Here is a 57,110-nt window from a genome sequence, read left to right as displayed (position 1 = left end):
CAGAAAATATTAATCAGTGGCATTTAATATTTTGGCTTTTATAATTATATTTGTTAGTCTTTCTTCATACAAAAATAGTAACAAAATAAAAAGGTTGAACCTCTGGTTGAGTTGACATGAAATGACCCAACATAGTTTTAATTATTTATTCATGTATTTATTTATTATCATTATTAGCATCTTCACTGTCATGCTTTTGAGTCATTTGGTGGTGGAATAAAATCCATAAACATGAAAATAAATAAAATTAAGAATTTCTAAAGACACAGTTCTTCATTGAGAACATATTATCCAAGTATATGAAGGCTTTATGATTAAAAACTACTACTCCTGGGTAATCATGCAGTTATTACTCTTTGAAAGCTGTGACACATGCCTGTGACCTGCCATCTTTTCAAAAAAGAACATGAACTGTTATCAACATCAGTATCATGATATTGGCATATATTGACCATAATGCTTCACTCATTTACAATAAACCACAGTCTATCTGTAGTTTTTGCTAAAGCATGACTGTAATGCATGAGTAATGTAAACAAATTTGCTTTGACATTGCACATAAAACAATTAAACAAGAATAAAAAAATAATATGCAGTGTATTGTTTATTGTTTTCTGATATTAACAAAAGATTTCAAGATTCTTTTGCGTACTTCTTGGAGTTTTAATCCGTAGATTATTGGATTGACAAGAGGTGGCACAATAAGCATCTCTAGAGCCAAAAAATTCCGCAGATTCTCTGAGACATCACTTGAGCCATATCTGCTATACAAGGCATCAAAAAACACAGCAACAATATAATTCATCATTGTAATCAAATGAGGGACACAAGTCTGCCAGAATTTCTTTCTGCACTCTAGTGATGCTTTACATGCAATGATAAGTTTAATATAGGAAAAAACAATAAATACACACAGGCAAGAATAAAATGAAATTACAAAAAATCCATAAATATTATTGATAACAGTTGATTCACATGACAGTTTTACTATAGACCAGTTGTCACAGTACAATTTATTAATTTGATATTTACACAATTTCATCCTATTTGACAACACAACACAAATGATCATGTAAACTAAGGGTAGGATCCAGCAGAAGGCAAGTAATACACTGCAAGACAATTTGTTCATCTTCGAGTGATAGTCTAAAGGTCGACATATGGCCAAATGTCTGTCATATGCCATCACTGTTACTGTAGTACAGTCACACATAACTGAACTGTAGATCACAAAAGCTTGAAATGCACACATGTAAGAAGGAATCACATATGAATCCAGCATTAAATCATGTAGGAATTTAGGATAAAATCCTGCAGCTCCATACATATCATTTAAACACAGATTACACAGAAAAATGTACATTGGTTCATGAAGGGCTCTCTCCAAGACAATAACAACACTGACCCAAGTGTTCACAAACAGTATCAGAATATAGAGCACCAAAAAGCATGTGAAATAAATATGTCTGAATGATTTTGAGTCTTTTGGTTCCATCAGGGTGTAGGTTGCAAAAAAGGTAATATTATTCATGTTCTATTGATGTAACTACACAATTTTAAAATGTATTGTATTTTGATTCTTTATGTTCACCATAAAACAATTAAAAACAACAGTTATATCTAAAATAAATGAGCATCATATAAGACAAAAATCTACCTAAATGACAAATAGCTTTTAAAGACAATGATTTCTAAAACCATTCAACCATTACCTTAAATGCTAAATTTCAAATCTTGCAGTACATGGTCTCAGTCAAGATTTGGAGGCTGTAATAACCACTGACATGCCTATAAATAACGTGTTTGCTAATGGCAACATGTCAGTAAACCCCAGGGGTTATTCTAAGAACTTGGTTGGTCTTTCATATGATACTTTGAAATACACCATTTTTTGTCACTTAAATCACCAGATGTTTTGAAAATAAAGGACTAAAATGTGCTTAACATATGTGAAGGCAATAAATAATATTTATCCACCTTATTTTTCACGTAAGAGCGGGTGCAGCCATTTGTAAATTTAATGTGTTTGGCTTTTGGTGACATCTGCTTTCAGTTATTTTTAGCTGTACAACTCTTTATACTGCTTGATATTGAAGATTTTTCTTACCATAATATTTTATTGTAGTGTTGTAATTAAAAACACACTGGTCTGTAGTGCAAATTGTTTTACAGTTTACTACACTTCATTACTCTTCTAGTTATTTCCCTGTAGCGGCTAATTGAATCAGAAGTCTTGCACAATAAATTGATTTATTGAAGAAGTCAATTAATTTATTTGTTGGAAATGTTTAAATGATGCTTAAACAAGCATATTGAGTAGGCCTACAACTTTTGTCAATGTAAATATTCCCTTTTTCCATGATCACAGAGGAGGAGAATCAGAGATTATGGGTCACATATTTTGGTCTGTTTTTCTGCACATATGTGCCTTATTATTAGTAAATTATGTACAGAATTTGGTCTCTAATATCACAGTCTCAGTGTATTAAGCCACATTAAGCATTTTCTTTACATGAGAGGAACGTTTAACATGTAAACGTGTTGCGTTCATATTTTAGGCTCATGATATGCGTATCTCCAAACAGTATGGTTTAATTGATATGTACAGAATTTTTTGTTTGTCTTGGTGCATTAAGCCACATGAAGTGTTTTTCTTGTTACACATTTTAGAATGTCCTTGTTCAAGTTCTGCTAATTCACAAGCGGAGTGAGAGTCATACTCGCAAAGGTAACGTTAATTATTAAACCAAACAAAGTCGAAACTTTCAAAAATACTTAACAGTGTGTTTATTTTATTGAGTGATGAGCAGTTGGTTTTATCAGTGCCATTATTAATAGATTTGCCATCCGGCATCTTCTCGTCATCTTCTCGACCTGGTGTTTTTACGAAAAAAAATAAATAAATAAATTGACCAGTTTTCTCTCAGAACGATGATATGAGTTACTATCGCCATTATCAATACAGCATTAATGACATACAATGGTGACATTTTACACAATCATGACAGAAAACAAATTACTGCACTAAACTCAATTATGGAAAGGCTGCGTGATCCTTCCAGCATGCCGGATAAACAAAGAAGTTACCCAGAGCTCAATGCGGCGTGACGTCACCTTCACATTCTCAATTGCGTGTAAACTCTGAAATGTCATAAGAGTCCCATGAAAATGACGAGAACCACCATGCCAAGTTCTTTTGTTTGGGTTTATTAACATGTCAGATCAGATAGATGCACAGATTTTGGGAAAACAATTAAAGACACAGGAACGGCAACATCAAATTTTATGAGACATCGCACCCACAAAGGTTAGTCAAATTAACTCACACAGCTGGCTATTATACTGCGATGTAGCTGTATGACTCTTTTGAATTGCCAGCCTGTTAAAATATGACCAAAAATATATCTAACCTTTAAACCTATTATAAACATTCAGATTTTAGTTTTTCTAAGAAAATGTTTGTTCATTTATTTATCCATGTCTTTTTAGATAACTGGTATCAATCTCAGACAAAATAATTTGCCAGATCTATGGAAACCCTTAGAGGTTGTTCCACATTATTAAGCAAGTCACAGTTCTCATGCAATATGGGGAGGAAGAAAGATCTTTTTGAAGATGAAAAGCATGAAATGGTGCAATGTTGTGCAAAAGGCATGAAAACAACTAATATTTTGTGAAAACTGAATGGAGATTATCAAATTATCATAAGATTTGTGAGTGATTTAGAGCACAGCAGAACTAGGTCAGATAAAGGCTTACAGAGGAAAGTTCCTGTCCAAAAAATTAAGTGAAGTTCCTAAACGTAATTTAGGGAGGAGCGAGCCCATCTAATCTTCCAATCAACAGCCAGAGTATATAAGCAGCTGCTTACCTCTCTTCAGTCTCAGCTGTTTCAGCATCCGGTAGTGCTGTACTGAACAATGTCCGACACCACGGAAATTCCACCATCCCCCTTCAGACGACGAACTTTCCCCGAGACACCAACAGTCACATCTCGCGTAAGATCGGATCACACAGATCCAAACACGGATGCTCTTTCTGAGTGCTCATACAGACCACGCTGCGGATAGCCACTCTCTCCTCCACGCTCAGGATCGCCCGTTTAACTGCGCCTCATCTGTCTTCTTCACAGACTTCATCTCTTCTTTCTACCGCCGCTAATACACTGATTCTACCCATTTCAAATGGTCCGCCAACAGCCTACGTCAAGTCCTCTCCAGCTCTGGAATTAATTTCTCCCGCAGATCATCAAAAGCTAAACTCTACGATCTTCTTTAGTTCTAACAACAGTTCCAGCATGCCAACAAACACTTCAGCATCATAAAAGCAAGACTCAGAAGTTTCTCTTCCGACCTGATGTCCTGAACATAAACATTTACAGCACGCTAATCCACAGTCCGTTGCCGCCGCACGCACTTCCTCGTCCGCCGTTTTTCCGCCCGATCAACAACAGCTGCCGCAAAAACAGTCCCGCTTTTCCAGCTCTTCCCATATGCAGCTCCACTCCTCCGGCAAGAACTATCCAAACTTACTCCTGTCTACCGCACTTTACTTCCTTCTATGGATTATGAAATGAAGCCTCTTGAATCTTGAAGCTTTTAAAAATAAATAAATACATTTACAGCAGCCATAAACCAGCCAGTGCAGCCAAAGAATATAGATGTACAGCTCAGTCATTCCATTAAGCAAATAAAAGCCTGGCAATGTTAAACGTGTAGATTTCTGATAATATATTTTCCATACTAATGTGTTGCAATAAACTTAAATATAACAATAAAAATACTAACCGAGTTTGATGCAAGTAAATCATGCTCTAATTATGATAGGGTTTTATACTGTCTTTATGGCAGAATGTACGATCATGTAATGTAATGTAATATATATATATATATTAGTAAATGGACTTTAAATTCCGTAAACCTGTAGAGTAGTGGTCTGGGTTCAACATTCTGAAACGCACGGCATTCATGTGACTGGAAAGATAGTTGAGACGTCTTTTATTTATCACCGCTCCTCTGAAAACATATGCATTCATTATAATTGAGCTGTGTATTCGATATGAGATTTGAAGCTTCAGTTTCATATGTAACATCACTAATTCCTTCTGCTTTTTCAGTTCTTTTTCAATCTTCTTCATGATAAACCCCTCGCAGATGGTTACTTCTTGCTCACCCAGGAAGCGGATCCTAGCGTGAGGCTGCCTCCGCTAGTCGTCCCTCACCCTCTATCCGTTTACAACTTACCTCATTCCTCCCCTCCCTTCTGTTCCCCAATTTCTTCTAACATTCTTCTTGGCACAGATCCTAGCGTGAGGTTGTCTCCGCAAATGATCTCAACACTCTTTTTGCCCACCAACCCCTTTCTCTCACTTCAGCCATCTTGGACACTAGTCAGTAATGGAGCCCTCCTCCCAGCATCCATCTTTTTCCAACACCAAACACTTCTTCAGGTCTGAGCCGCTTGCCAGCCCATTCTCTCGCAACAGCAGTCCCTCTTCCAGCTCCTCCCAACGCAGTTAACATGGAACAACCAACATTCTCAACCCATAACTGTTCCCTAATTCCATCAGGTGCAGACATTTGATCTTCTTCCTTTGAAGCAGTCATTTTTATATCTACCTCAAGCTTTGCAGCTAAGTGAGCAGCCTCTCTCTTCTTCAATCATTATTTCCCAGTTAGTTAGTGAAATGGACACCATCCAGACAATTTCCAACCAGTTCTTTTTTCAGGCCTGACAGAACATTTCAGCCGCAGTCTGGAAAGTATACCTGACTCCAGCTTGATCTGCAATAACTTATAATCTGCAACAGCTGGACCTGATATAGTGGAAGGCCTCATCAAAAAGAACTAGATTCCAGATTCATGATCGGCCCATTTTGATTCTCCACCTTATTCCGCATAAGCCCAATTGGAGTAACCAAATTAGATGAATTCTCCACCACCACAACATAGACCAAGCAATCATTCTCATAAACCTGTATCCCATAGTAGTAACAGCCAATCTATGGGGTTCCGAAATGTTAATTGCCCCTTAGAATTTCCGCCTGTTACCAGTTCATCATCATAGATGAACATATCCCAGGTCACCAAAATAAAATCACAGATGTTTTATCTTCTTTTTCAAATTTAGAACATTGGCTCTGGAAGCAGACTCCAATCAACTTCAATTCCTCCTGATTCAGAACTCTCATTCGTCTGGTCCATTCCCTCAAGACCTCTTCATAACGCATCCACAAATACCATACTGCAAGCCGTTTCTCTCAGAACAGGACTGGACAGCTTGGAGTTCCTTCAAAAAACTTCCACAGAGCTTTCCAGGAGTTTTCCCTCCTTTCAGTATCCTTCATCTCTTACCTCCATCATACCAATTTAATTCAGGAACAATCAAAATCTACCTCAGTGGCATACATTGCTCTCCAAGTTCATCCATGGCCAACAGTGCCCTGACTCTTCAAGTCCCCAGATATCCCTCCTCATCAAAGGTTTACAAAACCAATCCCCCTCAGCCAAACACCAGACAACCTTGTAACCATCCATTTTTCTTATCTTTCTGCAAAGGTGCAGCCATCACAGCAGCCCAGAGGGGCCTATCCGAACACCAAATTAAAATGATCGGTCGATGCCCCGCCTTTAAAACAACATATGTTCGATCAGTTCTACATCACAAACACTAGCATCTTTCTGAGTCTGGACCGCTTCTCCCTACTATTTTTGCATCTCCCCGAACAAGCGGACTGGAGGTACCAAGGATCGTATGTCCCATAAGGATTGCAGTGGGCCCTCATGTCCTTATGTGATCCAAACCACCTTGGAAGGACGGTAGCTCTGCGTTTTATCTATATACCGTAGGCTCCCTTTTTCTACGGCAGGCAGGTTCGCTCTGGATATCAGTGGCCCGTTTTCCCTTTTGGGACGAGGACCTCCTTCCCCTCTGTTGGCAGCTGGGGGCCCCATGTACTTCTGAATTCATGGGCCCCCATGTTGCAGACGTTGCGGCGGGACGTTCTCCAACCACGTACTCAAACCTCCAGTACCAAAAAACACTCCCGCAGGAGTAATTTTAGAAGTCACTGCCGCAGCAGTTCAGCGGCGAGATGCATCCTAGTCAAACTCACACAGCAGCAATAAACGCAAGCTCCCGACAGAGTTCCTTAAATAACATTGCCGCAGCAGAAGCCTGCTCATAGCTCCACATGGTGGACATAGTAGGGCGACGCGTTCCAGCCCAGCTCCCACAGGAGCCTCAATAAATATCACTGCTGCAGCAGTATTCATTCATGACTCCAGGCCAATTAATCACAACCACCTTGTGTTCCGACATAGGAAACACTAGTGCCACTCCTCACCTCAACTCTATTCTTCATGTTGCTTTAATCTTTCGCTCATTTTGGGGGGGTAACAAGCATTAACCATCTGGGTATCCCATATACATTAAATCCTTAAGCATTTTCAACCATCCAACTTGCTGTCCCAAATTTATTCTGCACTTTTTGGGGGGTGTATCAGAGCTCGAGTTGAAGATGCTTCATCGAGCCCCTCCTCAGTGGACAGCAAGCCAAATTAGCTAACCTAATATCCTAAAGATTATATGGGCAAACAAACTCGTTAATTGTATTAAAAGGGCAGCTATAAAAAAGCCAGTGTTGAGCAGCAAACGGGTATTTGAAGCTGCTGGTGCCCCTGGAGTCTCAAGAAGCTCAAGGACAGGTCTCCATGCTGGCCCCATAACTGCCAGCCAGCATGGAGACCTGTCCTAAAACGTTAGCACGCTTTGATTGATGGTTTGGAGATCGCGTGTTTCTCCGTTCGAGAGCGCATTTCCTGTTCACATCTGCGACAAAACAGCTGATAATTTACGAACGGAAGCTCACAGAAACGTGAAAAGGGTCTCATTTGAAAGAAAATATCCTAAGCTAAAAGATGATATAGTGTGACTAATTGAAGCAGCCCTTATCAAAAGTGCGGGGGTCGACTTCTATATTTTCAAAACTGCGGGGGTCCTGACCCGCCTGTCCCCCATGCCAACGGCGCCCCTGGCTGCATTTATGTCATAAAGAAGTGGCTAAATATTATTATTTGGTTAATTTAGAAGAAATCTACAGTTGCAAACAGATGGTGGGTAGTAGGCTTATAACAAACACCATCTAAATGTGTAATTTGAAAGTTTTCTTTCCATTAGAGTAAAAGAAGACATGGAAGCAAAAATAGACAAAAATCTTAAAATTGTCTGCTACATAAAAGAAATGTTCTAATAACACCAAAAGAATTAAAACAATTTATTGATTTGTGCAAAATAAACAAATTATTAGTGCAACTATGTCCCTCTCCTTGGTGCAGTCATTTATTCTAAATATATAGCTTGAAAGTAGTGTAGAAAACGTCCCTGCTCCTGCCCCACACCATTAACTCTCTTAACTAAAGTCACTTCCGTTACATTATTAAGATGGCACAGAAGTCACATCTCAAGTAGCAACTAAAGTCACTTTCGTTACATTACTAAGATGGCACAGAAGTCACATCTCAAGTAGCATATACTGTACACTACTGTACATCGCAAAGTGTCAATGAATCATTGTGACTTGGTTCCCCAGCATGCTTTGCAGCCGGGGACAAATCAGAGTGATTCCTTATTCGAACTATAAAAGTGTGAGTATAGTTGCTCTCAAATATATTTTTGGTGAACTCCATAGTCACTTTATTTTCACATTAACAAAACTGCTAAAGGTTTTTTTTTTTTTTTTTTTTTACAGGTAAAAATAATGACCACAACTATCCCTAGTCAAAACTATTGTGAACTATCCTGAGACTCAAAGCGCTGACTTGCATAAACAAACACCCCACTTCTTGTTTTTCCTCACTGCATTATTCGCAAGAGATTCAGATATCTTGACAAGAGAATAAAGAGATGGTGCAATAATCTTTCTTAGAGCCAGAGGTCATTAACTATCATAAGTTTAGTCATTACTATCATAATTATCCCTCATAGGACATTATTTCTCTGTGTGGCCATTTTCCCCAGAAGACCAAGAACAGTGCTATTCTTGGTGATGGCATAGAAAACAGGATGGGACTGTTACAATTGCCAATACAGAGATAATGTACAAAAAAAAAAAAAAAAAAAAAAAAGAAAAACCTATTTTGCTGTTTGATGGCATTCCTCTCTTGGGGTATGTTGTCAGAAAAGGTCAACATTGGGAAAAACATGGGCAATAATGTTGGAAATATTACAAAAAAGCTGTTGAATATATATATTTATGTGTGTGTGTGTGTGTGTGTGTGTGTGTGTGTGTGTGTGTGTGTGTGTGTGTGTGTGTGTGTGTGTGTGTGTGTTAGTGTGTGTGTGTGTGTTAGTGTGTGTTAGTGTGTGTGTGTGTGTGTAACAGGTATACAAAGTTTACTGTTAAATATATATATTATTATTAGAATTGACACAAAATTGTTTATTTTCATATACCTGATATAACTGCCTAATTGAAATGTCATGAGCCAACATAATTTCCTGTTTTGTCTCCTCATCTTCCTCTTGGAAGAGATGAGTTGTAATCTGGCTCCTGAAAATCTTTTTAATCTTTATTTTAATTAATGTTTTTATGTTTTTATTTTCACTCCAATTTATGTGTATAATGTTATCTTTGTGATTATTTTTGTCATTTCACCCTTTTTGAGTTATATTTTTTTCTAATATATGGAAATGGTGATCACATGGTGACAAGTGTACATCATATGTTTTACAGAGCACGATAAGGGCGAGTCATTTATAGTGGCTGTTTATTTGTTTTATACATCAGGTATGTTTTCTGTTATATAATTTTTCTTGTTTAATGTGATTTATTTCCTCTTTGCTTTTGGAAATACATGGAAGAGAGCATGATAAGGGCGAGTCACTCATAGAGGCTGTTTATTTGTTTAATATATCAGGAATAAAAGATCGCTGAAACTGCAGCTTGCTGTCCAGTTTTTCATAACACAACGTAGTCACTTTTGTGGCCAGCGGTTTAGACATTAAAGGGTTAGTTCACCCAAAAATGAAAATTATGTCATTAATGACTCACCCTCATGTCCCGTAAGACCTCTGTTCATCTTCGGAACACAGTTTAAGATATTTTAGATTTAGTCCGAGAGCTTTCTGTCCCTCCATTGAAAGTGTTTGTACGGTATACTGTCCATGTCTGTACTGTACTGTGACATCAGTGGGTTAGTTAGAAGTTTTTGAAGCATCGAAAATACATTTTGGTTCAAAAATAACAAAAACTACGACTTTATTCAGCATTGTATTCTCTTCCGGGTCTGTTGTCAATCTGGGTTCACGACTCCGCAGTGACACTGCTGATGTAAGACGCTGCTGACGTGTTATCTAGTGCGCCAGAGCTTCGTTTACAGTCTGAGGGAGACGCACGCTGTATTCAAGCTATTCTACATTGTTTGTATTTTGGTATTGCTATATTTTTTAAAATGGTGCGTAAGTGTGCACGTCACGGATGTCCTAATCGCCAAAAACAATGACGTAAAAGTGCATTACCAATGCCAACAGATGAAAGGATTCAATGGAATCAATTCAATGGAATCAATTCAATGGAAAGGATTCCGGAAGAGAGTACAATGCTGAATAAAGTCGTTGTTTTGAGTTCTGTCTATGTACAGTCACAAAGCACGGACTGGATAGAGCAAGCCTGGCTGGGTCTGCCTCCTCCGGGGGCAGCGCTTGCAGGCTCACTACCTGGTCCCTGAAGGGAGTGGTAGGAACCTTGGGCACATAGCCAGGCCAAGGTCTATGTGGCCATCGCCCTGCCCAAACTGTAGGCACGATTTGTCGACCGAAAATGCCTGCAGGTCCCCTACCCTCTTGATGGAGGCCAATGCAACCAGCAGCAAAGTCTTCAATGAGAGAATCTTTAAGTCTGCTGACTGCAAGGGCTCAAGGGGAGCATTCTGGAGTGCTCGAGGCACCAGAGCAAGGTACCAAGAGGGTATGGAGAGAGGTAGAGAAGGATTTCACTGTCTCGTCCCTCTAAGGAACCTGATGACCAGGTCTTGCTTTCCAACAGACTTGCCATCGATGTGGTCATGGTATGCAGATTTTGCAGTAGCATGAACTTTGAGAGAGAAGGGAGACAGCCTACGCTCCAACCTTGCTGCAAGAAGGAAAGCACGACTAGGGAGTAAGTCACCTATAACCTCCACGTCCCATCCAGGAGTTTCCAGGGGTCTGGAGGTGGGTACCAAGGGGTGCCCCCATCTCTGGGAAAGAATGTCCTTCCTTAGAGGAATGCGCCAGGGAGGGGCTGTAGTGAGGAGCATGAGTTCTTGGGACCAGGTCCGGTTGGGCCAATAGGGTGCAACTAACAGGACCTGCTTCTCATCCTCCCTGACTTTGCACAAGGTCTGTGCAAGTAGGATCACTGGGGGAAATGCATATTTGCAAAGGCCCCGATGCCAGCTGTATGTTAGTGCATCTGTGCTGAGTGTTCCCTCAGATAGGGAGTAAAACAGCTGGCAGTGAGAAGTTTCTGGAGAGGCAAACAGGACTACCTGAGACCACCTGGGGGTTGAGCACACTGGGGACATGAATGGCTTGAAGCACCCTCAGATGCTTCTGACGCTAAAGGAGTGTGACGGGAGCGTAGACCACCTTGGAGGTTGATGTACGCAATTGTCGCAGTGTTGTCTGTATGGACCAGCACATGCTTGCCCTGTAACGGCATCTTCAGGTGGCTCAGAGCAAGGCGTATTTCTAGCAACTCAAGGCAGTTGACATGCCAATGCAGTTGGGGGCCCGTCCACACCTCTGACACTGCATGCCCGTTGTACGTGGTACTCCAGCCGGTGGCAGAGGCATCTGTGAACACCACAGCACGCTGGGACACCTGCTGTAGGGGCACTTCTGCCCGAAGAAACAAGGGGTCCAAACACGGGCCTTGCTGGCATTCTGGAGTGATTGGCACTCAGTATGTGCAGCATTGCCATGCCCATCTCGGGACTCAGCCGTGAAGCCAAGCTGAAGTGGTCTCATATGAAGCAAACTGAGCGGGGTTACAACCATTGTGGCTGCCATATGCCCCAAAAGCCTCTGAAAGAATTTCAGTGGGACTGCTGTCCTGCTTTTGAACGTATTCAAGCAGATCAACACTGACTGAGCACATTCCTCTGTGAGGCATGCTGTCTGATCGACCGAATCCAACTCCATACCGAGAAAAGAGATCCTCTGCACAGGGGAGAGTTTGCTCTTTTCCCAGTTGCCCTGAAAGCCCAACTGGCTGAGTTGACTGAGCACCAATTCACACAACTGATCCCGAGACTGAGCTAGGATGAACCAGTCGTTGAGAGAGTTGAGGATGCGAACGTCCTGTTCTCTTATGGGAACAAGGGTTCCCTCCATGACTTTTGTGAAGATGCAGGGAGACAGGGCCAGCCCGAAGGGCATACTGATATGCCCGACCCTCGAACGCAAAGCGCAGAAACTGCCTGTGCCGAGGGAGAATCGAGACATCATTGCAAACCAATCTTGGGGGCGGATGCACTCGAAAATGTGTTTCTGCATGAGCATTTTGAACGGTTGCTTGTGGATGTCGAACATGACCAACTGAATGGGAATCATGGGTAACCTGAGACAATTTCTTGTTGTTTTAATACCAATATACTATTGTTGATTCATTTTGTATTTTCCTTGTATTTTTACCTTGTAAAGTGCTTTAGAGAAGCTCTTTTAAAGGTGCTATAGAAAATAAAGTTATTATCATTATTATATATAATGTCATCTAACTAGAAAAAGTATCTTGGATTACTGATTAATATAATATTGTATATATAACTTAATATTTTAATATTGTTGAAGTGTTCATCTCGCTGATTTCTAAGTGGAACCTACTCTACAAGCAAGAACATTTAAAAAAAAAAAAATTAAAACTCAAATCAACATTTCATATCCATGATTTTGTGTGTGTGTATTTGATAAGTAGTTATAGTCAGACAGTCATTACTAAATAAACCCCAGGATGATACAAATCCTGATCACCTTGTCCAAATGTATTTTGGGATTCTGAAACCTCAGTGTGCATTAAATGCATGTGCAGCATAATGACAGGATAAAGGCATCATTCATTTTACTATTATTTTTTCTTAGCTTTATTTTACATAAAGCAGGGGCAACCTTTTTTTTTCCCGACAGTGCAATCGCTTCCTGCTGGAGCGATTGCACAACACATGCCGCGAGCAGCAGATCTTTTATTATGCCACAGTCACCGGCGCTGCTTCCGCTTTTCCGGTCATGAGTATGAGTTAACGCAGCTCTGTTTATCATATTAGATACATTTGAGAGTGTCGAAAAATTATGTTATAACGTTACTCTGTGCATTCGCTCGGTGGCTGTTGTGAGACACTGTTGCACACTGCAGTAAGCTAGATCAATTTTAGAAAATCATATTAAATGCTGGTTGGCTTGTGTTGATAAATTGCATGCAATTAATTTTAAAACATATTGTATGATGGAGAAAATTCTGTATCACTGTAACTAAAAATAAAGCTGCATCTGATTATGCTATGTTAGCTACTTCACAAAATAGTGTTTTTCTCTGAGGCATGGTAAAGCATGGTACTCGAAAAAAAATCAAGAAAATTAGATTCAAACAATAATAGCTCAAATGTGTTGAGCTATATAACAATAATTAGTTAGTCTGTAAATATATCAAAACAGTTGTTCCCTTGTCTATTAAAACATGTAAATATTAAAGCGTCCTTAAAGCGACTCTTCACACGTCCCGGAGCCTTGGTTAACATTGCAATTTTCTCACAATTTACAAATAGTTGGAAACATTTGGGATATTGTAAGTACTCAAGTGAACAAAATATGTAACACTGGCCTTGTGGTTTTTGTATATTTTACTGCAAAATTCTTACATATTGCACCTTTAAAACACATAGAGCAGGAATATTAGACTGCTGTCTAATAAGATCCAGTACACTGATACGGATACACATGCATTGTCTGTCTCGTTTTTCTCTTAAAGGTCCCATGGCATGAAAATGTCACTTTATGAGGTTTTTTAACATTAATATGAGTTCCCCTAGCCTGCATATGGTCCCCCAGTGGCTAGAAAAGGCAATTGGTGTAAACCGAGCCCTGGGTAAATTGAGAAAATGAAAGCTCAGACAGCCCAATCTGGAATCTTCCCTATATGTTGTCATACGGGGAAAGGTTACCTCCCCTTTCTCTGCTTTTTCTCCGCCCATGAGAAAATTAGCTACTACAGTGAGATTTGAGCACAATATATATATATATATATATATATATATATATATATATATATATATATATATATATATATATATATTTTTTTTTTTTTTTTTTTCCTCGAGAGACATCATGCCTTGTAAACAAGCGAAGCATGGCAGTTGCTCAGTGTTTGGATGTACAAATGAACACCAAAGTATTTTTTTACTTCCTTCATCCAAGCCTATGAAGAAACAGTGGGTTAATTTTATTTTCTCTGGTAATGCGCTGATACAACTTCCCATAGTTTTGTATGTATGCACCACACATTTCTCTGATGACTGTTTCCTCAACGTGGGCCAATACAGCCCAGTTACTGTCGCTAATGTAAAGGTAGACAGCATCACGTATGTGTGTGAATACACACACTGTAACACGAGTGTTGTACATTTCTTTGTTGTTCAGATAACCGTTCTGCTGTTGGTGTTATGGTGCACGCGATATCCACATTTCCAGATGGCAGAGCTTGATGTAATTGTAATAAGATTGTAAAAACTTTTAAGATTTATGAAATAAAAAAAATATGTAAACAAATAAATGATGTTGGCATGGTAGCACATTTTCCACAATGGCACCTATCCGAATAATAATCCGCAGAGTATTGTTATCCACTTTTTCATGAGAAATTCTGTCCAAATGTCCTGTTTGTGATGATGACCTCTGAAGTCCCCACCAAAGGAAGTAGTCCATTTTAGCAATTTGTTACCAACTGCCATTTTTAAGACACAATAAAGGTTTAAAAAAATCACAAGCGGGTTATAACTGGTGTGTTTTATGTCATAGATCAAAACGTGAAAATATTTAGAGACTTAACCACAGACCACAGACCTTATTTCAGGCAATTTAGCAAAAACCCATTCAAAAAACCCATTGACTTAGGGGCGATGGAACCGGAAGTCCTAAAATGCTTACTTGCTTCCGGGTTTTGCCTACAAAAACACGCCATTGCTGAGGTACTCTATACACCATTGCATTATCCCTGGATAACTTTTGAATCACTATAATGAATATAGTGTATAGTGAATGATGAATAATGCATTTATGAATTCACTATGTTCGTATTGTTTACATTATATGCACTTAGGCACCTATTACCAACAAAACAGATATGTGATGCAGTTTTACTGACCACCTGCGGTTTCGACCAGGATCATTATTGTTGTGACCACTCCATTTTTCAGTTTAATGATATATATGTGGTTCCCAAACTTTTTTTTGAGTGGAGTACCCCCTGAGGTATTTACCATCCTTCTGCATACAACCTCTCTTCCACTTAGATTTCACCTTTTAAAGGACACCATTTGCCCCTTAAAGTAGAACTAAGTAACTTTTTTTACCTTCATAAATAGTTTTCTAAGTCCTTACGATGGTTAATTGATTTGTAGTGGTGTGTTTGAGGTGTGCACTAACCCCCTCAGGCATGTCTAGGCCAGAATACAGCACTTGCAAGTTGAGCTGCATCGACTCGACACAATCTCGCCTCATGTTCACGTTCACGTGAGAGTGACAAAATGCTTTACGGTAATTCAAAAACAATGTATAAATTATGACTTTATAAGACAATTTCGAAAATTACCCACCTCCATCGAGTGTACTGTATTTGCAAATTACCCACCTCCTCTTTCTTGTACTGTATTTGCAAAACTACTGCGCTGGTGAGCGTTGTAGTCCAGAGCTGCGCTTGGAGTGTTTATGAGTGTGATTCACTGAAGGAAACTGTAGGGGGAGCTTTGCAAATCTTTTCAGTGCATCTTTATAAATACCTTTACAACATTAATAATACGGTATATATTTCATAGATGTCATGTTTAAACTCACTACATTAGTTTTATTCAATTTATTCCTTTATATTTATATAAAGTAATACTTTTGATTTAGATATTGCTTTATATATTTTATATACTTGCTCACACAAGTGGCAAAACATTTAAGCATAAGCTTTATGTTAAAATCATAAACATTTTAAATTAAAACTTAAAATAGAAAAAAAAAAAACAGGCGACTCTCATCTTTTTACAAGAAATCCCCTAGGTCATAAAGAACTTTGTTTTTCCACCTTCACAAAGAGACCAGTGCTATCCATTATGTTTCCTGACGGTGGTGCTTCTCTGCTCTCCTCTGCTGGCCTCCCTGCATTGTCTTTGGTCAATATAAACCAATGTTTCATTTTGACAAAAATAATATTCAAAGCTTAAAGACTAAAGAATTACCTACGTACACGTCTGAATTTTTATCCCTCTGGAGTCTGAGGCTGTTTTGGGGCCCTGGAGAAGTTTTGGCATGCCCTGACATTTGTGCTTTTTTCAGTTGTTCATAAACATATTAATGGAAAAAGTGTCATTACACTGAATTCAGCACAAACTAGGCTACTATAATATGTGAGGAACATGTATGTACATGTTTGTTTGTTTTTTGAAGGAATAACGTTTATGCGTGGTTATTAAAAAATCAAAAAACTTAAGTCACTGAAATAAGGCCACAAAAATGTGATATATGTGTTCACAAGACTTCTGGGTATTTAATGTTGTAGACTAGAGTTTTTGCTTCAAAATTATGTAAAAATTATCCTGCCTACTCATTCATATAAAACAATATATTAATTAAACTTTTGTAAGACACTTTTTGTCAAGAAAAACAGTATGCGTGGAGGCGTGAATCTTAATGAATAATGCTGTGATTCACACCTGAGAAGACAAAAGATCCGCATAATGACCTTGATTGATTCTCATATGTTTGTCAATTTTCTATACAGAGGAGTAATATTTATTCAATATTTATTGTCATCACTATGAGTGCTGGAAATTGTTTTCAATTCATACTTGCAGCCGGAGGGCACTCTATGCACCTTTAGTCCAAAAATGTCTCAGTGAAGAACAGTCATACCATGTGACATTCCAGGAACTAATAGAGGCTTCCAGAGATTGCTATAATCATGGCTATAACATGCAGATAGACACTTTTGAAGATAATAAATACACGATTGAGATGATGTATACATGTATTGCCTCAGAATTTGTGTCTGAATAGTGCTCGCTCTGTGGGCGTGGCCGCATTAACGGGTAATGAGCTGAATCACAGTCGTCTGTCATGGCTCTCTTTACATACAGATTACATATACAGAGAATTTTTGTTTTTGATTTGACTTACATGATTTAAAACCTGTTTCTTTAGACATAAGTCAATTTTTTTGTGATTAGTATTCACAAAGTTACACTTAATTTTCTGAGAACTATCAGATTTGACTTCGTTCAGAGGGAGACGACAGATCACGCATCATGTTAGTTTTAGCACATTGTTTTATTTTTACTCTGAGTGTAAACAAATAAAAGAAGATATTTCACAGATTAAAATGGTGTATATACCTATTAATTGTATGTGTAAAATTGAGAGTATTTTTAGTCTCTTTCACACTGGTTAGAAAAAAACTGAGGTGGTATACCTCCGACTCCAGAGTGTTAACATTGTGCTGTAAATTTACCTGCTGCAACTGATGCTGTTACTAATATGTTGTTAATCTGTCGTAATCACCATGAGTCACAGTTGAGGCAAAGGAAAACGAAAGGTTGTTTTTTTTTTTTTTTTTATTTGCAGTTTTTTTTTGTTTTAATTTAATTAGTATTTTTAGTAGTTTGTTACAGTTATTCATAAAATCCTTTCTAATCATTAATTTTTTTTTTTTTTTTTCGATTTCTGGAAATCATCTCGCTACCCCTCCCTCACCCCCACATTGGGAACCACTGCTCTAGAGATATAATATACCAATGTACTATTGTTGATTTTTTTGTATTTTCCATGTATTTTTACCGTGTTTTTGAGAAGCTCATTTAAAGGCACTATAGAAAATAAAGCTATCATTATTGTTATATAATGTCATCTATCTAGAAAAAGCAACTTGGGTTGCTTAATTTTTTTATATTGTTGCAGTGTTCATCTCACTGATTTCCAAGTGGAACCTAACCTACAAGCAAGAACATTTTTAAAAAATTAAAACTCAAATCAAAATTTCATATCTATGATTTTGTGTGTGTGTATTTGATAAGTATTTATAGTCAAACAGTCATTACTAAATAAACCCCAGGATGATACAAGTCCTGATCACCTTGTCAAAATGTATTTTGTGATTCTGAAACCTCAGTGAACATTAAACGCATTTGCAGCATAATGAGAGGCATCACTCATTTTACTTTCATTTTTTCTTAACTTTATTTTACATAAAGCAGGGGCAACAGTTAACAGTTTTCCTTTTTTCCCTGATAGACACACTACAATATATACACAACATGCTTCATACCGTTATTCTTTAGTATAATTCATGCATAATTTTAGGATTCTTTTGCGAACTTCTGTTAGTTTTAAGCCATAAATTATTGGATTGAAAAGAGGAGGCACTATAATCATTTCTAAAGCCAAAAAATTACGCAGGGCTACAGGGAAATCACTTGATCCATATCTGTTATAGATGTTATCAAAAAGTATTGCAACAGTGAGATTTATCAATGAAAGTACATGAGGCACACATGTCTGCCAGAATTTCCTTCTGCACTCTAATGATGCTTTACATGCAATGATAAGTTTAATATAGGACACAGTAATTACAATCACAAGACTGAAATATAACGAAATAAAAATAAATCCATAAAGGTTATTGACAAAAGTTGATTCACATGAGAGTTTTACAATTGACCAGTTGTCACAATACAACTTGTCAATATGATTTTTACATGGTACCAACCTATTTGACAAGAAAACTGCAATGAACATAATAAGAAATGGTATGATCCAACAGAAGCCAAGTAATATGCTGCATGAAAATGTGTTCATCTTCGAGTGATAGTCTAAAGGTCGACATATGGCCACATGTCTGTCATATGCCATCACTGCTAATGTAGAATATTCACACATGACATAAGTATAAACAATAAAGGCCTGGAAAGCACACATGTAAGATGGAATTATGTATGAATTCAATATTAAATCATGCAAGATTTTAGGATAAAATGCTGCTGTTCCATAAATGTCATTTACACAGAGATTGCACAGAAAAATGTACATTGGTTCATGAAGGGCTCTCTCCAAGACAATAACAACACTGAGCCAAATGTTCACAAACAGTATCATAACATAGAGGAACAAAAAGCATGTGAAATAAATATACCTGTATGATTTAGTCTTGTGGTTCCATCAGAGTGTAAGTTGCAAAATTTGTCATATTTTCCATCATATATTTAAGTTTTTAAGCTTGCACTTGTCCGTATGCAAAATGCCCTCAAAATGTTGCAATTAAAAACATCTGTATCTCAAGTAACTCACATGTTTGCTTCAGTTTGAAAATATAAATGTAAAGAAATGGCATACGTGCTTTTAAAATACAATAAGAGTTAACATCAATCAATTACCACTGAATTGCCTTGATTTGTTAACTTGCATGCTCACATTCATGAAATGGAAGTATTATGGACTACTCATCTGCTTATAAGTTCTCTGAGTTTCAACCAAATAAAACCTAGGGGAAATTCAATAAGCTCTGGAGGGCTTTTTTTTTTTTTTTCTTTGAATGATATAGTTCACCCAAGATGTAAATCACAACTAATGTAAAAGTAAACTGAAGAAATATGAATGTTTTTTTTTTTTTAATTATTATTATTATTATTATTATTGTTGGTCTACAGTTTCTTCTTATTTAATCTTATTTAAACCTGGAATTTGAGGCTTAGTTTTAGGCACAAATCTAACTGCTGAAGAAAACTGAGTTCATGTTGACAACTTTGCATGAAAAAAAAATAAGGGAGGCCATTAAAGGGTACATAACACACATGGTTTCTGCCAATCTCATGTTAAGCTTGAGTACCTATAGAGTAGCATAGCATCCTTATCTCCAAAGAGTCTTTAGTTTTATCAGATTTATAAAAGACAGATACGCTGTACCGAGAAAATATCTCCAAAAACAGCCGAGCTCCTGGAGGCATGCCGTGGGTGAAGCTAAAGAGTGACGAGCATGCGCAGCTTTTGTGTAGCAATCGCCTGCCAGCTATTGATGGTCAGCTAAACAAATTTATTTAAACTAGGGGTGGGACGGTTCAGATTTCTCACAGTTCAGTTTGTATCACGGATTTATTGTCATGGTTTCAGTATAGTTCAGTATGTTCTATGTTCAGTAAAAAACTGTCAAATGAAGATAAAGAAAATAAAAACAAATAATCTAACTATAAAAAACAAATAAATACATGAGAGCTAAGATACAAATAAAATGCTTTACAGGTTTTTTTAGGTATGTAACAGTAATCAAATATAAAATAACACTTTATATAAACTTATTTGAATAATTAAATAAAACTGAAACATTATTGAAGTTACAAAAGCCATTCAGTCAAGAGTGATTTATAGTGATTTATCCTTTGTCATTTGATTAATATTAAAGGTGCACAATGTAATATTTTCTGTCCGCTAGAGGTCTCTAGAGGTCTATTCAAAACAAAGGCGTAGCTTGATGACGCCAAGTTTAAGTGCGGAATTTTGGGACATGTGGTCTTCATCTCAACAGTTGGTGGAAAAGAATTGGGATTGGACTCGGGAAGAAATCATGTACATGAATGCGATTATTAACGTTACTGTAGTATGAAGAAGAGCAGGACCGAGTGTTGTTGGAGCTGAACGAGGCCGCTGGAGCGATTGCTCAACACACGCCGCTAGCATCTGATTATGCTAGGGTGACCATATGCGCCATTCTCCCAGGACGTGTCCTGTCCAGGATTTTTAAATTGCCTAAAATGGCTTGAGCCCTTGCCTCTTTAACTGTGAAAGTGGTCATATTGATGTGCTCCCGGAACGTGATTTAGGAACACGATTTCTACACGGAGGTCTGTGCAAGCCACTGTTCTTATTTACATTCTTCATGCAATGCATTAAAATTTTGTCGTATTTGCAATGCTTTGACCGTTCTCTGTAGATCCAGCCTTCTTGCAAGCCACGATCGGTTGATTATGTATAATGCATGCTATTGATCTAATTATTTTTCAGTCGTTACCTTCCACAAATATGAAAACAAAACCAAAACTGGGACATTTTATGCAACTTAGAAATCCTGGACAGGACGCGTCCTGGGAGAATGGCGCATATGGTCACCCTAGATTATGCTATGTTAGCTATTTCACAAAATAGTGTTTTTCTCTGAGGCATGGTACTCGCAAAAAAAAAATCAAGAAAATTAGATTTAAACGATTTAAATAGTATTTAGATTTTGATCTCCCATGATCCTCCCTGTTCCACACCTGCACTCACTTCCTCGTCAACTCCCCATCACCACAGATTACCTGCACCTGGTCTCCATCATCAGCACTCCCTTTATAATAGACTCCCCTGCACTCCTTGTCTGTTCTATTGTTTGCTATGTGTTTGGTTGCTGTTCCTTTGTTGAATAAACCCTGTTTTATAGAAGTCCGATTCTGTTTCCTCTCTGCTGCAAACACGCTTGAAACAGAAATATATCAAAACCCTTTTGTTGTTCCCTTGTCTATTAAAACATGTAAATATTAAACCGTCTTTGGTGTACCGAGGGTAACGCAGGTATGACGTAATTGACAGGCGATTCCTCACAAATTGCAATTTTCTCACGACTTACAAATAGTGGGAAACATTTTGGATGTTGTAAGTACTCAAGTGAACAAAATATGTAACACTGACCTTGTGGTTTTTGTATATTTTACTGCAAAATTCTTACATGTTGCACCTTTAAAACACAGAACAGGAATGTTAGACTTCTGTCCCTTTAAGATAAATCAAAGATCCAGTACACTGATATGGATACACATGCATTGTCTGTCTCGTTTCTCTCTTAAGACATACCACATAGGGGCACTCCTGCCCGAAGAAACAAGGGGTCCGACCACGGACTGAAGGTTCGGCGGCACTCCTGAGTGATTTGCACCCGGAATGTGCCGCGCTGCCACGCCCATCTCGGGACTCGGCCGTGAAGCCAGTGCTGAAGCGGTCTCATATGAAGCAGACCGAGCGGTGTTACAGCCGCAGCAGCCGCCATATGCCCCAGGAGCCTCTGAAAGAACTTCAGTGGGACCGCTGTCCTGCCATTGAATGTATTCAGGCAGTTCAACACTGACCGAGCACGTTCCTCTGTGAGGCGTGCTATCTGCTCGACCGAATCCAACTCCATACCGAGAAAAGAGATCCTCTGCACCGGGGCGAGTTTGCTCTTTTCCCAGTTGACCTGAAGCCCCAACTGGCTGAGGTGTCTGAGCACCAAATCCCTGTGTTTGCACAACTGATCCCGGGACTGTGCTAGAATGAGCCAGTCGTCGAGATAGTTGAGAATGCGAACACCCTGTTCTCTCATGGGAACAAGGGCTCCCTCCACGACTTTCGTGAAGACGCGGGGAGACAGGGCCAGCCCGAAGGGTAGGACTCTGTACTGATATGCTCGACCTTCGAACGCGAATCTCAGGAATGGCCTGTGTCGCGGAAGAATTGAAACATGGAAGTACGCGTCCTTCAGGTCAATCGCTGCAAACCAATCTCGGGGACGGATGCACTCGAAAATGCGTTTCTGCGTGAGCATTTTGAATGGTAGCTTGTGGAGGCTCCGATTCAAAACTCGCAGGTCCAAGATCGGTCGTAACCCGCCGCTTTTCTTGGGTACAATGAAGTAGGGGCTGTAGAACACCGACCTCAAATCGGCTGGAGGGACCGGCTCTATCGCGTCCTTCGCCAGTAGGACTGCGATCTCCGCACGCAGGACAGGGGCATCGGCATCTTTCACTGTAGTGAAGAGGACGTCCCTGAACTTGGGGGGGAGCCGGGCGAACTGAATCGCAAAGCCGACCCTGATGGTCCGAAGGAGCCAGCGAGACGGACTGGGGAGCGCTAACCCGGCTCGCAGAGACCGTACAAGCAGGACCAAAGGGACCACCGGTGTACCCGCAGCAGGGCAGCGAGGTGGAACACAGGGACGCGGCTCGGGGGGCTCTCTTTGTGAGGCGGCCCGAAGCGGCGTCACAGTGTGCTAGGCAACACTTACCTGGCTCCACGGATGGACAGAGGGAGCAGTCGAGGCTTTGGCTGCTCGCTGCTCGCTGCTGTCCGCTGGCGACAGAAGAGGGGGATGAGAGTGGTGAGGTTTTTCTCCTCCCACTGCTCTCCAAACCCTCTTCAGACCTGGAAATGGAGGAACTGCTCTTTAAAATTTGGGTACCGCTGCCTCTTGGGTCAGTGGCGGAACAGAAACAAACCCAATAAAGGATTTACCACCTGGCCCTCCTCCAGGGGTGGAAGAGCAGCCCCACCCATCTCTGGGTCGCCCGTCTCAGGGGTGATTCTCACCAACCAGTTAAACAGCTGCAGAGACGGGAGGCGTCATCTCCCCGCAATGGATACAGCAGAGCCTGCTGGGCCGGAGTTTCTTGCAGGGGACGACACCCTTGGCGACGAGCAGACTGAGGGGCGGCCCAAGAGGAACTCAATGGTTTGTCATGGGAAGCTCCCCTATCCGCTACTAACTGAGGAGAACCGCTGGGCTCAGTCCTCGACAGTGTCACCGAAAGGCCACCTCGTAAGATGGGAGCATTGAGAAAGCATTTAGCTTGACAACCTCTCACACCTCACAAGGTAAGCCAGGGGGCACTTCTGGACCACGGAGGTGGACATCGTCTGGCTGAGGGCCTGCGCCGTGACTTTGATCACGGTTAGTCAACAAGCGCAGCTCAACCCCAGCACAGAACTACCCTCATGCAAAAAGAGTGCCTTGGCCTCACATGCAGGGTGGGTGTGGTCTGTGTACAGCCACCCCATCCAAGAGGGTAGTGAGAGAGGAAAAACTTATGCAGATTGGCACCTTTGGCATTCCATATTTATGGCACCAATATACCCCCATACTGCCAAGTTTTCCATGCACATCTGGAAGACCCAGGAAAGCATGGCTGTAAACTCTGAATCTGAGTCAGCATAAGCACACACCATTACAGTGGGCAGCGTCACCCTCATTTCCAGAGCATAACAGCACTCTCTCCGATGCTGCAATCGACGTCTGTCCCTCAGCTGGAGCTCTGAATGAAATGCTAGGTTCCCCTATGAAAAGGACCAGCAATCCAATCCAGAAACTGCACAGCTTGCAATGCGCTAGAGAGGGAGGGGCCCTAGGGGGTTGGTTCCCCGAAGGAACCCCTCAACCTCATGTCACCCAAGCCATATCAGCAAAGTAGACCTCTTTTGGTGCACCAGAGAGGGCGCTACAATGGAGATTACGCAAGGGAACCGCGCATCTAGAGCGCCGAGCGAGCGCTGGGTTGCCGTGACAACCCGCGCTGCAGCCCGGCAGCTCGACGGCACACGACACGCAGAGGAGCGAGAGGTTTGCTCTCGCTGATCTCCGCGGTCTCCCAGAGTGTCGGGCAGAGCCGCGGCTGTGCTTTTACACACAAGCGGCAGCTGGCCAACAACAGAGGGGACTCAAGCTTCCCGGAGAAAGAAGAGTCACGACCGGCGTGTCGACGTGATCATGTTCTCATATGAAAACATGAACACCCACGAACATCATTTCAGCACGCGCCCAGACATGCGAAACGGTGATCGTGGCCGTCAGTGAGGACAGGAACGATCGCATCCAGAAACACAAGTAAGATGTCGTCTTTAAAAAGACGCGAATCTACTTGTGTAAGCTCTTTCAGGGACTTTACTCTTTTAGAAGTGCTGAAGCACGCAGGGGAACGGCCACCGCAACACAGAAAGGGATTGTGTGCAGCCTGTCATGTGCTTTCTCTCTCTTTGAAGGCGCTCACTCTTACCAGCCGTAAAAACGGCTTTTCAGCGCTCAAAAGCGCACCGTACCGGCCGTGAGAACAGCCTTCTGACGCTGTCAAACAGCTATTTGCTCAAAAACGGCAAACGAAACAGAAAAAGAGAGGACGTCGACCCCGCTGCTGTGCTGTTCGCCCGCACTCGGAAAAAAAGAGAAGTTCAACCAAAAAGCTTGACTCGTCTTCTAGCAGACACTCGCTTGCAGAGAACAGGAACAAACACCGTTCGGCTCCGAAGCGAAAAGCTGAAGATGCAACACACCTGCTGCTCATTATATACCCGCGCTGCGAGGCGAGCAGCTGATGCATATGATTGCATGCCAATGTGCATTGGCTCGTTTAGTTACACTCGAAGTAGATTGGCCTCTCTAGCGAGATTCCTATTCGTCGGTCTGTCCGACGTACGTCGAACGTGACCGACTGAATGGGAACACACTGTATAAAGATGAAGGAAAGAAGGAAAAAGAAAAGTGCAATATTCAAGTGCCTTGCCAGTGTCCTTGCTCGGTGGAGTCGCACAGGTAGAGTTGCTGGTCTTTACACTCTTTGGTCTTCACACGAGGAGGGCTTCACACAAGGGCTGCCGCGGTAGACTATACAGTTCTACCAGCTTGTTACAACGTTAGTTAGTTCAGCAGGCCACACCTTACGGACTCAGACCGAAACAAGAACAAGCGTGATTTACCACGTAACCACAGTAAACAAACTTCCTAGCAACTACACAGCACTAAAATCAAACTAGAAACAACACAAAAACACTTCTAGTATGCAGATCCTCTTGTAGCTTGAATGATTATCTCTAATGAATGCTAAATAACAACTGTTTAAATACTAAAGCTGGCTTTGGCCACGCCTTACTGACTCAGAGCGAAACGAGAACAAACGCAATTTGCCACGTGACCACAGTAAACAACTTCCTAGCAACTACACAGCACTAAAATCAAACTAGAAACAACACAAAAAACACTTACTGTATGCAGATCCTCTTGTAGCTTGAATGATTCTCAGGGAACCATGGTTACATGTATAAGAAGATTATAAAGATAATTTCTTTTAATATACCAATGTACTATTGTTAATTTATTTTGTATTTTCCTTGCATTTTTACAGTGCTTTTGAGAAGGCGCTATAGAAAATAAAGCTATCATTATTGTTATATAATGTCATCTAACTAGAAAAAGTAACTTGGATTGCTGATTAATACAAAATTGTATATATAATTTAATATTTTAATATTGTTGCAGTGTACATCTTACCGATTTCTAAGTGGAACCTAATCTACAAGCAAGAACATTGTAAAACTCAAATCAAAATTTCATATCCATGATTTTGTGTGTGTGTGTGTGTGTGTGTGTGTGTGTGTGTGTGTGTGTGTGTGTGTGTGTGTGTGTGTGTGTGTGTGTGTGTGTGCTTTTGTTTATATTACATTGTGGGGACCAAATGTCCCCATGATGTAATATAAACCTGAGTTCACCTACATCGTGGGGACCAGCCAGCGGTCCCCACAATGTAAATGGGTTTATAAATCATATAGAATGAGTTTTTGTGAAAAAGTAAAAGTTTGCACAGTTTCCTGTGAGGGTTAGGTTTAGGGGTAGGGGCAGGGTAGGGGGATAGAATGTACAGTTTGTTCAGTGTAAAATGCATTGAAGTCTATGGAAAGTCCCCACAATTCACAAAAACAAACATGTGTGTGTGTGTGTGTGTGTGTGTTTGATAAGTAGTTATAGTCAGACAGTCATTACTAAATAAACCCCAGGATGATACAAGTCCTGAATCTGATCACCTTGTCCAAATGTATTTTGTGATTCTGAAACCTCAGTGAACATTAAATGCATTTACAGCATAATGAGAGGCATCACTCATTTTTATTTTATTTTTTCTTAACTTTATTTTACATAAAGCAGGGGCAACAGTTAACAGTTTTCCTTTTTTCCCCTTATAGACACACTACAATATATACACAACACGCTTCATACCGTTATTCTTTAGTACAATTCATGCATAATTTTAGGATTCTTTTGCGAACTTCTGTTAGTTTTAAGCCATAAATTATTGGATTGAAAAGAGGAGGCACTATAATCATTTCTAAAGCCAAAAAATTACGCAGGGCTACAGGGAAATCACTTGATCCATATCTGTTATAGATGGTATCAAAAAGTATTGCAACAGTGAGATTTATCAATGAAAGTACATGAGGCACACATGTCTGCCAGAATTTCCTTCTGCACTCTAATGATGCTTTACATGCAATGATAAGTTTAATATAGGACACAATAATTACAATCACAAGACTGAAATATAATGAAATAAAAATAAATCCATAAAGGTTATTGACAAAAATTGATCCACATGAGAGTTTTACAATTGACCAGTTGTCACAATACAACTTGTCAATATGATTTTTACATGGTACCAACCTATTTGACAAGAAAACTGCAATGAACATATTAAGAAATGGTATGATCCAACAGAAGCCAAGTAATATGCTGCATGAAACTTTGTTCATCTTCGAGTGATAGTCTAAAGGTCGACATATGGCCACATGTCTGTCATATGCCATCACTGCTAATGTAGAATATTCACACATGACATAAGTATAAACAATAAAGGCCTGGAAAGCACACATGTAAGATGGAATTATGTATGAATTCAATATTAAATCATGCAAAATTTTAGGATAAAATGCTGCTGTTCCATAAATGTCATTTACACAGAGATTGCACAGAAAAATGTACATTGGTTCATGAAGGGCTCTCTCCAAGACAATAACAACACTGAGCCAAATGTTCACAAATAGTATCATAACATAGAGGAACAAAAAGCATGTGAAATAAGTATACCTGTATGATTTAGCATCTTGTGGTTCCATCAGAGTGTAAGTTGCAAAATTTGTCATATTATCCATCATATATTGAAGTTTTTAAGCTTGCACATGTCCATATGCAAAATGCCCTCAAAATGTTGCAATTAAAAGTAACATCTGTATCCCACGTTTATCCCAGTAACTCACGTTTGCTTCAATTTGAAAATATAAAAATAAAGATATTGTGTACATTCTTTTAAAATACAATAAGAGTTAACACCAATCAACAATTACCACTGAATTGCCTTGATTTGTTATCTTGCATGCTCACATTCATGAAATGGAAGTATTATGGACTACTCATCTGCTTATAAGTTCTCTGAGTTTCTACCAAATAAAACCTAGGGGAAATTCAATAAGCTCTGGAGGCCTTTTTTTTTTCTTTGAATGATGTAGTTCACCCAAGATGAAAATCACAACAAATGTTACAGTAAAACTGAAGAAATATGAAGGATTGTTTTTTTTTTTTTTTTTTTTTAATAAATTGTTGGTCTAAAGTTTTACATCAACAATTATATTTAAACCTGGAATTCGATGATGCTTAGTTTTAGGCACAAATCTAACTGAAGAAAAACTGAGTTCATGTTGACAACTTTGCATGACAGGAACATAATGCACTATGAAATGGTGTGAAACACTGATAACACCTTTAAGTGCATTTCCGAAAACATGAGGGAGGACAAATACCAGGAAACTGTTGAAAAGTTTCATGTACACTGGAAGGGCCATATTATGAAGCCCCGCACATGCACGGTAAAATCCCCAGAGTTAAATCAACTCTGCTCAGAGTACATATTGTCCCTCTCTAAATAGTGTTAAAGTAACACTGAAGCAGATTTAAAGTTAATCAGATAATTAAGCAATTACTAAGTGATGATTGAACATTAATGATGAACACCTGCTCTTAACAAGCAGAATCACTGAAGAAAAGAGAAACACAAGAACCACAACTGACTTCAGCCACAGCCTTATGCCAAGTTTACACTAATAGGACTTTAACACTCTGAGGTCTCGCCGGTGATACCACCCCGTTTTTTTTCTTACCAGTGTGAAAATACTCTGTCAATGTTGCACATACAATTAAGAGTTATACACCATTTTATTCTGTTGAATATCTTCTTTTATTTGTGTACAATCAAAGTAAAAACAAAATGTTGTGCTTTTTGTAAAATAAAGAAAACTAACCTGAAGCGTGATCTGTCATCTCCCTCTGAACGAAGTCCAATCTGATAGTTCTCAGAAAATGAACTGTAACTTAGTGAATACGAATGACAAAAAAATTAAACTTATGTCTAAAGAAACGTTGAAATGTCAGGTTTTAAATCGTGTAAGTCAAATCAAAAACAAATATTCTCTGTTTATATAATCTGTATGAAAAGAGAGCCATGTCAGAAGTCCATGATTCAGCTCATTATCTGCTAATGCAGCCACGCCCACGGAGGGAGCGCTATTCAGACGCAAATTCAGTGAATATGAGCATACATCGTCTCAATCGTGTATTTATTGTCTTGAAAAGTGTTTTAAATAGCCATAGTTAGCGATCTCTGGCCTCTGTTAGTTCGGTTCCTGGAGAGTCACATGACCTGTTCTTCTTTAGATAAATTTGTGGACTAAAGGTGTACAGAGCGCCCTCCAGCTGCAAGTATGAATTGAAAACACAGTATCCAGCACTCATAGTGATGACAATAAATACTGAATAAATATTACTCCTCTGTATAGAATATTGACAAACATGAGAATCCATCAATATTTCTCCAAATGTGCATGCTTTTAAGCTAAAAGCCTATATGAAATGCCACAGAGGTAACATAATTGTTCAGACACTTTGCATCACAGAAATACAATATATTTTAAAGAATATAATAGAATATCATTATTTTAAATTGTAATAATATTTCTTAGTATTGCTGTTTTTTCTGTATGTTTGATATACACCATATGATGAGCTTGAGACATTATCACAGAGGGTTTTTTCACACCCTACCTGACTGAAAAGCCTCATTATTATGCAAGTCATTTCAGGTCATTATTATGTGATTCTTTTGTCTTCTAAGGTGAGAATCACCCATTATTCATGATGATTCATGCCTCCACGCATACTGTGTTTCTTGACAAAAAGTGTCTTACAAAATTTAAATCTCTCTATTGTTTTACATGAACGAGTTGGCAGCATCATTTTTACATCATTCTGAAGCAAAAACTACAACCTCCAATACCCAGAAGTCTTTTGAACAAATATTATTTTTTTGTCCTTGCTGTGGCGTCTTTAAATCATTGTGGTGTTTACACTACGTAAATGATCCGCAACAACTGTCACCCAACGGCTTTATTTGAAAATGGACATTGGGAAGAAATTAGATTAAATTTAATTCAAAATTTAATTAAAATTAAAACATTATATTAAAAGTTTAAAACATTCTGGCTGACTTCCCAGAAGGTGACTTATTTTAGAACGTTTCCCTTTTTTGTTTCCATAATGACATGTCACGCTCATCACACGTGACACACCGTGGCCAGCCGGCCACACTGTATGACAGATGTATCGCTTTTCTCACCATGTCATCAACTATCTGATATTCCGATTCTCAAATATGTGCAAGAGAGTGTTTTGTCATTTAAAAACCTATATAATTGTCAGCGGATAGACGAGGAACACAGAGGTAAGTGATATAAACAACAGCAGGTTTATTGAATGAAGAGGAATCAACAACACAGCAGAGAAAGCAGTCCAGGTAAGTGGGTTTGGATAAGGAAAGTCTTGGTACAGCTTATCTGTGAATGATGCAGTCATTTTTTTTCCAGGAGATCCAGTAACCAACGAGCATGGAAACGATGGAGAGCAGGGGCTGAGGAGAACCAGGTTGGTGGTGTGAACAACAGGTGAGTAGAGCATAGGTAAGACAATCCGAGAACACAACAAGGTAAGGTTGAGACCAGACAGTGAATGAACAGGAGGAGTGCAGTTTTGTAGGGTAGACTGGTGATTGTTGACAGGTGCAGGGAATTAGTTGTCAGGTGATTGCGATCTGGAAAATGTGGTAAGTGATGACAATGGTGACTGGGTTGACTCCATGACAATAATGACCTTGATCTTAATATATGTGAATTCATCCATTTGTCCCGAAATACATGTGGCCGGTGAACTGGGAGAACAATACAGAGAGTGAGCTTTATAGTTACTTACACAATGTGTCATCTGATATGAATAAACATCGGCAAATAATATTTGAATGGACTGTTATTGCTGCTTCCATAGACATCAGTGTATATTTCATTGGCTGTTGTGTCGCAACACGTGACACCACAGGATAACGAGTCGGCCGACAGCTCCAGATATTTAGCATGCTAGATATTTGTCTGGCGTCCGCGAGGTGTCGTTGACACATCAGCAAGCCTCTTTGATGCCTCGTTGAGTAGTTCACATATAAAGACTGGCGAGCGCCGATCACTCGCTGATTTTTCCCCGATCACAGCCCGACCTGTCGGCGAGCTCGTTAACTGGCAAATCAGGCTTAAATCGGGCTTAAAGTCCTGTAGTGTAAACTTGGCATTAGATGAAATTAACTGAAGATAAAAGACGATAAATCGTCTTTTTTCAAGATCTGATTAAAAGATCTGATTCACTTATTACTAACCAGATTGACATTATTTCTGTGAGATGTCTAAAGAAGTTCTTATTGAGAATTAACAGCGGTTTAGATGTTGGTGTTTTATTGGTCAAAAAATTATGCCACTATTATGGTGGTCAGGGTTTGTTTTAGTTGGGCTCTTGACACTTTTATGTCCTTAAAATAGTTTGTGTTTGAGCAATTGCAATAGTGTTTCAAAACAAACATTTGTACATTGCAGACTGAAGGAGCAGATCTGCTTGAATTTTCTGCTCAAAAGCCCTTTCAAATTAACATCACAAAGAGGGCTCTTTCTTGACTGAGATTTGGCTATTGCAAAATTGAAACAAAAAAAAAATCCATTAAACAAATGCCACTGTAATGCTTTGATGCTAAAAATGAGCAACTCTAACCACTCAGGCTTATACATGAAAACATAGCATACAATCATCAACAGTGGTGACAATAGTTATTCATACTGCAATGCATGATGGGAGTTTTGACACCCAGAATGCACTGCAGCGTGAAGCGTTTTTTTAATCACCATTGTTGAGATTCATATTCTGATTTTTGATGTCTGTGTGTGTCTAAGTGATGCAGTAGTTCAAAAATTTTTATGCACTACATGGTTTAAAAATGATTCAATATATCTGTTTGCTGCAACACGTTCTTTTCATGCTGTAGATTCACAGTGTTGGTAATGCAAAACCAAAATGTATAAATGCCAAAACATATGATCAGTTACTTTGGAGGCAATCAGGCAAGCTCACAATGATTAAATCATCATATAACAACAGCTAATATCTACTCACTGTAAAGCACTGACCTCACTGCGTTCACAACAACATATGCATTGTTGCAGATAAATATATAACATAGAAAGTCAAGGGTCAAGAGTCCAACTTAAGCAAATGCTGATCTCCCTGATGGTTAGTAATAAGTGAAGCTGGTAATGCTGTTTGTGGAGTTGTTTAATCAGATCTTCAGAGATTTCACGATTTTTAGCTTCAGTTGATTTCATCTAAGTCTGTGTCTGAAGTCATTTGTAGTTCTTGTGTTTCTCTTTTCTTCAGTGATTCTGCTTGTTAACAGCAGGTGTTCATCACTAATGCTCCATCATCACTTAATTAATTGCTTAATTATCTCATTAACTTAAAAAAACACTGAAGCAGAGTTTAACACTATTTAGAGAGGGACCAAATGTACTCTGAACAGAGCTGATTTAATTCTGGGGATTTTGCTGTGTGACATAAAAAAAAAAAAAAAAAAGATTTACTAAATCGTGTGCACAACTTACTAATTCGTTCCCTTAATTTACTCAATTGTGCGCACGATATACTAAAAAAAAATTACTTTTGTTTTGTTCAGTTCAGTGTCTGTTATTGTCACATATACATCATTGTTTTTGTCCTTGCCTGTCCCTTGAGTCTGTTTTGGAGCTTCTGCACTTAGATCCTGCATCCTCTCCTTCGATTTCAACCATGTATGACATTGTAAAATAGAGGTATAATTTAAGTAAAATATTTGGTCCCACTTTATATTACGTGCCCTTAACTACTATGGACTTGCACCAAAACATAAGTACAATGTACTTATTGTGTTTGTATTATATTGCAAAACACTTTTGCTGCAGTTAAGGTTAGGGACAGCTTTGGTGTATGGTTAGGTTTAAGGGTGGTTTAAGAGCTAAGGGTTCACAGTGTAATTATAAATATAAGTACAATGTAAGAAACATGTATGTACAGTATACAATAAGTGCATTGTATCAAATGATCAAATTTAAGTACATAGTAGTTAAGGCCACCTAATATAAAGTGGGACCAAAAATTTAAACAATAAAAGTAAAATATATTCTCATTTAAAATATAAAAATTATTTTATATTTCTTTGGTCATTTAGACAAACATCTTCAAATAAACTAACAAAGGATGAAAACGAAAAATTTCATAAGTGGATCTGGGAGCAGTGAAAAGCAGGCCTCTTTTTTTTTTCTGGAATGTTTTATGATACTGTTCCTAATAATCATAATATTGTACATGCTTGTCTTTCTTACATTTTGTTATAATTCATTTATAAAATGAATTATACCATTTTGCATTTCTACTTCAGTAAAGTACATCAAGTAATTGTCAAGGATTTAAACATATTTTAGCTTCTTAAAACATTCACTTTTGCTGAAATACAGGAGACAAAAACTCTGCGCACTGCCCTTATATTTAATCCATAGATTAGAGGATTAAATACAGGTGGGACTATAACTAATTCTAAAGCCAAAAAATGACGCAGACTCTCTGGAATGTCATTTGAACCATATCTGCTATACATGATATCAAAAAGCATAGCAAAAGTGAAATTTATCAGTGATAATATATGTGGCAGACACGTTTGCCAGAATTTCTTTCTGCTTTCTAAAGATGCTTTACATGCAGAGATGAGCTTAACATAGGACACTATAATAATAACTGCACAGATAAAAAATATAACAGCAACAATATATCCATAGACATTATTCACAAAAGATGATGCACATGACAGTTTTACAACTGACCAGTTGTCACAATATAATTTGTCAATGTGATATTTACAAAATGGCCTTAAGTTTGCTAAGAGGGCTGCTATAAGACTAAAGCAGTTGGGAACAATCCATGAAAACAGAATTAATTTCACACAGGTGAATTTAGTTAATTTGGAATGATAGTCTAAAGGTTTGCATATGGCTACATATCTGTCATAAGACATCACTGTTAATATTGTAAATTCACACATTAAAGAGCTGTAAATAACAAAGTACTGCAGAGCACACATGTGAGAGGAGATCACATATGAATCAAATATTAAATCAGACAGAATTTTAGGGTAGAATCCTGAGGCTCCATAAACCCCATTAATACACATATGACTCAAAAATATGTACATCGGTTCATGAAGTGTTTTCGCCATGATAATGACCATAACAAGACGTATATTAATTGATAATATAAGCAGATAAAGGAAAAGAAAACAACTGAAATATAAATGCCTATATGATTTAGATTCTTTAGGCACCATAAGAGTCAGTATCACAGGATAAGACATGTTATCCATCAAAGATGCAATGCAAAAAACATACAAAACAATATTAATAAATATAAAACATCAAAAAAATCATAAATACACAATCTGTTTTTTATAGGCATCAGTATCTATTGTTCACTGAGGAAAAACAGATAGTCAAAGTTAGCACTTTAGTTATAAAAATGGCAAATTATCAGCAAAAAAGTACCTAGATGTCTGGTTTGGAGAGCTGGAAGCTTTGATTTTATAAGAGCTTTTTCAGTTGGGAAATCTCTAGGATAAAAATATCTTGTTCATAATTTGATGAAGTTCAATGAGAAGGAGGGCTTAACAACATCGTAGGCCAATTTCACACTTCCTGGTTTTTGGCTTCCTTATTTGCCCACACTGGTACATTTTCTTCCTGTAAAAGCGATGGCTGAGCCTAACAAGAACAAGTTCAGGAATCAAAGTCTTTGTATGCATTATATATGATGAAAATGTTTGAACTGTCTTGGTGATTTATTGGTGAGACCACAAAGCTCTAATTAAGTGCAAAATAAAACTAATTTAAAATGACGGCACCTACTGGTTATATCATTCCCTGTGTTTGTTTGGCACAGCTATGCATTATGCATCACACTCCATGTAAAAACATGTCTTTTTCACAATGTGCTGGGGAAATCATCGGCTGGCAGCACCCTTCTCACACAGACCTTATCGGCTGGAATTTGAGAGAGGTGTGGCTATTTCTCATTCTTCAGTAGCTGTTGAGGGTGAGTTGCTGGATGAGGATGTGTTTTCGCTCACATCCTCATGATCAGTGATGTGGTTGTTGAGGATGATGTTGTTTCTGAATCCTCGCAGCCTGCCTGCCCTGTGTACAATGAGTTGCTGAGGGTTATGTCTTGTGCCGTGGTGGCTTGAGAGATGTGAGCTCACTCACAACCGATATTCATCCATTTCAGCAAGCTAATAATGCTAGATTGGGGGGGATGCATATGAGTTGATGCCCCCAGTTGAAGAGATGCTGGCTAGCTACCTCTCGCTGGGAGAGGCATTGACATTGAAGGCTGCCACTACCAATGTACGAGGCAGCTGTTCAGGCCAGGGCTGCGCTGCACACTATGGCGGTGTTGCAGGCTTACCAGGCCGATCTGCTGAAAGAGCTGGACCAGACTCAGGGGCTCCCCCCTGAGGTGGTAGCAGAACTGTGCCGCATTACAGATCTTGACCTCCATGCCACCAAACAAACTGTAATGGTAGCCACGGAGAGGCATCCCTGGGTGAACCTGTCTGACATTGGGGATAAAGCGAGAAACTTTCTCAATGCGCCGGCTTTGCCACCTTACCTTTTTGCCACTTTTGTTGAAACAGTGGTCAGGAAGTTCAGAGGTGAAAAGTCTAGGGGGCCTGGCTCGTCTTGGTCTGGGGAACAAGACAGGGCTATAGGGGGAGCGTTGCCACTCGTGGTCCTCCTCCGAGTAGATTGCAGAGGAGGTGTTACACAAAGAAAAGAAAGCAGGATTTGAGAGAAGTCATCTAGAGTAAACGCTCCCAGTATTCTCAGGATGCAGAGGCCAAATAACATCTGCCACCTTCCATCTCTTCCTTTCCACCTTTCACCTCCCCCACTTTGTCTGAGGTCAAGTGTGGTGTGTTAGAGGCTTCCTGCATGCACTTACATCAGGCCCAAGGCTGGACCTATGATGTTGTTTGGCAGTTTTTATTATTTATTTATATTCCTGCCCTTTGATGGTTTGGCACAGGATACTGATTGTGAGTGTGTTGTTGGTTTTCGGGGTGTTTTAAATTTGCATAGTCAGGCCTATTCTCATTCAGAGTAGTTTTGACTCCACTCTTAAGACTCCACCCAGGTTGTCACTGTTGGGTCTTTGGCTCTCTTGAGCCTACTCAATAGAACTGGTTGAGGCTTCTCTCATTTTTTAAAGTTATTTTGTGAGGCCTCCCTCTTTCAGAACTCAGCCTGGGCAGGGCCTCCTTCATATATGGCTTTTTGAGCCTCCTCAGAATCATCTGCTGAAGCTTCCATTCCCTAGGGTTCCACCTCAATAGCAGTATCAAATCATTAGACTCGCTTTGAGACTCTTTGATAAGCGGTCTTGATGTTTTATGTTATTAGGTCTCTCGTTTAGAAATGTTATTCCCATACCTCCATTATTAGAGTCCAGCTGGTGTGGTTGTGCCAGGATTGTAGGGTCTCTTGAGACTCCTTGGTGCAACCACCCTTTTGGGGATCGTTACCAGGTTTCCTCTCAATTTAGAGAGTCGTCATGGTCCTCAGAGCACCACATTAGATAACCTGTCTGAGTTGTGAGACTCTCTTTGAGCCTCCTTGGTGAGGTATTCTTTTAGAGTAGAGCCCCTCACTTTAGAGGGATGTTATGCTGAAGCCTCTGCTCTGAGAGCTCAGTGAGGGCAGAAGATTGGGTGGTACGCTCTCCTTTGGAGCCTCCTTGGTTTACTGTTTTCATGGTGGCGTTGCTAGGTTTCCTCTCACTTTAGATTGTTTTCTGAAGAACCGTCCACCCTAGAGTTCCGCTTGCATAGCAGTATTGAGTGTTAGGCTTCTTTAGGCCTCCTTGGTAAGGAGTCCTTAGCGTAGAATGAAGCTAAGTCTCCTCTTGCTTAGAGAGTTGCTTTTGCTGAGACCTCCATTCTTTGAGCTCAGCTGGGGTGGCTGTGAGCCTCCCTAGTATAGCCTTCCCTAGGGAAGCATTGTTAGGTTTCCTCTTGATTTAGAGAGTCATCATGCTGAGACCTCCACTCCCCGAGCTCCACTTTAGATAACCGGTTTAAGTAGCATGGCTCTCTGTTAGCTTCCTTGTTGAGGAGGTCTATTAGCGTAGAGAGTAGTTAGGTTTCCCCTCCTTTATAGAGGTTCATTATGCTGAAGCCTCTGCTCTGAGAGCTCAGTGGTTGCAGTAGATTAGGTGGTAGGCTCTCTTTTGGAGCCTTCCTGGTTGACTGTTCTCAAGGTGGTGCTGTTAGTCTTCCTCTTGCTTTAGAGAGTCTTGTGTAGCCAGGCTTTCTGGCCATATGAAATAGAGTCTATGACTACTGCTGGTGCGTACAGCTAGGACGGAGAACTTGACTCTGGTTAATTGCATTGATGTCAGTGACTTATGCCACGGCACTCATTCCTTCAGCATGGTGGAATAAGCATTTGTTCCTCATTAGCAACCTGAGACATGTTACGAACGTAACCATGGTTCCCTGAGAAGGGGAATAAGACACTGTGTCCCATTGCCATGCTTCAGCCTTGCCTGCCAATGTCTTATACTACAGGCACCCTATTTATACTCTGGTCACACCGGTAGTGACTTCATGGGCTGTCGCCGGCCAATGTCATTGTCGCGTTTTCAGGCACCGGCCATGCCGGGTGCATTCCCCATTAGCGTCATACGACACAGTCCCCTTTTCAGGGAACCATGGTTACATGCTCTCTACCCTGTCAGACATGGTCTCTACCCTCTCAGACGCAGTTCAGCGCTTCCATGTTCCATGTTTACGTTTGAATGCCAGCTCAGTATTGTTGCTTTCTATGTGGGATAAAAAAACAAACAAACTTGGATTTAATCAAAAATATCTTAATTTGTGTTCCGAAGATGAACAAAGATCTTACGGGTTTGAAATGACATGAGGGTGAGTACTTAACCCTTTCGCACGTAAGTTTCAAATATTCTGGCTGACCCCCCGCCTCTAAATATATTGTTTTGTTAGTACTCATGTGTATTTAAATGTCTGAAACTTAAAATAAACATTATTTGGTTGAAAACACTGCATATTTGTGATATATGAAATGCGCTGCGCGCGTCCGTCTCTGGTTTAGCGCCAGCCAAAGCGTGCACGCACATTTGAATTTGGCAGTCGATCACGTGATGTGCTGAATGTTCTAATCACACTGGTGTGATCGTACGCTCCTGGGACCAACCAAGACTGATCACACCGGTGTTAGGGTTAATGACAGAAATTTCATTTTTGGGTTAATGGTGGATTCGAAATGGTCAATATTCATATTCATGCATTTTTATTAATATTTATGTTAATCGTTTATGGCTTATGATTTATCAGTTTCACTTTTGATTTCATATATTCATGTACTTCTACTTTATATATATTAATTCTTATCATATTTTCAAGTATTTACTTGTTATTGTACCCTTATGGTTCTTATTATTTTATATTTAAGAGTATGCTTGTTATGTTCAATTGTTCTTCAAGTGTTCCAGTGTGACAGGTCACGCTGACACATTTGTGGTTAGATATTGGACGTCTGCCAAGTACTGCAGAAGTGATGTTTTTAACATTTGCCTATTGGGTTAAAACAGCTATTTTTGACACTGGACCAGTGGATGACGTAATGGGTGAAATTAACCTTTTTCATTTTAACAAAAACATCAGTTTGAGTGGGTTGGGAATCTCCCTGTATGCTTATGGTATAATATGGACTGAGTTGTTGATAATAGAGCTTTTTCTCTCCTTTGCTCTCCTGGGCTTCTGCTTCTTCTCTCTTATCTGCAAATGTCTTAATGTTTTAATTCTTTTTGATTTTCATCTATTAGATACAATACTCTGGATTTTACAATACTCTAAATTTATCTTTAACTATTGACTACTCATTTATGATGATTATTTTACCTTTTGGTTTTATTAAGTATTTTCATTATCAATTAAAATTTGCGTGTGAGGCTAAAGTTAATTGTAATGAATAAATAATTTTTCATCAACTTTATCTACTGCCTGGATCTCATCAAGTTTTTGCATCAGTTAAGTAACCCTTTAACAAGCCAGTGAGATGAGTGATGGAACTATCTACTGGCTATAATTCTTTGTCTGGATTGAGTCTCTTGCTCATCCCTTTCAAACTATGTATTGCCACACAATCCAGAAATATAATATAAACACTGAATTAATAAGAAGGACCTACAATGATTCAGCTCATTCCACATTGCACATTTAAAGCACCCAGCCAATTTCTAACCATACTTTTGGTCTTCTACCATTGTAGCTGCATTGGTTAATTAAAATTCAGAATTTCACTACTCATTCAAAAATAATAAGATGGGAAGCTCAACTTTCATTCAACTTTGAACAATAACAAAAAAAGATGTAAAATGTATTTCTTACTCCCTCTTAACAGAAAAGGCCTTAACAGGACTTAACAGAAATGACCATAACAAGACGTATATTAATTGACAATATAAGCAGATAAAGGAAAAGAAAACAAGTTAAATATATATGCCTATATGATTTAGATTCTTTGGGCACCATAAGAGTCAGTATCACAGGATAAGACATGTTATCCAATTTTTCATATTGATCATATGCTGAGTCCCAGAATAAACTAAACTAAATAAGACTTAATACTTAGTACACTTACTGATAAATTAAAGAAACAGCATAACAAACAGGACTCTATGTATATGCATATGTATGATCACTTTTATAAAATAGATACAGCAAATATTTGTTTACTAAATTTTACCCCTTTTTTCTAGCTCCTGAAACCTTAACTCTTGCTGCAACACATGAAGTAAAAACTTGTTTACGTACTGCAGTAATATTTAATCCATAGATTACAGGATTAAAAACAGGTGGGACTATAATTAATTCTAAAGCCAAAAAATTACGCAGACTCTCCGGAATGTCATTTGATCCATATCTGCTAAACGTAACATCAAAAAGCAAAGCAAGCGTGAAATTTATCAGTGATAATATATGTGGCAGACACGTTTGCCAGAATTTCTTTCTGCTTTCTAAAGATGCTTTACATGCAATGATCAGCTTAACATAGGACACTATAATAATAACTGCACAGATAAAAAATATAACAGTAACAATATATCCATAGACATTATTCACAAAAGATGATGTACAAGACAGTTTTACAATTGACCAGTTGTCACAATAGAATTTGTCAATGTGATTTTTACAAAATGGTTTCAGGTTTGATAACAGGGCTGCTGGAATCACAGAGAAGTTAGGAACAATCCATGAAAACAGAATTAATTTCAAACAGGTGAATTTAGTTAATTTGGAATGATAGTCTAAAGGTTTGCATATGGCTATATATCTATCATATGACATCACTGTTAATATTGTAAATTCACACAGTAAAGAGCTGTAAATAACAAAGGATTGCAGAGCACACATGTGAGAGGAGATCACATATGAATCCAGTATTAAATCAGACAGAAATTTAGGGTAGAATCCTGAGGCTCCATAAACCCCATTAATACACAGATGACTCAAAAATATGTACATCGGTTCATGAAGTGTTTTTGTCATGATAATGACCATAACAAGACGTATATTAATTGACAATATAAGCAGATAAAGGAAAAGAAAACAAGTGAAATATATATGCCTATATGATTTAGATTCTTTGGGCACCATAAGAGTCAGTATCATAGGATAAGACATGTTATCCATCAAGTTATGGATATTGCTTCAAATCACACAAAATAATGATATTCTAAAAATATAATAAAAATGCACATAAAAATGTACATAAGACAATACATATGTGCTAAAATAGCTACATTAATTTACAATATACTCATTAGGCTTCAGTATTCATTGTTGGCTGTATAGGAAATCAGACGATCAAAGATGGAGCTTAGAAAAAAAGCAAACAATCAGATCAACAATTCTGGAGCTGTGTATCTGCATGTGTAAAACTGGAAGTCTTATAACATCCTTTTTTCAGCTGGGAAATCATTTGAAAATGTTACAAAGCATCTTGGGATTAATTATAGTCCTTGCAAACTTTGTAATCTTTATTTTTAACTTGGAAAAAAGGCAACAAAGCCAAATAACATGTCGAATTTGGTATATTATTTAGTTTGAATCATTTAGTTTGAATCATTTAGTTTCACTTATCAGCATATTAAGTGGAGAAGGAACTACCAATGTCACCTGGTCATAGCAGCAAACCACTAGATAGCTGACCTTCACACTAGACCACATCAACCAAGAGATGTATGGCCAAGTCAGGAGGATGTCAACCGCACTTTATTGCTGGATCATGGACAGAACATCCACAATTTAAGATGAACAACAAAATCTGATCTCAGGCTTCACATTTTCCCCATTGAAAAATCTCTTCTCATGAGCAAAACAGTTAGCTCTCAATTCAGTTATAAGTTCATATTTCAGAACTAGACTTTTAAAATTTAGGTAATAAGTAATAATAAAAAACCTACAATATTTCATGACATACTACATACACAAAGCTCCCAGCAAACTCTCAGGTCTTTTCTAGTGACACTTTCAGTACCTTTCCATTGCATACTGGTTCTGTACATTGGAGCGAGTTTCATTTGACAGCTCAATTACAACATATTTGCATTTAGACAGTGGGTTCGAGTCTCAGTACCAGCAGGAAATGTTGCTGGGGGGAGTGAATGAACAGCGCTCTCTTCCACTCTCATTACCCACAACTGAGGTGCTCTTGAACAAGGCACCTAACCCCCAATCACTTGCCGGGCACTGCAGCCAAAACAGCCACTGCTGATGTGTGTTAATGGTGTGTGTGTCCAATCACCAGATTGCTTTAAGAGATCAATTCATTGAAGCCATAAGAGACGCGTCCCTGCGTAGAGAGCTGCGCAAGCTTATTAGAGAAAAGCCTCAGTCCACCCTGTTTGATGTCCATGAAGAGGCCATGATGTGGGTTGTGGAAGACAGACCCCGTGATGCTAATGTGGCCAGGAGTTGAAATATCATGAGCACGAGCTCTGGGGAGACCTCAGAACGTACAACCCCAGTCAGTGCAGCACAAAATGACATAGCTGTGGCCTTGCAGGAGGTAGTGAAAATAATCACTCAGCACGGTAAAGCTACTGGGGAACTCACTAATGCAGTTTGTGAACTCGCTGTACAAAAGGTTAGTTCAAGTGGTAGTCAGAGTGTAAAGCCCAAAGTCCAGCCCAGGTATACAGATAACGGCCAACCCATCTGTTTAAGGTGTGAAGGGGTGGGACATGTAGCTCGACAGTGTCCTGTTCCACGTAGTTCCATGAGCCAGTCCACTGCCAACTCAAGCTCTGGGGTGCAGGGAAACGGGTTCCCTCCGTTGCTGTGAGCCGAGCAATGCGAGGAAAACCCGAAGGCTCAAGATGCAGCACATTAACAAAAGAACGGTTCTTGAAGCGTGCAGCTGGCAAGTGCCCTGAAGTTGATATTCAAATTGGCGGTGTTCCAGTTGGATGTCCGCTGGACACAGGAAGTAATGTGAGTACCTTAACAAAAAGTTTCTTCAGAAAAAACCTCCATGGAGAAGACAAAGACCTTCACTGCACCTCTAAGTGGTTGAGAATAACTGCAGCAAACAAGCTACCACTTCCATACCTGTGCTATGTTGAACTGGACATACAAGTGATGGGACTAACTATACCTGAGTGTGGGTTTCTAATATCCGAGATGCGGATGCTGCAGAACCAGATCCAACCCCCCCTGGTATCATAGGCATGAATATCACCCAGAGATGCAGAGAGTTTGCACTGACTGAGTTTGACACCACTTTTAGAGGAAAGCTGGACTCTGTGTGGACAGAGGCCTTCAATCACGTACAGGACATTGAACTGGGAAAAACGAGGTTCACAGCCAAAGTTAGTGGTAACGGCAAAACCCATGTACCAGCATCGTCTGTAGCCACGGTCTATGCCAGAGTAAACAAGAGAGCCACTGATACCAGTGCTTGACTGCTGCTGGAACCCGGGAGCACCCCATTACCAGGTGGATTGATCCTCATGCCTACCTTAGTGTCGCCCAAAAGTCAAGTGCTTCCAGTTCAAGTGGTCAACCTCTCCCAAGAAGATATTTGGCTGCCCCCTAATGTTCGGCTTGGCGTACTTACCCCCGTCAGTGCATTGAGAGTGTCGTTTGCGAGGTGAGGTTCCACAGCATCACTGCCGATCATGAAGAAGTGAGTGTTGACCAGAGAGACAAACCAGAGTCTGATACTGGCCAAAGGAATCTTTTAAGTAGGCTGCATAGAGGAGGTACCCCAGAACAGCAAGCAAGGCTCTGTGAGCTACTAACAAAGTATGCAGATGTGTTTGCAGTGTGCGATGAAGACCTGGGTTATACAGAGCTAGTGAAACATGAAATCCACTTGACAGATGATGCTCCTGTTGCACAGCCATATCGCAGGATACCACCGACTCAGTTTGAAGAGGTCAAAGAGCACATTTCAGGTTTACTCAGGAAGGGTGTCATCCAGGAAAGCTCGAGTTCCTACGCCTCACCCATCGTTCTGGTGCGCAAAGCCGATGGAAGCCTAAGGCTGTGCGTGGATTATAGAAGACTAAATTCCATGACTAAACGTGATGCTTTTCCATTGCCACGTATCAATGACAGCTTGGATGCGTTGGGTGAAGCTCAAGTGTTTTCGACAATAGACCTTGATAGCGGTTACCATTAAGTTGCAGTCCATGAAAAGGATAGATATAAGACAGCATTCACTACGCCTTTTGGCCTCTACGAGTACCGGCGGATGCCCTTCGGGCTATGCAATGTGCCCGCAACATTCCAGCGGATCGTGCAGGCCATCATGAGTGACTTTGTGTTCCAAATTGTGCTCGTCTACTTGGATGACTTGTTGGTGTACTCATCCACCTTTCACGAACATCTGGTGCAACTTGAAACCATATTTAGACGGTTGAAGGAAACTGGGCTGAAGATTAAAATACAGAAGTGTCATTTCCTGCAGCCAGAAGTGAGATTCCTTGGCCATCAAGTTTCATCACAAGGTGTGAGTACAGACCCTGACAAGATAAGTGCAGTTTGGGAGTGGCCAGTCCCCACTACTCTCAAGGAACTGAGATCATTCTTGGGGTTTTGTAGCTATTAACAGAGATTTAACGAAGGTTTCTCTCAGGCAGCCAGGCCATTGCGTGATCTAGTTAATGTGTGCCTTAGAGATACATGCCCCATCAAGGCAGCTCAGCTGTATAAAGGGTCTTTGACTTCCCAGTGCCAAACAGCCTTTAAGCATCTCAAAGACAAACTTACAAGTGCACCAATGCTGGGGTATGCTGATTTCACTCTTCCCTTTGTGCTTGAGATGGATGCAAGTAACCTCGGGTTGGGAGCAGTCTTGTACCAACATCAAAAGGGTGAGAAGACTGTAATCACTTATGCCAGTAGGAGGCTGAGAGAGGCTGAGAAAAACGATCAGAACTACAGCAGTATGAAGCTGGAGCTGTTAACGATTAAGTGGGCAGTCACTGAAAAGTTCCGAAGTTATCTACTGGGGTCCAAATTCACCATCATAATGGACAACAACCCCCTCTGCCACCTCACAACTGCCAAATTAGGAGCCATTGAACATTGTTTTTGATTTTGAAGTCAAGTACCGCCCTGGACGATGCAACACTGCAGCTGATGCTCTTTCCAAGAGACCAGGATCCAATGAACCACACTCTGATTGTGAAGACGCAGAGTATGATGGCTGTGTGGCGACCTGTAATTCGCTCAGGACAGGAACAGCTTTGGGACCAGATCTGTTAGCAGCAGGGGTTGAGTGCAGCCGAGTCAGGCAGTTACAAGCTGCCTTGGCTGGAGAAGATGATCTTGGAGTTGAGAATACTCCCACTTTTCCTGGGTATTCAAAGTCAGAGCTTTGTCAGTTTCAGGAGACTAATACAACACTCTGTGTGTTCAAATAGTTCTGGAGCCGGCATAGGAAACCTACCAAACAAGAGAGATTAGTCCTGTCCAGATCAGTGAGTTCTCTGCTCAAATAGTGGCCAAAGATCATTGAAAAGGATGGCCTCTTATACCGTGTAATCAATGATGTCCACACTGGAGAATGTCACCAGTTGTTGATACCCACCTGCCTGACAGCTCAAGTGCTGAAAAATGTCCACGATCAGATGGGTCATCAGGGGATCGAGAGAACCTTAGCCCTGTTGTGAGAGAGATGTTTTTGGGGAGGAATGTATGAGGATGTGGAACAGTGGGTGAAGCTATGTCAGCGCTGTGTGTTAACAAAGATGCCGCAACCCAAGATTAAGGCACCGTGGGCTTCATTCTTGGCCTCCCAGCCACTGGAGGTTGTAGCAGTTGACTTTACAACTCTTGAACCAGCCACGGATGGGCGAGAAAATGTTCTAGTAGTGAGTCAGTCAAGCATTTCCTACTTGTGACCAGAAGGCTGAGACCACCGCCAGGATCCTCCTCAGAGAATGGTTCCTGAAGTATGGAGATCCCGAACGACTACACTCTGATCAGGGCAGAAACTTTGAGAGCGCTGTGATCGCAGAGTTCTGCAAGTTGTATGGGGTCAAGAAAACTCGCACAACCCCACATCACCCCCAGGGCAATCCGCAATGTGAAAGGTTCAACAGAACCCTTCATGACCTCTTGAAGTCTCTCCCGCCTGAGAAGAAGCGCAGATGGCCAGACCATTTATCTGAGCTTGTTTATGCATATAACGTAACACTGCACTCGTCGACAGGGTACTCACCATACTATCTGTTGTTTGGGGTTCAGCCGCACCTGCCAGTTGATGCTCTGTTGGGCCAGGAACCTGTAACAGATGACAAACCTGACTGGTTAAAAGTACACCAGGAGCGTCTCAGAGATGCACATATTCGAGCAAAGGAATATGCAGAAAGGAAAGCAGTGGAGAGAGCAATGCAGAATGAAGGTATACTGTCCAGCTGTGGAGATTGGACAACATGTGTATCTGCGACACCGACCACCTGGGCAAAACAAGATTCAAGACACCTGGTCTTCCACCATGTACCGGGTGTTGGAGGTACAGGGGACCACATACACCGTGGAGCCTGTTGAAGGAGGCACAGTAAAAAGAGTGCACCGATCCAATCTCAGGCCCTGCAATAATCCGGTCCCAGTGCCCACGCCAAGGAATCGGAAACCCCCCATAAAAGAAGTGTGTACCTCAGCTCCTTCAGTACCTTCGCTGGAAGCGGAGTGCGTTCTGGTGGAGGAAGTTCTTTGTCCTGTAGAGAAACTGACAGTAGCCCCAACATCTGAGTGTCCAAAACAACCAGTTCCTGAGCTAGAAGACTGTTTCTATGATCAGGTGGAGCAATCCGATACGAGTGGTGACAGTTCAGTACCAGAGAGCCATGGGATACCTGGTGGTGCCCTGGAAATGACCCCAACATCGGTGGATTCAGGAAAAGAAAGTGTCCACTTACCTGCTGGGGATCCAGTGAGGAGACCTGTGCCTACTCCTAGAAATAAAAGAGGGGAGTGTGTTAAGTTGGAAGTGCCTTGTCCTGCGGTACACAGTAAAATCAACAGTGTTAATCAAACAGTGTTAATCTGCATTTACTCTTAAGGAGTTAATTTAACAACAAATAGTGAAAAATACCCCCTAGTGTTGGTGAAAATAATCAGAGTTGAATTCTGCGTCGTTAAATTTACTCTGTTAAGCTCCGCCCCTTAAGCCAACTCCGAAGACCTGAGCGGAAGTTCTCTCATCGCCATCTTCTTTTGCCTCGCACTAAAAGGTAAGCTCTTTTAATTAACTTATTAAAACGTAAGTTTAATATTTGATGTTAACGATTGTGCTAATAATAATGCAGTTGTAGTTTTTTGATCTGGTAATTTGGTTTAAACTCGGAAATATGGAATAAAGTCACTAGGCCTATGTTGGAGAAATGTGCTTTTTCGTCACAATGTGGTAATGATAAAGTTTAAATTATGTCAGTAATCTTACTTAATTTGATTTTAAGCTGTAGTTAATATATATATATATATATATATATATATATATATATATATATATATATATATATTTATTATTTTTTTTAAACGTTTAATTATTGAACGTCACAATAGGTGGTAAGCTGACACATTTTTATGTGTTTGGATGGTCGAAATCTTGCAGTTAGGGCTGTGGCTGGTGTTTTCAACATTTTATAATGTAAACGTAACGTGTAGCATGTAGCCAAATGTTATTGTGGATTGAAATATTTTAGCATGTCTTACGACGCTACATACAGAACATAAACATGTCAGAATATATTATGTTATGAATTATGAATTATGTAAATCGTTCGAATGTTATATAAACTATATATTTGATACTGTTCAGCTCCCGACAGATTAAATATGTCCAATGAAGGTAATTATAAATTCGATTTGTCAAAATGCCACCATTGTATTTTTATTGAAGCCACGTAAGTTAGATGGCGCTGTGGGATAGCATTAACATGGCCCAACACTACGCAACGAAGAAGGCGATGGGGAAGGCGGAAAGAAAGTCTCATTTAAAAATACCCGCTTTTTTGTTTCTCGTCACTTTAACCTTCTGCAATGATCACGGCAGCACGAACAACTATTTTATATTATTGTTATTAGACATAAACAATCAGTTGACTTCAGCAGAGCATCGGTTGATACAAGTAACGCATTTTGAAATCCATTCTTTGTAAGTGACTGTTTTTGGCATGGTATAGCACATATTGCTGAACTAACGTATTTTGTTCTTTTTTATTTTAATTAACAAGCTTCTCCTGTGCACTCAGACAAGTCCCTGTCTTCATCCTTTGACTCCACTGACTCACAGGACACACTCATTATTGAAAAAAGGTTTTCATGTAACGTTACACGAATGAGGCTCGATGATGAAGCTAAAAAAGGTGGGCAACACGTTATTACTTATGCATTTGAGGGGGAAAGAAAAAAACTGTTGAAACTAATAAATCAATTAAAAAAATCCAACATTAGTTTGATCTTTATACGATTAAACATTTAGAAAAATATGTATAAATCTTAAGTATTTTTACATGATATTAGATATATAGATAGATATATACATTTTTTTTTTATTTATTTTGCAGTACATCACAACCAAGGAAGGTGAATGAGAAATATGCCAGAGTAATTGTGGTGTTCCTGTATCTCAGTGACACCTCCTTCAAAAATGGCTACGTAAGTATCACACATTTTCTTTTTCTTTTTTTTTAAATTTTTTTAAAAAAAAATTTAAATGGTGTATTTTGCTCTTGGATTTTAAAACTTTTTTTTCTTCTTCTGTGCTTTTGTCTTTCTAAGGAGCATTGCTATGTTGGTGAAAATGCCACCAGTTACTTGCCATGGAGAATCAAAACTATACAGAGAGGCACTGCTAAAGCACAAGCAGTATCATTTGAAGGTACAAAATGAAATGAGAATTTTATTGTCATCTTTCACGGCAGTTTTATTGCCATGGAGTTGCATTAAAGGGTTAGTTCACCTAAAACGAAAAAGGTCTGTCATTAATTACTCACCCTCATGTCGTTCTAAGACTTTTGTTGATCTTCAGATCACAAATGAAGATCTTTTTGATGATAGAATGCTGTCAGATTTCTTTCCATAGACAGTCTTTGCAACTGACACTTTGATGCTTTAAAAAGTTCATAAAGAGATTGTAAAACTAATCCATATGAATTGAGTGGTTTAGATCAAATTGTCTGATGAGAATCGGTCACTTGTTATGATGAACTGATTTAATTTTTGCTTTTTCTTGCATGTAAACATTGATCAGTGAACATACGCAGAAGCTCAACCGAAACTGAATAATGCACAAGAACCGTGCTGGTTACGTGCTGCATAACAGCGTTTGAGCTTCCGGATGAGGTTTGGTTTTGTGTGTTTATTAAGGTTTGGTTGAGCTTCTGCTTATGTTTACAGATCAATGTTTACATGTGAGTAAAAACCTAAATTAAATCTGTTCATCATAAGCGATCAAGTCTCTTCAAACAATTTGATCTAAACCCCAATTCATATGGATTAGTTTTCCCATGTCTTTATGAACTTTTTGAAGTGTCAAAAGTATCAGTTGGAAAGGCAGTCTATGGAAGGAAATCTGACAGCATTTTGTCATCAAAAATATCATAATTTGTGTTCCAAACGAGAACAAAAGTCTTATGGGTTTGGAACGTCATGAGGGTGAGAATTTAAATGTCCCTTTAAATGTGACTAAAGATTAACTCAATATAGCATTCTTTAAGCATTGTTGATCTTAAAATGCTTTTGTTGTTCATTGTTCATCAGGAAAAGGATTGTCTTGTCAAGGCCAGAAAAGGCGTCTACATCTCATGTAGAGAGATCTTGTCTTTTAGAAGGTTTGTTTTTATTTATTATTATTTTTATTATTATTTTCTTGTAGTTTTTATTATTTAACATTAGTCCTCTGCAATTTGCTTGGCTTTCTCAGAGTGAAACGAGCATTGAGGAGCATCTTCAAGACATCACTGGAAGTGCTTAGCCCTATCACCTGGCTGTTGAAACCAAGAATTCAGTTCACCAGTTCTTCATTCTTGATCAACATGTCATTCCATTCAAGTCAGTCTTTTTTTGATGCCTTTTGATGATATTTTTAATGGGATTAATTCACCCAAAAATGAAAATTCTGTCATTAACTCTCCCTCATGCCGTTCCAAACCCGTAAGACCTTCGTTCATCTTCGAAACAACAATGAAGATAGCACATTCAAGGCCCCGACAGGTAGCAATGAGACATTCAAGTAATCCATGTTACTCTATTGGTTTAACCTATTCACACAACGACTGCTTTCATTTTAACAAATCACTCATGCGTCGTTGTGCTCTCATGTACTCAAGTCCGGTATTGTGTTGCTCCATAAAACTGTTAAGTTAAAGTAAGTTAAATCAACAGAGTCACATGGGTTACTTTAATGATGTCTTTACTGCCTTTCTGGGCCTTGAAAGTTGTAGTTGTGTAGGCTGTTAATGAAGTGACAGAAGTCTCCCAGATTTCATCAAAAATATCTTCATTTGTGTTCTGAAAATGAACAAAAGCCTTACAGGTTTAGAATGACATGAGGGTGAGTTAAGGAGAGAATTTATTTTTTGGTGAACTAACATTTTAAGGCACACTTTGTTTTTGGCACCATTTATAAAACTATTCTACACAACATGTACACTTTTATTCAGACCACAGTGTACAACAAAGATGTTGACAAAGTGGAAGTTATTGTATTGCTGAGGTTAGAGCAAGACTGCTTAGCTAGGCGGTTCAACAGATTCTGTACTGCATATAGTGATGTATTGTCATTTCATGCAGATGTGATGTATTTTTGTGCATATACGTGTATGTTTCTTGAGCCTGATAACGTTTAAATAAATATTTTAAATGTGATGTCGTTGAACTTGTTTTCTTTTCTGTTTTAAAAACACCAATAGGGTTTTAAAATTTGAGAATTTTTCACTATTACAAATGTAAATAAACTCTACATAAGTGAAATATTAACACTAATCTGAGTTAATTTTCCCCTAGTGTTAAACTCTAGTAACACCAAACAGAGTTAATTTCTCCTAGTGTTAAACTCAAGTAACACTAAAAAGAGTTAATTTCTCCTAGAGTTAAACTCTAGTAACACTATTCATTGTTGAGCAGTGTTAAAGTTTTACTCAAAATAGAGTTAATTTAACTCTGAAAATTTAACACTATGACGAGAGTCAATTTATCACCAATTCTGAGTGGGACCAAATACACTCGGGCCGAGTGTTAAATTTGACTCTTATAGAGTTCATTTAACACTGCAAAATTTACTGTGTACGTAAAACACAGAGAACAACTGCAGGAGCACATAGTAACCCGTATCGACTGCCCAGGTCTGCGTGCAATGCAGTGTTTTTCAGTCCTGATGTGCTCTCTCAGGTGCTAGCTTGAATGGTCCTTTATACCGCTGGGCAGCTTCAAGGGGGGCAAGATGATCAGATATAGTAGTCACCGAGGACGTTGACATTCAGCAGGGGAGAGTGTAACCAGGTTGTAAAGTTTGTGTCAAACACAAAACTGTTTTTTTTTACCCCCCTGGTTTAAATTTACTGCACACACAGTATGTTTTCATGCCTTTCTCATGTGTTGCCATAATGTTATGCTGGCCCTTTCGTGAAGTGCCGCGAGAGCTACGAATGAGCAGCAAGAGTTATCAGTGCAGGGTGAATGTTCCTCCTGAAATAGATGTTCAACATCATCAAAATCACAAAATATTAAGAAATATGCACAGGCAGTGAGTTATATACTCGCTCTCAGTGTTGATGTGAGTCCTGATGGCTGTGTAGTTTTGCATATTGACAGCTATTGCTGATGAACAGTTCAGTGTGGGGGAGCTAACTTTCTCAAGATATTTCAAGCGTAAGTGTTGATGATATCTGTATCAGTATACTGTTAAAAAATTATTTTGTGCATAATCTAATGCAAACCACTGTTACTGAAACATAGTTATTTTGTTTAGAGGGGAGAAATGTTAATGTGTACATGCTCAAGTGGTAATGAGCTGTAAGCTTCAATTATCAAATACATTTTTGAAGTCCTCATAGTATTCATTTACAAATGTAAGGTTAACTGGGTGTTAAATGCTGCAATAGTGTTTGTGATGTATTAAGGATACCCCAACAATGCAATTAAATTCCTTCCATGTACTTTTCATGTAATTTGAGTAGCCTTATTTGGTTTGACAACTTTGATTTGTTGACAGCTGTTATGTTGCAACTGTGTGTCTATTTGTTTTCCAGAATGAAAGGCTACCGTTGTCTTTGTTAGCTAATGATTGTGCTGGGAAAAGAAGTGCACTCATTTTGATGTGAGGATCAAACTTTATTTTTTTTCCTATTAATGTGAATACAGCTTCTAATTTTCTGTTACTATCTTCCAAAATTTTCATACTTAATGCTGCACTGTTCCACGTGCAGTCTGGAATAAAAGACCCCATTTAAATTTTGTGTCCGGCGTCACAATTTCAAATTCCGGGCCACAATAATATAAACACTGAATCAATAATAAGAACCTACAATGATTCAGCTCATTCCACATTGCACATTTAAAGCACCCAGCAAATTTCTAACCATACTTTTGGTCTTCTACCATTGTAGCTGCATAGGTTAATTCAAATTCAGAATTTCACTACTCATTCAGAAATAATAAGATGGGTTCATAGGGAAGCTCAACTTTCATTCAACTTTGAACAATAACAAAAAAAAAAAAAAAAAAAAAAATATAAAATGTATTTCTTACTCCCACTTATAACAGAAAAGACCTGGATTTCATTAGATACAATTTTTCACATTGCTGAGTCCCAGAATATGTAGTACTAAATAAGATGTAATAGTACGCTTACTGATACATTAAAGAAACAGCATAACAAACAGGACTCTATGTATATGCATATGTATGATCACTTTTATAAAATAGATAAAGCAAATATTTGTTACTAAAAATAATACTAAATACTAATACTAAATTTTAACCCTTTTTTCTAGCTCCTGAAACCTTAACTCTTGCTGCAACACATGAAGTAAAAACTTGTTTACGTACTGCAGTAATATTTAATCCATAGATTACAGGATTAAAAACAGGTGGGACTATAATTAATTCTAAAGCCAAAAAATTTCGCAGACTCTCTGGAATGTCATTTGATCCGTATCTGCTAAACGTAACATCAAAAAGCAAAGCAAGCGTGAAATTTATCAGTGATAATATATGTGGCAGACACGTTTGCCAGAATTTCTTTCTGCTTTCTAAAGATGCTTTACATGCAAAGATCAGCTTAACATAGGACACTATAATAATAACTGCACAGCTCAAAAATATAACAGCAACAATATATCCATAGACATTATTCACAAAAGATGATGCACAAGACAGTTTTACAATTGACCAGTTGTCACAATAGAATTTGTCAATGTGATTTTTACAAAATGGTCTCAGGTTTGCTAACAGGACTGCTGGAATCACAGAGATGTTGGGAACAATCCATGAAAACAAAATTAATTTCAAACAGGTGAATGTAGTTAATTTGGAATGATAGTCTAAAGGTTTGCATATGGCTACATATCTATCATAAGACATCACTGTTAATATTGTAAATTCACACAGTAAAGAGCTGTAAATAACAAAGGATTGCAGAGCACACATGTAAGAGGAGATCACATATGAATCCAGTATTAAATTAGACAGAAATTTAGGATAGAATCCCGAGGCTCCATAAACCCCATTAATACAAAGATGCGACAAGAATATGTACATCGGTTCATGAAGTGTTTTTGTCATGATAATGATCATAACAAGACGTATATTAATTGACAATATAAGCAGATAAAGGAAAAGAAAACAAGTGAAATATATATGCCTATATGATTTAGATTCTTTGGGCACCATAAGAGTCAGTATCATAGGATAAGACATGTTATCCATCAAGTTATGGATATTCCTTCAAATCACTCAAAACAATGATATTCTGAAATAATAATAATAAAAATGCACATAAAATTTACATAAGACAATATTAATATGTGCTAAAATGGCTACATTCATTTACAATATACTCATTAGGCTTCAGTATTCATTGTTGGCTGTATAGGAAATCAGACAATCAAAGATGGAGCTTAGAAAAATAAAATTCTGGAGCTGTGTATCTGCATGTGTAAAACTGGAAGTCTTATAACATCTTTTTTTCCAGCTGGGAAATCATTTGAAGATGTTACAAAGCATCTTGGGATTAATTATAATTATGGTCCTTGCAAACTTTGTAATCCTTATTTGGAACTTGGAAAAAAGGCAACAAAGCCAAATAACATGTCGAATTTGGTATATTATTTAGTTTGAATCGTTTAGTTTCACTTATCAGCATTAAGTGGAGAAGTAACTACCAATGTCACCTGGTCATAGCAGCAAACCACTAGATAGCTGACCTTCACACTAGACCACATCAACCAAGAGATGTATGGCCAAGTCAGGAGGATGTAAACCGCACTTTATTGCTGGATCATGGACAGAACATCCACAATTTAAGATAAACAACAAAATCTGATCTCAGGCTTCACATTTTCCCCATTGAAAAATCTCTTCTCATGAGCAAAACAGTTAGCTCTCAATTCAGTTATAAGTTCATATTTCAGAACTAGACTTAAAATTTAGGAACACAGTAGGAATCAGTAGTAAAAAAACTACAATATTTAAATTAATGAAATAATTACACAAAGCTCCCAGCAAACTCTCAGGTCTTTTCTAGTGACACTTTCTTTACCTTTCCATTGCATACTGGTTCTGTACATTGGAGCGAGTTTCATTTGACAGCTCAATTACAACATATTTAGTTGTGGCCTAATAGTTAGAGAGTTGGACTTGTAACCTGAAGGTCATGGGTTCGAGTCTCAGTACCAGCAGGAAATGTTGCTGGGGGGAGTGAATGAACAGCGCTCTCTTCCACTCTCATTACCCACAACTGAGGTGCTCTTGAACAAGGCACCTAACCCCCAATCACGTGCTGGACACTGCAGCCAAAACAGCCACTGCTGATGTGTGTTAACGGTGTGTGTGTGCACTTGGATGGATGAAATGCAGAGCACAAATTCCAAGTATGGGATGCATTATTTGGACACACGTCACTTTCACTTTATTCATAATTGTTTGTTAGGTTTTACACTTTATTCTAGTTTATGAAACATTCAATCTTGCTGCAGTATTTTGTGTGTATTTGTAGTCCATAGATTTTATTCCATAGATTAGAGGATTAAAACAGATGCAACTATAGTTAATTCTAATGCCCAAAAATTGTGGAGACTCTGTGGAATGTAATTTGCAACATATCTGCATGAAATACAAAAGCAACACAAAACTGAAATAAAAAAATCTTTAAAAAAGTAGCATCACTGATGTTGTAGAATAAAATGAAAATATCTTTAGCTTGTGTTGACCAAAGACCTTATTTGAGGCATTTAACCTCCCATAAAAAAAAAAAAAAAAAAGAACCTTGGTAACACTATATTAACTGCACACTATGAAGCAATAGTTAAAGGGATAGTTCACCTAAAAATGAAAATTACCCCATGATTTATATATGGATATTTTTCTTACAAAAACACATCCCTTCACTTCAAAAGGCCTTTATTAACCCCCTGGAGCCGTATGGATTACTTTTTTATGGATGGATGCATTTTTTTCTGTCTTCAGAATGTGGGTTACCATTCACAACCATTATAAACCTTGGAGGACTAAGGGTATATTTAAATATATCTCAGATTGTCATATAAACCTAGAATGGCTGTAGGGTGAGTAAATCATGGGATAATTTTCATTTTTGGCTGAAGTATCCCTTTAGGCATTGGTAAATAGTCAATTCATAATTTATAAAACATTAATAGACATTAGTAAGCAGTTTATAAATACAGCTATAAATGCTTTGTTCTTGATTTATAAGCATATTTATAATGTGTTTAATAATTGTATTTTCATTCTTTATTAATGACCCATTTATCATTTCTAAATTAAGTATTACATTATTTACAAACCAGTTATTTAGGAGTTGTCAGTGGTTCATAAGATCATTTAGAAAGTGTAGGTAATTGATGAATAAACTATTTAAACATACATTTATGCATATTATTTAGACATATAGTAATAGTTACTCAGTTTGTTAATAAATGCTTTATTAACACTCATATCCCTACTGTATTTCATGATTAATTCAGGTAGTTATAAATCATTTAGTAGTTGTCAGTTAACTATTTTTGTGAGCACTATGCCTCGTAAACCTTTACAAAGTAGATTGCCACCATCGTTGAGGTTCATACGTTAATTCTTGATGTTTGTGTGAAGCTAAAAGTCAGCTAAAACGCTTATATATATATATATATATTGAGTAAAACAACAGCATACCTATTTTTTTATCTGATAATCACAAAATCACAAGGCTAATGTAAATAATACAAAACTAACAGCTAACATACTCAGAGATCAGACCTTGGATCAGTGAATCAGGCCAATATGATGACTGAATTCTCATCAACAAGTAACCAATGTCATGTGACCAGACTTGCAATTGTTGCTATAACAAATGTGGTTCAGTAGCACAACCAGAGAAAAAGTGATGTTATAAGGTCAAGGGTCAAGAGCCCAACTAAAGCAAACATTTTACGTCCATAATGGTGACTTCAAACTTTATTATTTTCAATAAAACATCAACATCTATCCCTTTGTTCTCATCAAGAAATTTTGCATGAAAGAAATAAAGTCTAAATGGATTGTAATAAGCGAAGGGTTAGTGTTTAATTTTATGTTGCTGCCAGTCATGTGACAGTGTTTTCAGCTTATTTAAATAAGGAGATTTTACTTTATTTTTAAGGTATTTGTTTGGTACCCTGTGCTGCCAATCATTTGACCATTTTTTTTTTTTTTTTAAGTGAAGGTGTTTGATAATAATTAATAAAATCGTAATAATTCAGGAAATACCTGTTAAATAACAGTGTTTTTCAGCTTATTTAAATGAGATTTTTCTTTGATTTTGTGTTTAATGTTTGGCAGCCATTGCTGCCAGTCATTTGATCGTTTTATCATCTGTTTTGTTATTGTATTACTTATAGATTATTCTTGTAATTTTACATACATTTGTATGTAATTTAAGACTAAAATTTAAAAATACAGTAATTTTTCTGTATAAAAAATGTGAATTACTGCAATTTGTCATAATGTCATAATGCTTAAAATAACAGCAGAGTTGTTCATTTAGAGATAATTTTTCTG

General features: G+C 38.7%; 5 protein-coding genes and 1 pseudogene across 5 annotated transcripts; all 6 read right to left on the bottom strand.

Moving 5' to 3' along the window:
- Window positions 1–604: 604 nt before the first annotated feature.
- On the bottom strand, window positions 605–1,531 carry LOC137013007 (olfactory receptor 2A12-like). Its single transcript, XM_067376562.1, has one exon. It carries the CDS (start codon window positions 1,529–1,531, stop codon window positions 605–607), a length of 927 nt encoding a protein of 308 aa, XP_067232663.1.
- Window positions 1,532–18,558: 17,027 nt separating this feature from the next.
- On the bottom strand, window positions 18,559–19,483 carry LOC137012261 (olfactory receptor 5K1-like; annotated as a pseudogene).
- Window positions 19,484–27,048: 7,565 nt separating this feature from the next.
- On the bottom strand, window positions 27,049–27,975 carry LOC137012995 (olfactory receptor 52E8-like). Its single transcript, XM_067376546.1, has one exon. The coding sequence runs from the start codon at window positions 27,973–27,975 to the stop codon at window positions 27,049–27,051; it is 927 nt and encodes a 308-aa protein (XP_067232647.1).
- A 5,714-nt stretch (window positions 27,976–33,689) lies between these two features.
- On the bottom strand, window positions 33,690–34,625 carry LOC137012260 (olfactory receptor 5M3-like). Its single transcript, XM_067375394.1, has one exon. It carries the CDS (start codon window positions 34,623–34,625, stop codon window positions 33,690–33,692), a length of 936 nt encoding a protein of 311 aa, XP_067231495.1.
- A 5,454-nt stretch (window positions 34,626–40,079) lies between these two features.
- Window positions 40,080–41,030, bottom strand: LOC137012259 (olfactory receptor 14J1-like). The gene has a single exon (XM_067375393.1). It carries the CDS (start codon window positions 41,028–41,030, stop codon window positions 40,080–40,082), a length of 951 nt encoding a protein of 316 aa, XP_067231494.1.
- An 11,802-nt stretch (window positions 41,031–52,832) lies between these two features.
- LOC137012258 (olfactory receptor 5M3-like) lies at window positions 52,833–53,783 on the bottom strand. The gene has a single exon (XM_067375392.1). It carries the CDS (start codon window positions 53,781–53,783, stop codon window positions 52,833–52,835), a length of 951 nt encoding a protein of 316 aa, XP_067231493.1.
- Between the last annotated feature and the right edge of the window lie 3,327 nt (window positions 53,784–57,110).

This window comes from Chanodichthys erythropterus, chromosome 22, assembly GCF_024489055.1.
Source record: "Chanodichthys erythropterus isolate Z2021 chromosome 22, ASM2448905v1, whole genome shotgun sequence".
Lineage (NCBI taxonomy): Eukaryota > Metazoa > Chordata > Actinopteri > Cypriniformes > Xenocyprididae > Chanodichthys > Chanodichthys erythropterus.
Note: the sequence above shows the minus strand (reverse complement) of the source record. Positions and strands in the feature narration are given on the sequence as shown.

Coding starts and splice junctions, on each gene's coding strand:
- LOC137012260 (XM_067375394.1), bottom strand. CDS start 34,625: ATGGATAACATGTCTTATCCTGTGATACTGACTCTTATGGTGCCTAAA.
- LOC137012259 (XM_067375393.1), bottom strand. CDS start 41,030: ATGGATAACATGTCTTATCCTATGATACTGACTCTTATGGTGCCCAAA.
- LOC137013007 (XM_067376562.1), bottom strand. CDS start 1,531: ATGAATAATATTACCTTTTTTGCAACCTACACCCTGATGGAACCAAAA.
- LOC137012258 (XM_067375392.1), bottom strand. CDS start 53,783: ATGGATAACATGTCTTATCCTATGATACTGACTCTTATGGTGCCCAAA.
- LOC137012995 (XM_067376546.1), bottom strand. CDS start 27,975: ATGGATAATATGACAAATTTTGCAACTTACACTCTGATGGAACCACAA.